The 61,949-nt window shown below is 55.9% G+C and overlaps 1 protein-coding gene across 1 annotated transcript; it reads left to right on the plus strand.

Moving 5' to 3' along the window:
* Window positions 1–18,729: 18,729 nt before the first annotated feature.
* CAPN2 (calpain 2) lies at window positions 18,730–59,508 on the plus strand. Its single transcript, XM_080824579.1, has 21 exons — window positions 18,730–19,087; window positions 23,781–23,850; window positions 40,584–40,702; window positions 41,830–41,963; window positions 42,778–42,946; window positions 44,126–44,209; window positions 45,545–45,630; window positions 46,181–46,255; window positions 46,718–46,878; window positions 48,237–48,406; window positions 49,690–49,701; window positions 50,285–50,496; window positions 51,229–51,265; window positions 51,991–52,056; window positions 52,982–53,039; window positions 54,532–54,596; window positions 55,228–55,296; window positions 55,943–56,021; window positions 56,976–57,092; window positions 57,317–57,375; window positions 58,654–59,508. Exons 1-21 carry the CDS (start codon window positions 18,851–18,853, stop codon window positions 58,675–58,677), a joined length of 2,103 nt encoding a protein of 700 aa, XP_080680705.1. The 5' UTR covers window positions 18,730–18,850; the 3' UTR covers window positions 58,678–59,508.
* Window positions 59,509–61,949: the final 2,441 nt, after the last annotated feature.

Below are 61,949 nucleotides of genomic sequence, written 5' to 3' on the forward strand. Positions count from 1 at the left end.
CTGTTTGTGTGCTAGAGATACAAGTCTCTTGTGGTTTTATCTCCCTCTCTGATTTTGTCTTATTTTATTTTTCCTTCCATTCCCCTATGTTCATCTGTTCAGTTTCTTAAATTCCACACATGAGTGAAATCATATGACAATTGTCTTTCTCTGGTTGACTTACTTCGCTCAGCGTAATACCTCCAGTTCCATCCACGTCATTGCAAATGGCAAGATTTCATTCTTTTTGATGGCTGAGTACTATTCCATTGTACATACACCACATCTTCTTTATCCATTCATCTGTCGAGGGACATCTGGGATTTTTCCATAGTTTGGCTATTGTGGACATTGTTGCTATAATCACTGGGGTGCAATTGCCCCTTCGGATCACTACATTCGTATCTTTGGGGCAAATACCCAGTATTGCAATTGCTGGGTTTAAAGAGAAGAAAGATCACTTGTGGGGGCACCTGGGTGGCTCAGCGGGTTAAAGCCTCTGCCTTCAGCTCAGGTCATGATCCCAGGGTCTTGGGATCGAGCCCCGCATTGGGCTCTCTGCTCCGTGGGGAGCCTGCTTCCTCCTCTCTCTCTGCCTGCCTCTCTGCCTACTTATGATCTCTCTCTGTCAAATAAATAAATAAAATCTTAAAAAAGAAGAAGAAGGATCACTTGTGAATGTGGGGAATGCACCTGGAGGGTTGAACTGGGGGAGGCTGCTTTCTCGACAGAGTCCCCACCTGGCTGCTGGGCTCCCGCTGCTAGTCTGGCAGTGAGGCGCTTTTCTTTCAGCCCCAGGGAACAAGGGCCAGGGACACCAGGGACAGCCCCTGCTCCTCCCTGCATCCATGACCGGCCTGTGGCCTCCTACACCAACTGAGGTTCCAGCTAGCTGAACTGCCAGGGGCAAGCAACAATGTTCTGGAGTGAGGGATCCACCCTGGAAAGTACCAGAGCCGGGTGGGCTGGCTGAGGCAGCTGGTGGTCTCTGCTGCCCCCTAGAGCCCTGTTCTGTGTATCACAGGATGTTTAAATCCATCTCAAGCCCCGCCCCCCCTTACTTTATGCCAGGAGCATTGTGTAGTCATGGCAACTGAAAATGCCCCGACATTCCCAGATGTTCCCTGGGAGGCAAAACCTCCCCCAGTCAAGCCACTGGGCTAGAGACACAAGTTCAATGACACCATGAGCCAGCTCCCAAATGTGGAAATTCTACAGTACAAATGATAGACAAATAAACGTCATGGGGGGAAAGGGGGTGAGGACAAGGCTGTTATAGATCTAAACATAGTTAAGAAACCTAGTAATCAAATACTATGCTGGGGCTCCCGGCTGGCTCAGTTGGTGAGCTTGCAACTCTTGATCTCAGGGTTGTGAGTTCGAGCCCCACATTGGGCATAAAGATTGCTTAAAAATAAAATCTTTTTAAAAAATCAAATACAAGGGTACCTGGGTGGTTCAGTCATTAAGCGTCTGTCTTCAGCTCAGGTCACGATCCCAGGGTCCTGGGATCGAGCCCTGCATGGGGCTCCCTGCTCAGCGGGAAGCCTGCTTCTCCCTCTCCCACTCCCCCTGCTTATGTTCCCTCTCTCACTATCTCTCTGTGTCAAATAAATAAATAAAATCTTTGGATCTTTGGATCCAATTTGAACAAACTAGGACATTTTGGAGACAACTGGGAGAAAACGAACATAAGATGGGTATTACATGCCATTTGCAACAACACGGATGGAGCTAAGAGAGTATGATGCTGAGCGAAATAAATCAGAGAAAGACAAATACCATAATGGTTTCACTCATATGTGGAATTGAAGAAACAAAACACAAACAAACATGGGTTGGGGAAGGAGAGGCAAACCAAGAAACACACTCTTAATTATAGAGAACTAACGGTCACCAGAGGGAAGGTGGCGGGGGATGGGTGGAACAGGCGATGGGGATTTAAGGAGTGCACCTGTCGTGAGGAGCACTGGGTGATGTATGGAAGTGATGAATTACTACATTGTACACCTGAAACTAATATTATACTGTATATTAACCATACTGGAATTTAAATTTTAAAAATTGGGTGGGTCGCCTGGGTGGCTCAGTCCGTTAAGCGTCTGCCTTCAGCTCAGGTCATGATCCCAGGGTCCTGGGATTGAGCCCTGCATCAGGCTCCCAGCTCATCGGAGAGTCTGCTTCCCTTCTCCCTCCACCTCTCCCCTCCGCTTGTGCTCCCTCTCTCTCTCTCTCAAATAAATACAATCTTTTTTTTTAATGGGTATTATATGATATTAAGAAATTATTAATTTTGTTGAGTATAAGATATTGTAGTTTTCATATAACTATATTTGTCACATCTTTATGCACTAAATGCACTAAAATATTTCCAATGAAAATGATATTTTTTTGATTTAAATACTTTGATTTAAAATACTCAAGCCAAAAAAAATGCATGGATACCTCCTCTCCTTTGAATTTCTCGTGATTTGAACCATTCTCATTAGAAGATGACCCCCTTTTCTCTCTAATGATGTTTTTTGCCCTAAAGTTTATTTTGTCCGTTATTAATATGGTTTTGCCAGCTTCCTTCTCATGAACATTCGCAGGATCTTTTCCCACTGTCTGATTTTCAGTCTTCCTGTACTATATCTGTATGCATCATTCTGTTCATGCAGCTCAGCTGACCACTTATTGAGTCCCTGACTCTCTGATGTTAAACCAAACTTCTACTCTTTTTTTTTTTTAAGATTTTATTTATTTATTTGACAGACAGAGATCACAAGTAGGCAGAGAGGCAGGCAGAGAGAGAGAGGGAAGCAGGCTATCTGCCGAGCAGAGAACCCGATGTGGGGCTCGATCCCAGGACCCTGGGATCATGACCTGAGCCGAAGGCAGAGGGTTTAACCCACTGAGCCACCCAGGCGCCCCTCTTTTTTTTTTTTTTATTAATAATCTCTACACGCAACGGGGGCTTCAAACTCACGACCCCGAGATCAAGAGTCAGATTCTCCACCAGGTGAGCCCTCCAGATGCACCCCCCCCCACACCCTTGTATGCTTGGTTGTGAGTCTTACCACGTGAATGTAGCTGGATCCTGTTTGCTAGTATTCCCTTCAGAAGACAAAGAGGGATGTGGGTCAACCTGGGAAGGGTGTGTCCTTGGGTGAGGTGAGATGAGAACTCCCTGCACCCAGAGCCTGACAGAGAAAAGGCTAGAAAGGCATCCAGCCCCCACCCTGCAGCTCTTGGGGGCCATGGAGGGTCCAGGACCTCCCAGGGGACTGAAGGTATACATTTCCATAGCTCAGTAAGTAAATTCTGAGCAAAGTGAGCCGACAAATCTTATGACCAATCAAGATATTCAAATAAAGTACTCTCATTTATCATATCATATAAAATTATGATGCCAAAAAGGGCATATTTTTGCAGTCTGTCAGTTTATGGTATTCGTCCCGTGTCACTCTAACCCTTTACTACCTTTTGTAAGTAAGAAACGTCGTGAAAAGAAAAGCTTGATATATTCATGGCACTTCTTTCCTGGGTTTGGAAGAATGTGGCCATGTTTGGGTTTGCGCTGAGTTTCCTGTCCTACGGGTGTCGACCAGAGAGGACTGGTGCTTTCAGCTGTCGTCCGTTGTTTACACCTTAATGTGAATGAATCTCAGATGCTTTTATGAAATATTTTCAAATGTGTGAGAACAGATCGTAGGGGCGCTGCGGAGCCAGCAAACAGGGGGATGCCCTTGAGAGAGAGGGGAGAGGGATGGGACCCAGGACCTGAAGGGAAACTGCAGAGTTTGGCTTTGTTAGGATCTGGTCTCTGACGCCAACGTGAGCGTAGCACACGGCCCAGCTATTAAACACTAAAAATGAAGATGTAGTTTATAGAAGCCCTTAAAAAAACTCCCTTGCTGCTAAAAGGACGTGGACACCACATATAAAATTGAACACTCAGGAACATCGTTGTGTAAAACTGATTTTGAATGGCCCAGCCCTGGAAACTGGGAATGCTTCTCTCATAATCGGGGGGCCTCTGAAGGGCTATCAATTGCTCAGTGCTCCAAATAGAGAAAAATATCTGGAGTTAATTAAAATGGGCCAATACCACCATTTTCCATGTGGGTTGGAAAGAACTAAAATGTAGTTAGGATACCAGCCAAAGGCTAGTAAAAATATGTCACTGGTGAACTGAATGCACAGCTCCTGGGAGGAGATCAAAGCAGATCTTTTGTACACTCCGCTACAGGATATTTGACATTCCTATTTACGTGACCCGCTTATGCGGAGAGTGGCTCTGTCTTCCTGCGAGAGGTGCCCACAGTTCTAGACACTGGCTGAGTCTGAAGCTGAACGCACTTGACAACAGGGGAGGAGCCGATCCCAGAAACGACTCTGTCCGCGGCACTTTGACCATTGGTCCTTGGTAACAAATACTGAACGCTGGTCAGTAGTTTTGATTTTCACAGTAATATGGGTCAGCAACTTGAAACTACTTCTTGTGCAACCTTACAGCAAGAAAATGAGGAAAATCAGTACGAATGTTGGCAGGCGTTACAAATACGGAGAGGGGGGTACTTTGAACCAAGTCATAGGGTCTTCATTTGGAAGTGAAGGTCAATGTGAACTCACGTGACAAAGTACAAGGTTTTTGTTGGTTTTTTTTAAAGATTTTATTTATTTATTTGAGAGAGAGACAGTGAGAGAGAGCATGAAAGGGGAGAAGGTCAGAGGGAGCAGACTCCCCATGGAGCAGGGAGCCCGATGCAGGACTCAATCCCAGGACCCTGGGATCATGACCTGAGCTGAAGGCAGACACTTAACCAGCTGAGCCACCCAGGCGCCCTAAGTTTTTTTTTTTTAAGTTTTTTTATTTTTTCATTTGAGAGAGAGAGAGCAGAAGCAGGAGGGGCAGAAGCAGAAGGAGAAGCAGGCTGCACTGAGCAAGGAGCCCAACGTGGAATTCGATCCCAGGACCCGAAAATCATGACCTTAGGTAGATACTTAACCAACTAAGCCACCCAATAGCTCCAACAAAGTATAAATTTTTAGAAGTCAAAAAAAATTTTTTTAAGATATATTTATTTGACGCAGAGAGAGCACAAATAGGCAGAGAGCCAGGCAGAGAGAGAGTGGGGAAGCAAGCTCCCCGCTGAGCAGAGAGCCCGATGCAGGGCTCGATCCCAGGACCCCGAGACTATGACCCAAGCTAAAGGCAGAGGCTTAACACACTGAGCCACCCAGGCACCCCTAGAAGTCAAAATTTTATGTCATTTATTCACTTTCATAAATATAAATTGAGCTTGTACCTGATTTTTTTTTTTTTTACAATTTATTTACTTCATTAAGAGAGAACCAGCAGGATGGTAAAGTCGCTTAAAATAAATATTAAATGTTAGATTAAGTTTCTGGGCACTGAATAAAAAATGTTAAAATAGGTATTCTGGGTTATATACAAAACTGGTTAATGTCATTCAAGACAAGGAAACTGTAACCTTTGGGATTCGGGGGTTTCGTCTCTGATTTGCTTGGTTGGAGGCATTGTTCTTTTATTTTCTTTTACCTAAAAGAAATTTTTGCATCAGTAGCAGACAAAAATCTACATGTTGACATGTAACCTTAAAGAGTCCAGACTTGGGGCCCCTGGGTGGCTCAGGAGGTTAAAGCCTCTGCCTTCAGTTCAGGTCATGATCTCGGGGTCCTAGGATCAAGCCCCAAGTCGGGCTCTCTGCTCAGCAGGGAGCCTGCTTCCCCTTCTCTCTCTCTGCCTGCCTCTCTACCTACTTGTGACCTCTGCCTGCCAAATAAATAAATAAAATCTTAAAAAAAAAAAAGAGTCCAAACTCTATTCAAAGGTGAAAAACAAATCAAACAAAAGTACGTTTCCCCCCAAAATGAGAAAATGTGGGACACCTGGTGGCTCAGTCAGTAGGGCACATGACTGTTGATCTTGGGGTTGTGAGTTCAAGCCCCATATAGGGTACAGAGATTACTTATAAATGAATGAATAAACGAATGAATGAATGAATGAATCAGTCATTTAAAAACAAAAGAAAAGGAAATCCTTGGATGGACATATTAGCTGGAGAGAACAGAGATTCCTCCAACACGGGGCCGGCAGGCACCCAGCTCCTTACTGTCTTCCTGCCCCAACAACCCATTTGCCACACTCAAGTTAAAAGTATTGGTTGAAGCCCCGTTCTCACAGTCCACACTTGTCCAGCTAGCTCACCAAGCAGACTGTCCTGGCTCCCTCTCTCCTCGCTGGCCTCCTCCCTGCCTCCTGTCAGCCCACCCACCCTCCCACAAGCTGAACTAGCTCTGGGCACCCCCTTGGTTATGACTTCCTCACTGAAGCCTTCCAAGACTCCCCAAGTCTGGGTGAGGGTCCTTAAAATGCACTTCCTAGAGTAGCGACTATCATGGTTAATCATGGTCACTGTTTACATGCCTAAATCCTCTGTGAGGACTGTCCTGTGCCTGGTTCACCGCTAAAGCCCAGCACTATACTTGTCCACAAATTACACTGATGGTGGATGAACAGACAAATCAACTAATTACTAAATGGGTGCTAGGTGTGAGTGGGACAGATAGGAGCGGGGGGGTGGGGGAGATGGTAAATGATGGATGGATGGATGGGTCAGTGGATGGGTGGATGGATGGATGGGTGGATGGTGGATGGATGGATGGATGGGTTGGTGGATATATGGATGGATGGGTGGGTGGATGGATGGATGGATGGGTGGATGGTGGATGGATGGATGGGTGGATGGATGGTGGTGGATGGATGGATGGATGGATGTGTGGTGGGTGGATGGATGAATGGGTTGGTGGATATATGGATGGATGGGTGGGTGGATGGATGAATGGGTGGGTAGATGGGTAGATAGATGGATAGATGAGAGAAAAGATAAAGAGATGGGTCAGTATCAACACCGGAGGGCTTCGGAACCTGGAGCCGTGGCTGCCCGAGAGCCCCCTCAACACACTTTGCCAATTTTAGTTGTTTATGCTGAAAAACATCAAAGGCCTGTTGAGGCAGAGATTTCCTTTTCCGCAGCCAAGTTGAGGTTTTTCTTGCTTCGAAATAGCAATGCAGTGTTTTGCCGCGTGGTGGAGCCAACACAGCACGGAAGAGATCTTGGGATGCCAGGACTCCAGCTCCGGAAGCAGGTCGCACCCCGCCGATTCACAAAGGAGAGCAGAATGGGGTGGATACTCCGCTCAGGCTCACACTTGTGGTTTCGGGAAGTCTCCGCAGTCTTTAGAAATACCCCCTACCCCACCCCAAGACTCAGACAAATCATCTGGCTCCACAAAAGCCTGGAGAGGGGTGTTTTTCCCCCGGGTGGGCCTATGGCCTGCATTCCACTGGTAGGACAACTGGGAGGAACCATGGGGTCTCCGTGGTCTTCTGCGGTCTTCCACCAACCTGTCTTTTCCCAGCGGGACCCAGGGAAGAGGGGCTGGGAGGGGTGGGGCAGTCCTGGCCAAGAGTTCTCCTGCCAGAAAGAGGCCCTCAGTGTGCCATTGCTGCCAGCCCCAGGCCTTCTCCACACAGCCCAATCAGCCAGGACCCTTGAGTGACTCCCTCACTGCCCTATGAGGCCTTGCGGGACCAGGCCCTCCCTACCTCCTGGCTTCACCCCTGCCAACCCCCAACATGACCACCACCAGCCCTACCCCAGCCCCAACCCCTCTCACAAATTTTCAAGAGGCCAAGCGGGTTTCCCGGGTACTTTGACAGCTTGGAAATGCTGCTGGGGCGGACATGGGGTGAGGCTGGGCTGTGTGTCCCAAGCAGACTCCCCAGAGATTTCCTGAACCCCTCACCCCTGCCGCAGCACCAACGGAAGCCTGAACAATGGACCCAACCAGCCAGGGTGAGGAAAGAGGAAGGTGACAGGTAATGCTGGCTCAGCCTTGTCTCACCTTTCTCTGGAGTAAAGGCCATGAGCACCCCACCCTCAGGGAGGGCTCTTCTGGTTCTCCTGCAAAGAGAGCTTGTCCACCCTGCCTCCTCTAAACACAGAGCTCTGAAACGCTCTCTGTAGTTACTAAACCAGAGCTCCTTGAAACTCCCCATCGGGGGCAGCTGGGGGCCTCAGTCGGTTAAGCATCTGCCTTCAGCTGGGGTCATGATCTCAGGGTCCTGGGAAAGAGTCCTGCATCAGGCTCCCTGCTCAGGGGGGAGGTTGCTTCTCCCTCTGCTTGCTGCTCCCCCTGCTTATGCTCTCTCTTTGACAAATAAAGAAATTAAATCTTAAAAAAAAAACAAACCTCTCTATCAGGAGACCCCCTTTAAGAGGACACGGGGCCCCAAGCTGCACTCCCCAACCTGTGCTCACGATTCCAGTGCTCAAGTTCCCAGCAGGCTTTGCCTCGGGTAAGCTTGGAGCCTGTGATCCTTCCATGAATAACCTTTCCCACAGACCCATCATGTGCCAAGTACCATGCCAGGATCGGGAGACTAATAAGAAAGTCCGTCCATTTCCAGCACTGATGGGCCAGCAGGGAATGGGACATGTGAATGTTTGTGTCCTGGCAAAAGTATAGAGTTCTGTGAACTAGGTTACAGCTCTGATCAGTCATGGTTGTGCTGTTTGATTTATATTCAAATCCACATCACAAAACAGACAGGGAGCACTCCTGTCTTGACGTGACTTGCAGTTTTGATCAGTCCCTGGACTGCTGGGGCGGAAAGAAATCCCTCCAGGACACTCCCTGCTGAGTGTGAGTCAGGGGTGTCCCCAGCATAACCGGGTCACAGGCAGAGGGAGGGGCCGGGCACTGGCTGAGCAGCAGGTGGCAGGTGGACGGCCTAGGACCCGACGTCGTTCCGGGCGTCCCCCATGGCTGCTGGACCCCCATCTGCAGCAGTCAGACAAGGAGACGGTCCAGCCTCCTCCTCTGCCTCTGAGCTGCTGCCTTTGCGATTCTCAGTCTCGCCTTCCGAGCTGGAGACGCTCTGAGTCAGACACTGTGCAGCCACATCGCTCAGCGCTGACTCACATCTAGACTCAGCTCGCGGCTCAGAGGCCCCTTCGGTGGTATTCCCTTATTTGGCCCCAGGCAGGGGCTCGTGTTCTCTCCGGAGAGCTGCTCTGGCAGAGCCTCTCTCTGGGCTCAGGAAGACTCACACAGACAGTGACAGCCTGGCGTGCCGGCGGCTGACCGCGGCTTCCCGGAAACAGAAGGATACAAAAGAATGGCGTATGGGGAATGACCTGGGCACTGCTAGCCGTGCCTGGAAACCCACCTTAATATGCTAAAAAATAAATCTCTGGGTCTCCCAAGAAGTCTTCTCTGTGCGTGTGTATTTAGAGGTTCTGGGGGAGAGATACCCTGTTCCAGAGGCCGGGGGAATCGCTGGTCTTCTGTCCCAAGCACTGGCTGCGTTCACCCGGGGCCCCTGAGATGGGAGCTGGGAGCAGAGGAGGTGCTGGGCCAGGCAGGTCTTGAGGCAGAAGAAGCCTGCCCCACACACAAGGCTCAGGTGGTGAGAGAGAACCGCCAACGAGCTGGCCACAGGGGTTCGCGACCGGGTGTCGGGGGGCCTAAGAGTCAGAGTGTTCTTTTCCCACTAGGCCGGCAATCCCCACGGCCCCAGGTCCAGGGCCAAGCTTCCCGAAGGCAGCCTTGTTCTCCAGCTGCGGCTCCATTGCTCACCGCCGGCCGGATGACCCCGGCCATGTCACCATAATGCTCATGCCTCAGTTTCTTCATCGGTAAACGTGGAAAACATAGCAAGACCTATCTCATCGGGTTATTGTGAGGGTTTATCCAGGGAAGAAAATGAAAACCCTCACTCAGAACCCGTGTTCACGACAGCGTCACTTACGACAGCCACGGCGTGGAAGCGGCTCCCATGTCCGTCCACAGAGAACTGATGACATGGGGCGTGTCTGTCAGCTGGCCCTCGTGCTCGGCCAGAGACCCCGTCACTTAAAACCAGGAACAGACAAGCCTCACCCGGGCTCGGTTGGCCCGACCCTTGATCTCAGCTTGAGACTGATCTTGATCTTAGGGTCACGAGTTCAATCCCGGAGTTGGTTCATGCTGAGTGTGGAGCCTACTCAAAATTTAAAAAAAAAAAAAAATTAGAAAGAAAACACCACACAAATAGACAAGACTGCTTAACTCATCCTCTGACAGAAACCCGTTGTGCTTACTTCTTATCCAACTTTCTGAAGGCATCACGAAGATGTTTTGCAATGACCAGAACATTCCAGAACAGAAAAGCCCTGATAGCAACGGAATGCCTAGAAGACCACACCCAGCACAGCCCCTCACCTGCTGGTGACCCTGGGCTGAACGCACACTCACTCCCACCCATGACTGCATGCTCTCCCCCTGCTCCTCTGCAGGCACCCCCCCCAGGTCCCCTTATAAAGCTCTTGGTGCTCCTCATGTGAGGGGAAAGACTGGTTGTCGTATGTATGTGTGTATTTGAGAAGTTGGTTGTCAAGGCTTGACTCTGCCACCTCCCTATCTGCCAGCACCAGAAATAAAATTCTCCCTTTCTTTTCCAAACCCTTATCTCTTGAGTTACTGGCTTCTCCCACCATGAGTTCATCCAAATTCTCTCAGCAACAGTACTGGCAAACCCAACCCAGAGCCATGTTTCCGATTTGCGAAGCCCCCTCGGGATGCCTCGGGATTCCCCCGGACGGAGCAGGTGGCTGGAGTCTTTCTCGCTCATTTTCTGAGTCAGTGGATCCGTGAGTACTATACACATGGTGAAACATTACTCAGCCATTAAAAAGAAGGAAACCTTGTCACTAGCAACATCAATGAAACTGGAGGGCATCACACCGAGTGAAAGAAGTGAGAGAAAGACCAATACTGCGTGATCTCACTTACACGTAGAGTCAAAACAAAAGTCCTAGATACAGAGACCAGATCAGAGGTTGCCAGCGGTGGGGGTTGGGGGAGGGTGAGCAAAGTGGGTGAAGGGGGGTCAGAAGAGACAAGCTTCCAGTTACAGAATAAACGAGTCACAGAGTGTAACACACAGGGTGGTGGCTACAGTTGATAACTGTGGTGCATATTCGAAAGTTGTAAGAGAGTAGATCTGAAAAGCTGGCACCAGAAAACAATGTCTGTGACTATGTATAGTCATGAACGTTAACCACCCTTGGTGCGGAGATCACTTTGCAATATACACAAACATCAAATTCTGATGCTGTGCACCTGAAATTAACATAATAGTATGTCAACTCTACCTCAATTTTTAAAAATGGAAAAAAATGAATAAATATTTGCGGAACACTCAAGATGAGGACAGGCTCTCCCCAGCTGCTCCAACCGGTAACTACACAGCAGAGGTCTTGGGCCCACTGCTTCTACCCTGTGCAGACCGCTAATGGGCCAGCTCTGCTGGGGACACCCCACGGAGCTGGCTGAGACCTTCTCAAGGCAGCACTGGGGATCTTCCCACCCCGTGGGCTTTCCTTCTCTCTTCACTGGTATCAGACTTGCATGGTGATCTGAAACCTCCTCTACCTCCTCTGCTCCCCCACCCCTTTATCTTTCTCAGGCAGGACCCCCAATAAATCTCTTGCACTCCTAACTTTGTGTTGGCATTTGCTTCCTGGAGGATGCAAAAATGACAGACTAGGTTAAATAGAAACCTTCGCTGTAGGACTTGTCAGAGCCTTTGACATAATAATACATACTAGGATTCATTAAGAGGGAACATACTATGAAGTGTGTCCCAAACACTTTTTAGTTTATTGACTAAACATCCACACACTCACACCTATATACACAGCACAGAACATCCATTAACATCATCTGGAATTTATAATCTGCTGAATAAAGTTTGGTAAAAACTGAACTAGAAGACTCTAAATTTCTAGCAATGCTGGAATTCTGTCATACAGACCTCAAAATGTGCCTGCAGGGCCTCGTGGTACAGAAGGAAAGCCCCAAAGCCTCACCCGGTTTTTATCAACAGCCCACTCTGTGTTTATAAGCCTCCACCCATCAGAATTACAGGGCTCATGACACACTGATGTCATTAGCCCTATTTACAGAGGGAAAGACTGAGGCACAGGAAGGTTAAGACACGAGCCCCAGATCCCCCCCTCAGGTTCCTGGTGCTGCCACTGAGTCATGGTCTGTTTGACCTATTCCAACAACAGAGGACTAAGGCGCTGCAACAGCGGGGAGGGAAACCCAGGGGTCCCTGGGATCTTGGCCCCGGGGAAGGGGGATCCCAGCAATAACAAGATTCCTGGGGGGCTGAGCCCTGTGCCTGGAAGGCGGGAGGGGGTAAAGAGCCACGTAAAAATACACCTGACCCAGGTGGATACAGCAGCGGACAGAGGCTAGTAAGTACTGAAACAGGTCTAAACTCCCAAGACCCAATGTAGCAGAGGGCAAGGATGTGTGGAGGCCCAAAATGACGTGGAGACACGGCCAGTACTGCAGGGCTGGCAGTTGACTGCCCCCTCCCTGCTCCAGCCCCCTTGACTCCAGTACGTCTGCTCTGCTCCTCCCCCACCCCAGGAGGCTGTTTAGGCTTTTTGGTGCTCTCTTTCCAGAGTCTTCCTCTCTCCAGCCTGCAGCACCTCCCCGTCTTGTGACACCAGGAGCAGCGCCCTTGGACCCACTCCTCTCAGGCCCTTGGACCCGCACTGGAACACCACCCCCCACCCCCCCACCCCCACCCCCACACCCGGTGGCTCCAGCGGGCCTGTCCAACTCCCAGCTGCAGTCACAAGGAAGCAACAAGCCTTTTAGCCGCTCCAAGAGGGAGGGGTAACCACACAAGATTCCTCTCTCTCCACCTTTTGATCTGGATCACAGGCCAGAGAGGGGGAGGGGGATCCGCTTTTCCGGGGCCTCCGCCCTAGGGAGAAAACGGCCTCCTGCCGGCCGTACAGCCCTCTTGGGCCTGAAGAGACCTGACAGGCTCCCATCTGGGGGCTCAGAGCACCCCTTCGCGGCCGCTCCGCAGAGCCTCTGTTTCCTCTTCTGTAAAACGAGAAAAGAAGGCTTCCCTTGACCGACTGTGAAGATTTAGTGTGCATCAAGCATGGAGCTCGGTGCCACAGCTGTGTGGTTTGGATGTTTTATTCTCTTTGTGACTCTCTCTCTCTCTCTCTCTCTCTCTCACACACACACACACACACACACACACACACACACACAGAGGGGCTGGGCCCCACCCGCACAAGCTGGGCTCCCGGCTCTGACTCAGCCGCTGCGATCTGGGCTGGGCGGGGTGACTCACTGCAGGAAGTTTCCCCAGGGTGAGGCCTGGAGTGCAGGGCTGTGGGTGCCTGGGTGAACCCTGCGGGAGAGATTGTCCAGTGAGACAGCATCCTGTGAGAGTCTCCAGAAGTGTCAAGAACACTTCATTCAGGTTTTAAAAACCACTCCATGTCCTTGGTGAGGGCAGTAATCACTGCGGGCATTTGAAAATAAATTCGAGTCCCTTGGGACAGCAAAGGTCCTCTGTGAGTGGAGTCCTGTATGCCCAGGCCCTGGGAGGCTGGTGGACAGCAGCTGGGGTAGCAGGAAGTTGCCCGTGGGGCTGGTCTGCCCCTTCCCATGTCGCATAGTGGACCTGGGACCAGTGTCAGCCACACCTGGGCGGGCAGGAACAGGGCATGTCCTTCAGGGCCAACCTGGCCTCCGGGAGACTGGCCAGAGATGTGTGAGTTCTATCACACTGGCCAGGTGGACGCAAAGCCCAGAAGAAATCCGGTGCGTGCCATGGACATCGGACAGTGAAACCAGTTAACCAAGAAGAGCTGTCTCTTGCCTCTGTTCTCAGTTATGGCGGTTTCAGAAAACCCATGAGCTAGAAGCCAATGTCAATGTCTCCCATTTCATCCAAGGCTGCAAAAGCAGAACAGGTGGGCAGTGGTGGCACTTGCAAAGAGGACCTGGAGATTTCAGACAAAAGCACATCCGGACTTAGGTAAGACTCGAATCGGAGAGAAAGACTATTGCAATAGTGAGACATTTCCAATGTCAAAAACATACAAGCATCTCACCAGCATACAGAAAGAGCTGGTCTCTTACAGTGTAAAGGATGAGCAGACAGAGAGAAGCAGAATCTTTGCAGGGGAAGCCAGATGAACAAGGGAAATGAGGGGTGGATCTGACCAGAAGTCCCAGGAGATGCCGATAAAGGGGCCACGTTCCACTTCGTGTCTTCTCAGTTTTGCAGGCAAGCAGAGGTCAGACACCTGTAAGAGAGAGACAAACCTGAGTACAGTTTGCTCAAGCAATGCAGAGAATAAGAAATGGACAACTGAGCACTTGGTCAAGGACAAGAATCAATGGTGGAGAGGACAATATTGGTGACTCCAACCCAAACCCCAAAGTAGGGTGATTCCATGGAAATGGGGTGCGTGGCAACTCCACTCCCGAAGCACGTGGTACAAAGGGATCAGTTCTCTCTCTTTTTTTTTAAGTCATCTCCACACCCAACGTGGGGCTCGAACTCAGGACCCTGAGATCAAGAGTCTCACGCCACCGATGGAGCCAGCCAGGGTCAGCTGGGTGCCCCAAGGGCTCAGTTTTGTTTCGTTGTGGTTTTTTTAAGATTTTATTTATTCAGGGCACCTGGGTGGGTCAGTGGGTTAAAGCCTCTGCCTTCAGCTCAGGTCATGATTCCAGGGTCCTGGGATCGAGTCCCACATCTGGCTCTCTGCTCAGCAGGGAGCCTGCTTCCCTTCCTCTCTCTCTGCCTGCCTCTCTGCCCATTTGTGATGTGTCTGTCAAATCAATAAATAAAATCTTTAAAAAAAATAAAAAAATAAAGATTTTATTTATTCAGTTGACAGAGAGAGGGAGAGAGATCACAAGTAGGCAGAGCAACAGGCAGAGAGAGGGGGGGAAGCAGACACCCTGCTGAGCAGAGACCCTCTCCTCCCCACACCGCCCAATGCGGGGCTCGATCCCAGGACCCTGAGATCACGACCTGAGCCAAAGGCAGAGGCTTAACCCACTGAGCCACCCAGGTGCCCCAAGGGCTCAGTTCTTGAATCTGAATAAATACTCACAGCGGCAGAATGCAATTTACTAATCCTAAGCTCCTTCCTCCTCTTTGGGAAATGTAGAAAAGGGGGAAACCACAGCTTGTCTCCAAGAGATGTTGAGGGACAGAGAAATAGTGCCTTCAAAATGCAGCCGCCCCTTGCAAAAGTTCCCTCAAGAACAAGGCCAATGCCGACTTTCAAGTTGGTAAATCTTAAGCCGGAGATGCTGGAAGAACACCTCCAGCCTGGGTCCTACCACCGGCCAGCAAGCCCTCAGGCCATGGGGCGTTCAGAGGTCACCAGCCCCCAGCTCGGCAGGTCCCCACCCCCCAGCAGCAGGACCCCATCTGCCCGGGAGGGAGAATTCTTCCTCCGCCCTCCAGGTCCTCAACAGGACTAAAAATTCTGTGGACACAGAGCCACTTAACAGGACAAAGACCCTGGGGCGCCTGGGTGGCTCAGTGGGTTGGGCCTCTGCTTTCAGCTCAGGTCATGAACTCAGGGTCCTGGGATGAGCCCCGCATCACATAGGGCTTTCTGCTCAGCAGGGAGCCTGCTTCCCTTCCTCTCCCTCTGCCTGCCTCTCTGCCTGCTTGTGATCTCTGTCTGTCAAATGAATAAAGAAAATCTTAAAAAAAAATAAAAACAGGACAAAGACCCAAAGCTGTATTCCATGCTCACAGAAGCCCGGTAACGAAATTGGGACCCAAAGAAAGGACCGAGACAGGCAGTTTGTATCCACTTTAGTCAAAGAGACGATATACATTTATGAGGAATCGACAGGATAAGGAACACCCGTATTTGCGAGCTTGAATCAGTAAGGAATTCTCAGGGGTTCTGGTGCTAGGCCAAGGCCAAGCTGGGAAGGCCTGAGCTCAGGAGCTCACCGCAGGGCTCCACCCTTCCACGAGGTGCAGCGTGGGCTGGCGTGCAAGCATTCTTTGTTAAATTAAACCCAGGACCCATGAAGCTCATAGCTGGTCCCTGTCCTCCCTGTGGAGCAACACAGAACAAAAAAGCACACCCTAAGCTCCATGACAACGCTGAAAACACAGGAAGTTAGTCTCTGGGCCGGTGCATAAAAGTGTGCCAAAAGATACTTCCCCAAAAGAGTATAATAATGACTCTCAAAGAGAAGATGAACCTAGGTCCAAGATTTTATTTCACTCATCAGTGAAGAAGTGAACCAGTAGGTGTTAAAAAAAAAAAAAAAAGGTTCAAAGGAGAATCTAAAAGAGCAGCGGGTTGGGCACCGCAGAACTGAGATCTGTTCATAGATACAGAACAGCTGTAGGGAGGCTGTGGGGTCACGCTTCCCTCCGGGAAACCCTATTTGCAGTATATGGGCAAGAGTTATTTGCATTACTGTCAGTTTCCTAAAACTTAACAGGGTTGTGAAATAGCCTGAACACGGGGAAAGGCGCAGACAGGAGCTCATGGGATTCCCCGCAAGTCTGCTTAGTGAAAAAGCCTGCGACCCGGAAGTGAGGGGGACACCGTTGCGGTTTCTGAACCAGCTGGGTGGGTTCCCACCCAACGCTCTACTAAAGGTGACTACAGCCACCCACAGTGGGGACATCCTGGACCCACACAACTCCGCTCAGGTGGTCTGGACCCAAAGCTGGAATTCCCCATGCCCAGGGAGGAGGTCCGGGTCAGAATCCTACAGATCCGCTCCCACAAGATGAACGTCAGTCCTGATGTGAACCCCGAGGAGCTGGTCCACCATGCGGAAGACTTCAGTCGGGCCCGGTGCGAGGCCCCGTGCGAAGGCGGGCGTGATCGCACTGCGCAGGCTCCGGAAGAACTCACACAGGAGGACTCCACAGAGGGCGTCCTGGAGGTGCCAGCCAAGAAGAAAGCAAACCCGCAGTACTACACCTGCTCCCTGGTCTGGCGCTGGTTAGAGTCATAATAAAAGAAAAGGAAAACAAAACAAAACAAACAAACAAAAAAACCTAACATTGCAGAGAACACCCGGAATATCTTTCTTCCTTTTTAATTCCAAAGATTTTTAAGTGTTCCCTCACAGGTTATCGTCTTGCAGACAAATTCTAATTACTCAAATCTCGAACTACACTTCAAGGTGGACTATCTAGGCTTCCTGTTCTTCAAGCTGAAAGATAATTTTTTTAAAAAAGATTTTATTTATTTGACAGAGAGAGAGTGTGCAAGCAAGGGGAGCAGCAGCAGGAGAGGGAGAAGCAGGCTCCCCACTGAGCAAAGAGCACGATTTGGGACTCCATCCCACGACCCTGGGATCATGACCCGAGCCGAAGGCAGACACTTCACCGACGGAGCCACCCAGGCGCCCCTAAAAGATAATTTTTTTAAAAAAGTTAAATCATGACTGATTCTCATCTAGCTATAAAATGAACACATGTTAAAGATTTCATTTAGCTCATTAATTAATTGAGGCTAATAAGCAGATGCTACATCTGGTTCAAAGGGAAAGTGCAAGAAGCATTGGTTTATAAGAAATGAAGAAAATTGAAATGACTGTGCGACCGGCCTCAGCAGACCCCCGCAGGGTGGGGAGACCTCTACACTGGGCAGGATTCATGTGCATCTCTACACTGGGCGGCCACCGTTATCTATAACTCAAGAGTCATAAAAGAACTCATGCACAGTGAAAGACTACCATCGGTCGGCTGGAAAGAGGTGCTCTAACCAGATGTTCAGATCACTTTGCCGTGTGGAGCTGTCCTGGGGAAGTGTAAGAAGTTGAGCAACCTATCCCTGGCTTCTACCCCATAGAAGCCAGTGCCCTGCCCATCCTCAGTCCTGACAATAAAAAATGTCTTCCAGCAAGGCCAAGTGTCCCCTTGGGGTAAGGTGGGGAGGGCAAAGTCACCCCCAGTTTCCCACTGAAACACAAATGCTTGCCCCTTAATGTGGGGAGTGCTAGGACAGCAGTCCTGGGTGTACCAACACCTCCCTGGTGGAGCTGAAAAGCTTGCTCTCCCCAACCCAGTACCCCCCCACCTGGGGGGAAGCGGTCACTCTATAAGGCTCTCCAAACAACCCACCAGTATTGACTCTGGCCTCCCGTTCAAGATAAGTGTCAGATAAATAATACCTGTTTTTGGTAATCTCTACACACAACCTGGAGCTGGAACTCAGGACCCCAAGATCAAGATCAAGATCGCATGCTTCACCGATTGAGCCAGCCAGGCGCCCCACAACGAGTACCTTTTTAGTATAAGTATGTCCTTGCACTGTCTGGGACATACTTACACTGGGGAAATACTGCTGCTAACCTGGAATTCGTATTTAACTGCGAGGATGTATTTTCAGTCGCAAGCCCCGACCCCTGTGTGTGATGTGCAGCGTTCGATTACAACGGTCCTGAGGCCTGGGACTCCCTGAGCTGTCCGCGACTGCTGGTGCGACACTGGGTCACCCAACCTCTCCTCTCCGAGGCCCGCTGTTCGCCTCCGCAGGATGGGAACCCCAGCGGGGGGACACCCCTCTCCCGGGGTTGCTGCGAGCGTTGAATGAGACCGTCTGCACAGCCGCCAGCGGTGTTGGGCACAAAGTCGGAGCCCACGCGGTGGCCGCTGATTTAGTCCCCGACCCACCTCCTACTCTGGGGGCGGGGAGTTGGCTGCGTGTCGTCGCCACAGGTGGCAGCCCCGCCCCCCGGCGCCGAGGCCCCACCCCCGCCGGGAAGCCACACCTCCTCCCGGCGCCGAGGCCGCAACCCCCGGACCCCGAGGCCACACCCCGCGGACGCCAAGGCCACACCCCGCCGGGAGGGGGCGCCTGCTGCCGGGGGAGGCACCGCCTGCAGCGCCGCGGACTGCAGTCCAGCCGCAGCGCGACCGACCAGGCCGCGCCCCTGCCGAGACCCGTCCCTGTTCGCCGCGCCCCTGCCCAGACCCCGCGCCATGGCCGGCATCGCAGCCAAGCTGGTGAAGGACCGAGAGACGGCTGAGGGGCTGGGCTCGCACGAGAAGTCCATCAAGTACCTCAACCAGGACTACGAGGCGCTGCGGGACGAGTGCCTGGAGGCCGGGACGCTCTTCCAGGACCCCTCCTTCCCGGCCATCCCTTCCTCCCTGGGCTTCAAGGAACTGGGGCCCTACTCCAGCAAGACGCAGGGCATCGAGTGGAAGCGGCCCACGGTAGGGCGCGCAGCGCGGGGCGGCGGGGGGAATGGGCCAGGGTGGGCGGAGAGCGGCAGGGGACGGCGGGGGCGCGGGGCCCGGAGTGGGTGAGGGACGCAGGGTGCGGGGCCTAGGCCTCCCGCCGGCCGAGGCAGTGGGGTCGTGGAGGGCCTGCGCCCGCCGCCGGAAGCGCACGAGGAGCGCACCGCGCGCGCCCCTCCCCGTTACTGATGCGGGCGCGTCCGCTGCGCGGGCCTGGCTTTTGTCCACCCCGGCACTTCCCGGGCCCGGTCTGGCGCGCCCTGCCCAGCGGTACAGTTAGCAGGCCGCGGGAGCCGCCTTGGACTCTGCCAGATGTCGGGGTGACATAGGGGACCTGGGGCAAACTTTGCTTGGACTCCCGCGGGGAGGTGGTGGAAGGAGAGTCTGCGGGCAGAGGAGCGTGGGAGGCAGTATCTCTGACCAGGAAAGTCAGGCTCTAACTCAGCTTGTGTCTGCGTCAGGGGGGAGGGAAATCCGAGCCTGTTCCTTATGTGAGTAAGGACTGTCTTATGCAGTCGTGGTTAGATTTATCCAATCAGAGTTTCGTGTTTGTTTTTCCAAATGGGAACTGATGAGACCTCCGCATAACATTTACCCTGATGGTTAACGATAGACAGGGTAATCTGGCAGGGAGCCAGTGCTCCTCCTCATTGCACTGGCCCAGAGTCTTTCCTGGGGAACCTCGGGTTGGGGCAGGGGGCGCCCTCTAAGCTCCCTTGTCCGTTCCCCACCCCTTCCCTGGCAGGCCTTGGGACAGCTCGCCCCCTCCTCCGGTTGTCCATCCTGTGTGCTGGCTCACCTGCCATGGGACACTGCCTGGCCTTCCCCCACCAAACCTGAACAAGGCTTCCTGGGAACCCAGGCTCTAGATTCCTGACTTGAGAGTAAGGTTGCCGCCCTGCGTCTACTCCTCTGGACCTCCCAGGTTTCCTGTTACCCAAAACCTAGCCTGTAGGCAGCAAGCGCAGTAGAAACGCCCTGGGGGGGGGCGGGGGCTGGGTGGCTCCGTGGGTTAAAGCCTCTGCCTTCTGCTCAGGTCATGATCTCAGGGTCCTGGGATTGAGCCCCACATCAGGCTCTCTTCTCAGCGGGGAGCCTGCTTCCTCCTCTCTCTCTCTCTGCCTGCCTCTCTGCCTGCTTGTGATCTCCGTCTGTCAAACAAATAAATTAAAAAAAAAAAAAAGAAAGAAAGAAAGAAATGCCCTGGGCGGGGTCCCCAGGACTCGAGTTCATTTCTTGCTAACCTTCTGGGTGACCCTGCCTGCACCTTTTAGCCTCTTTACTTGCATTTCTTCATCTAGAAGGAGAGGTGTTGCCTAAGTATTTTCCTCTTTATTGATTTATTATTCTTTATCTTTTATTGTTCCTTACAGAGCCCTGCTAACTTTCCTCCAGTGTTTTTGCAATTTATAGATATAATTATGTATTATCTGTTCTTCACACTGAACTGCAGAGACCCCATGTGTGTTGGTCACCAGTGTGTCCCCAGAAATCAGTGCCTCCTCATCCAGCGGGCCTGAGCACCTGTTCCCATGCCAGGCACTGTCTTCAATGCTGGGGATACACCTGTGAAGAGAAAGACAATGATTCTTCAGGGAGTCAGGGAATAAATGAAGGCAGGATTGTAAAGAGCCTTGGCTAAAGTTACAGTTTTGAAAGTGACAAATGAGAGAATGTATTTTTCTGACACTAACATAGCACCTCACTCACAGTTTACAGAGTGAATTGGCACATGCCTTCACTTGTTCTTTTGTTCACTAAATAAGCATTTACAGAGCACCTACTACATGCCAGGGATGGTGCATCTAGTTTCTGCCTCCTTAGACTTTAGGGGCTGGTGGGGGGAGGCAGGTCACCCAGCAGGTAGACATGCCGGTAGTGCTTCCAGATGGGAGAGAGGTCTGGGGCCATCTCAGGACCCCTGCTCAGGATGAGACAGGCTGGGAGCTGCACAAATCGGGGGCAAGGGAGGCAGGGAGGTTGTTATGTTCCCATTCAGCGGTTGGAGAACTGGAGGCTTGCAGAAGTTAAATATTTGCTCACGCAGGTGTCTGGGCTGGGGCTGGGACTCTGTCCAGCCCATGGGTGTGCAGACCCCACAGCTCACAGCTGCCCTCTGCCTCTGTCCTGCCTTCTGGAACACTGCTGTGGTTGGGGTCAGGCAAGGGAAACAAAATGTCCTCTGGATTTGGACACCTGCGAGTCATTGGTGACTTTGGCAGAGGAGCTGCGGTGGGAAGGTGATGCGGAGCCAGACACCGGGGTGCTGTTGACGCCATGGTCAGGGACCCAAAGGGAAGACCGTTGTTGGGCTTTTTTCAGAAGGGTGTCTGAAAAGCAGCAGGGGAGTGGTGGGTAGGGCAGGCTGTGGGGTTTTAGAGGCTGTGGGATGTGTCATGTGTTGAGTCACCAAGGGAGGAAGGAGTGAGAGATGGGCAGACAGGAGGAGCTTGTGACACAGGGTCCCAAGGAAGGGAGAGCAGGGAGCAGGCAGGCCCTGTGCTGCCCCTCCCCAGGGAGCGGTTTCCTGACCTCCCACTGACTGCGCAGACACTGGGAAGGGGTAGTCAGGTGAGAGCGGGGGGGCCCCCAAGTCCCCTTGCACCCCAAGAGCACACACTTCTGTGGTGACTCACTTATTCACCCTCCAGCCCGAATCTCCAGCCCCCAGGATAGGGGACTGTCATCCCCTTGTTCTTCACTGGTAATAACAATAGCTGACTTCTGCGGAGGGCTTACCAAGGACACTTGGTCTCACGTGACCCCCCCCCAGAACACCCTGTGGGAGGTACACTCGTCACACAGTCCCCATTCTACAGATGAGGAAACCAAGGCCAAAGGAGGTGGAGGACCTTGCCAGGGACTTAGGACCCATCAAAGTGGCAGAGCCAGGGTTCAGACTGCCCCAGACTGTCTGGACCCAGAGCCCAAGCCCTCAACCCTGTCCCCAGGACTGTTGCATCCATGTTTAATCCAGTACCGCACTTTCCCGAGGTACCTCCAAGGGCCACCCTGAGCTTTGCCTTCTTTGGAGAGGCTGCCGAGGTGTGGGAAAGTCTCTGCAACAATGGAAAAATCCTGCTGGGGGAAGAACCTGGCTCACAAAAGAATGGCAGTGTGATTCTTTTTTTTTTTTTCTTTTTTTCTTTTTTTTAAGATTTTACTTGTTTATTTGACAGACAGAGATCACAAGTAGTCAGAGAGGCAGACAGGGAGAGAGAGGAGGAAGCAGGCTCTCGGTGGAGCAGAGAGCCCGATGCGGGGCTCGATCCCAGGACCCTAGGATCATGACCTGAGCCGAAGGCAGAGGCTTTAACTCACTGAGCCACCCAGGCGCCCCTGGCAGTGTGATTCTTGGGTTCTCGGCACCAAGCCCAATGTGTCCTTCGATGAGCCGCATAAGTGCTGGGCTGGCAGGTTCGGTTCAGCAGAAACACACTCGCATTGTCCTCTCATCCCCCAAGCAGACCGATCTGAGCAGGGAGGGGACCATGGCGAGGCGTGAAAGGAATGCCTTGTGCTGTAGATTGAGGTGCTGGGACAGGGCACAGGGGACATGGGGCCGGATCCAGGCCCCACCCAGGAAAGGCTTGTGCTGGATCCAGAGGGACACACCAGGGGCACAGTGCAGGGTGTAGGGTGGAGTGCCTGCACACGGAGGTCGTGGAAGACGACAAAAGCCCAGATTTATGCTGGCTTCCTTTGTGGCTTTGGGGTGGAGCGTTTCAGAATCAGGAAATGGACAGGGTGGCGGGAGGGGCTGGAATTGTTCAAAACTGGCCTCCATCCGGCTGAGGGGGAGTCATCCTGAGTTGTGTTACTGATCAGTGAGGTTGTAACACTCTCAAGAGTTGTGTTACTAATCAGTCAGAGGGAGCGCTGCCCCCTCCCCCAGACCCAGAGCAGGAAGAGTAGGAGCTCTCTTTGGCTATGGCCAGTGAGCGCAAATCCCAGTGCTGTCTGTAACTTAGACACATTGTTTAACATTGTTCTATCTCCTTGGCCTATTTTTTCTGCCTACCCATCTGAGTCCCTGAGAGGCCCCATGACATGAAGCACCAGGCACAGCCCCACTCTGCAGCAGCGTCCCTGACACATGGACGCCACCCGTGTCCCAGCTCCGTGGGCGAATTCAGGAGTCTAGATCCAATCCCTGGCATGCACCCACCAGCACCACTGGACGGTGCACAGCTATATACCAAACCACAGAGTACAAGTGCTTGGGGTCTCAGAGTCCCAGAGATGAGCAAGGGCTAGACTGTGAAGGAGGGCTTCATGGAGGAGGTGGCAGTGAGGCTTGAAATACGGTAGGAAATGAAACAGGAGAGAACATGGTGGGAAAGGAATCCCACGAAGATAAAACAGCTGATGTGCAGGAACAGAGGAGAGGGGCTGGCGGGGTGTCCCCAGAGTATCAAGGGACCCACAGGTGGCGGAGGGGAAGTAGTGGGATGAAGTGAGCTGTCGGTGGTGCGGGGTGCTGGGTTTCCACCCCTTCCACGGGCAGGGGTACGAGAAGGAGCCCATGGCAGTCTGTTTCTAACTGCAAAACTTGCCCTGGGCGGGGAGGGGGAGAAGGTGTCTGGTGCACCCACCAGGAACGGGGATGTCCTAACCCTGGAAGCAGGAGCCTGGTGTCCTGACAGCACTCTGTGGGTCTCGTTTGCAGGAGATCTGTGATGACCCACAGTTTATTATTGGTGGGGCCACTCGCACGGACATCTGCCAAGGAGCCCTAGGTAAGTGACAGCGTCTGAAGCGGGCTGTGGGGTCTCGTCTGCAAGGCTGTGCCTTCCCTCCCTTGGCAGCCTGGGGTTTCCGTTTCCAGAAGCTTCCTGGAATACCTGCTCCCCTGAGGGGCCCATCCTGAGGCACACATGAGGCCTCCTGGGTCCCCTGCTCTAGGCTGGTTGTTGAGGTTACATAGACACTCCCACTGGATGGTGCAGGGGCTTCTGGATTTCACCACCTTGCGCTCGGAGCCCCTGTCCCGCGGGGGCACAATGGCTAGCGGCCTATGACGCAGTCAGGCTGTGGGCTGAGGGCCAGGTGGAAGGACTCCCAGGCCAGTCGCAGCCCTGACACCTCTGTTCTCGGGCAACTGCAGGCCTGGGTATGGTGACTCAGTGTGAGGGAAGAGGAAAGCCCACGCTCCCCGCTGAAGGAAAGTCAGAGCACCAGGGCGTTCTTGGGGTTTGTAAGATGGGCTCACCATGGGATCATAAGAGCAGGAAGCAGCGCTTCTCCTTGCAGAGGGGGTGGCAATGTTCATTTGAATGAACGCGGGGTGAGGGGAGCTGAACTGGGAGGGTCTGAGGGTCTGAGGCTGAGCCCCTGGCTGCAGTGTCTCTGACAAAATTGATCATCGGAATTGTAGCTCCTTTCCTGGCCCACCTGGCACAGGCTCCAATACTCAGAGTCATACCCACTCGTGTTTATGGAGTGAACACTCTGCCCCAGACACTAAGCTGTGATGGCAGAATCCCGGCAGTGCTGTGATTGTCCCTATCGATGAGGACACTGAGGTCCCGGAAGTGACATCGGAACTGGGGTTCAGGCACACAGGCATGTACAGTCGGACTCCGGGGCCTATGTCCTCAGCCCCTGGGCTATGCTTGCAGAAGGGGCTAGAGAGTCTTGGTCGCCGAGAGATGTCAGGGCAGCTGTGTGACTGTGTGACTCTGGGAGCCCCACAGGAAATGTCTTTTGGGGAACACGATGACCACTGGCCTGGGGCCAGTGTCTGTGTGTGGATTCCTGAGATTCCAGAGTACATTCTTACCTGCAGAGAACACCCTCCTGCACACCCTGTTTCCTTCCCTCTACCCCACGAACGATAGACTAGATGCCCAGGGGTCCTTGGGAACTGACAGAGGCCTGGGCCAGCCCCGGGGACTTGGAGGATCTGTCATACCTGGAATGGACCCTGCACGTGGCCCAAACATCTGCTTCCAAGGGTTATGACATCTCAAGAGTCAAGTAGCATAAGTAGCAAGTGGAGTGTTTAAGCCCTCTTGACATAACACCAGGCCTCTCTGAGAGGAGAGGAGACGGGTGGGCCTTACATTCCAGGGGTAAAATTCCTGAGATCTGCACTGGGTCAAATAGAAACAAGGTCAAGTGTGATCAGGTCTTGTAGAATTAATTCCTCAGTCTTTGGTCTCTAACGGCTAAGGCCTTTTGCCCTCTTTGGCCTTTCCTTTCCGAGTCGAGTCTCCTGGTTCAATCAATGGCCATCTGGGAAACATGATTGTCTGAACTCTCACCCTGACTCTGGCCTCTGGGCGTGGGGTGGTGACTGTCGCCAGTCCCAGCAGGCTCAGAAGCATTGGGAACAGGGTGCTGTGGCCACGGCACCTGGCCACAGGAGCAGAGTGGCAACCTGGGCTCAGCTCCTAGACTGTGGGCAAGTCATCGATCAGACGAGGCATTTGGCTGTTCTAGAGTCGTTCCTCTGGCCTGCCATGGAGCCCAGGCCATGTACTCCAGCGTGGAGTGTGGCCCGACGGTCCACAGCGGTGACAGTCTGCCCACCGTACCCACTTCTGTGTGCCCTGCTGCAGGCGGTCACCTCAGCTCTGCTGTAAACCTCCCCACCCCCACGCAGACCAGAAGACAGCCCCAGCAGTGCAGCTGGGCACAGCTGAAACGCACTAAGGAGAGAAGTAGATCCGATTATAGGTCTTTCTGCCCTCCTCCAAGCTGTCCTGATGCTGTGACTGTGTCACGGGGACCGGGAGGTGACATTCTCAGAGCAGAATTCACTCTTTGCCCAGACAAGCGCTTGGCTCACCAGGGACCCTGGAGGGTGCCGTCCATGGACTTCTACGTTTCCGGGAGTCTGCCACCCCCATGGGGCTGCCCAGCAGTAGGCCATCCCAAACCACCCCCCTCTCCCAGGGTGCAGCCAAAAACCCCAGCGAGGTCGTTCATGCAGGATTTGCAGAATTGCCCCTACAGTGAGCAGCTAAGTAGGCTCTGGTCTCGCTGGCAGTAACCTGCTCTTCCCAGGCACAACTGCCCCCAGGGGCCCGGGAAATCCAGGAGCTGAACTCCTCTGCTGAGCTTTCTCCAGTGCTCCCAGAGTCCCCACAGCACCCCCCACTGCCCCCCACAGCTCTTTCCCCTCTCCCCTGGCTCTCCGCCCCCCTATCCTAGGCCCCCAGGGGAGGGTTCAAAGCTGCCAGCAGCTGTCAGAGCCCTTGAAAGGCACCACCCCGTGTCACTGTCATCTGGAGCATGTCCTCCAGGCCCCCTCGTGGGGCCTCCGCCCTCAAAAGGCATAGGTTCCTGGAGCACCTAATGGGGGGTGATGGCTATAGGTGTGCTTTCCACAGCCCAGCCCACTGGAGAAGCACCTGCTCCCTCCACTGCTTACTAGCCTAGGGGACTTTGGGCAGCTTACCCAAGCTGTCCGAGACTCAGTTTCCCCTTCCATAAATGGGAATAATGACACTATAGCTGACCCTGGAGCCGCAAGGGGGTCAGGGGGTGCTGACGCCCTGCACGGCTGAAAGTCCGCATGTAAGTTGACTTCCCTGAAACTTAACTACTGATAAGTGTTTTAAATAATTTTTATATATATATATTTTTTTAATATTTTATTTATTTATTTGACAGACAGAGATCACAAGCAGGCAGAGAGGCAGGCAGAGAGAGAGGAGGAAGCAGGCACCCTGCTGAGCAGAGAGCCCGATGCGGGGCTCGATCCCAGGACCCTGAGATCATGACCTGAGCTGAAAGCAGAGGCTTTAACCCACTGAGCCACCCAGGCACCCCAGTTTTTATATATTTTTATATTTATTTTTTAAAGATTTATTTATTAGAGAGTGCGTGCATGCGCGCACGCACACACACAAGCATGGGAGAGGGGCAGAGGGAGAGGAAGAATCCCCAGCAGACTCCGCACTGAGTGTGGAGCCCCCCCACGGGGCTCAATCACGCGACCCTGAGATCACAACCTGAGCCAAAACCAGGAGTCAGGGACACTTAGCCAACTGAGCCACACAGGCGCCCCTGTGAATAATTTTGGGATGATTTACAGTATAATTTTTTAAGAAGTCGTTTTTGTAGTAGGTGCCTTTTGCAAATGTTAACAGCCTTTGTTTGGGGGTACGGTCTTAGATTTATGGAAGAACGGAGAGGACGGTACAGAGACCCCCCACCCACCCCACACCCAGATCCCCCGTCTTGACGAGCTTGGGGGCTTGTTACCATTCATGACCCAGCACCCACACGGCACCCTCGAGGTTTCCTCAGCGGTTACTCGTGTCTTGGTGCTGCTCCAGGGCCCCCCTCAGGGACCACGTTATGTCTGGCTATTGCGTCTGCATGGGCCCCTCTGGGCTGTGGCAGTTTCCCACGCCCCTTGCATGTTATGGTTCTTGTAGGATGCCCCTCTGTTCTGGAATATGCAAGTTGTGACTAAAAATTAAGTGTCCACTGGTTTGGTGGAGAAAGTAAATACATTCTCTTCTCTTTGCAACCGTCACCTTGCGGCCAGCCCCATCATCAGTGCCCCACTGGGGCCTCTCCGGGTCCTGGAGCAGATGGGTGGTGGCTATGACTCATTTCCTCCCAGCCTCCCTTCCAGTTATAAATACTCCTCCACGGCTTTGCTCCCACAAGGCTGCAGCCATGCTCCTGCTCCCTTCCTGTGGTCCCTAAGACAGTCACAGAAGCTGGGATAGCTGGAGCGCTAACGCTGCTGTGTTCCCTCAGACCCCTGTTCCTGTCCCGGCTGCCCCTGGCCTTGGCCGGTATACAGCAGTGTTCCTGACCTCCCGACCCCAGAGAGCAGAGGCAGCAGGAATTCTCCCCCCAAAAGAACCCCCCCATCATTGCATACATCTGCATCTAAAGCCCCCGGGGTGCCCAGGAGTTTATGGGCGCCCCCCCCTGCTCCCCACTGGCCTCTGATCCCACTGTGACTTTCCCTTCTCAGGTGCTCCCTGAGTCAAGAGCCAGGCCTGAACCCTCTGGACTCTGCTGTCTGCCTCTGACATGAGAGTTGGATCAGTTTCCTAAGGTCCCACTACTTTTGACATTTTGTGACTCCAAAATATGGTACTCTCTGCTGGCAGACCCCCACAGTCCTCCTGCACCCCCACCCACCCCCAAGGGGCTCAGCTTATGTCCCTGCTCCAAGGTCTGGGAAGCCCTGCTCAGATCACCCCCCAGCAGTGTCAGCCACAGGGGGGCCTGGCGAGGCACTGGCCTGCAGCAGTGTGGGTGGTAGAGCCCCGGGAGGAGGGTGGTTCACACCACGAGCCTGGCCAGCAGCTGTGCAGTTCACCAGGACGGAAGTGGTCTGTGCCAGCCACATGCGCATATGGGCAACCTCGGGGGCGGCGCTGCAGATCACGGCTCACTGGGGTCCAACCTCCTGTCCCTCACTCTCTGCGGTTGGATGGTCCCTGCAGGCCTATGTGTCTCCCCTGAAGCCAGGCTGGGCACATGCGTCCGTGAGCACCTGTGAACGGCAGGGTCCAGAGTGAGGATGTGGGGGGTCCATCAGGCAGAACGTGGCCATGGCTCTGCAGCGTGTGGCTCTTCGCTTTGGGCGGATCACTGTCCTCCCAAGGCTCTAGTTGCCTCATCCTCGAAATGGGGAGAAGAGGAACCTGCCACAGGGCTGAGGCTGAGGATTGGATGCACCTGCACAGCTGTGGGCTCCCGGGCGCATGGGAGGGGCTTGGTAGCTGCAGGTTGGCGGCTCCCTTCCTGCGGGTGGGTCAGATGGGGCCTGGGGAGGCCAGTGGCATGGGCGCAGGTGCGGTGCCAGCATTCGTACCTGCCCGGTTGGGCTCTGGGCCTTGCCCTCTGCAGCCCCCAAGGTTGTGGAGAGGTACAGGAGGTGGTGTTCAGAGAAGAGCTCAAGGGGCACCGTGCTGTCTTCTGTGCCCCATCCGCGGGGCCCACACTCTGCCTTCAGCTGGAGCTCCCTGCCCCCCCCCCACCTGCCTGGGCCCTGGGAGCAAAGGTGAGGCTTGTGTCCTCCCTTTCCCATTGGGGTGGGGAGCTTCACGACTCGATTTCTCTGTCTCTGGGTCTGGATTAGAGTGAAGAACTCATTCTTGTTGGGACACTTTGTCCTGGGGTCTCCTGTACCTGGCTGCCCCCCACCCCAATCAGCAGGGTTTTGTCCACAGTTCAACCCTGGGGATGCCTCCAGGGACTCAGGAGTTTGGGGGCTCCTCCTGGAGGGTGGATGAAGGGAGCAGGGGTCGGGGCAGAAAAGATGTGGGTTGGATTAAGCCCCAGTCCTGGAAGCTAGGGAACATAGCTGAAACCAGCATCAGGTGGCTTTCTTCTGGTCTGGGCCCCAGGCAACCCAGTCTCAGCAGTGGGGCAGGGACTCCCTTCCCAGCATCCAGTGTTCCAGGCAAGTTCAGAGTCAGGGCGGGAACCACACGGCTCACATCCTCAGCTCCCTCCTTCCTTGTATGGCCCCCTCTGGCAGGGGACAGCAGACAGGAGGGGCAGGGACATGTGGTCTGGATTATTCGATGCCACTGGCTCATGGAAGGAGGCTTGTGTTTGCCAGGGAGGGGTGGGGCCCATCCCCCATAGTCAACAATGTAAATGAGCAGTGACTGGGTTTAGGGGCATTCTGGTTTGGGGGTACCCTCCTCTGGGCTGCTGCTGCGGGGCATGAAAGGGTCATGGGAGGGACACCCGCTGGGACTCCCCAGCCACCATCTCACAGGCCTGGCCCCCTGGCAGGCTTTGCACGTCCTTTAGGGAAGCCCCTCCTCGGCAGCTCCCACGGGTGGCCCCAGGTTGGCCCCTCGGGGCTTCTCTCCCCTCCCTTCCAAAACTAGGGTCAGATGTGGCCAAAAACAGCCTTAGCATCTGGTCTCTTTGGAATTTATGTAGCTTCATGAAGACATAAGACCAGGGCCAGCAGGACTGGACACAGGACAGGACCTCCCACCCTCCGTGCTGTAGAACAGGCTGGGCTTTCCTGGCCCCTGGCCACTGCATGCACCAGCCCCACACAGACTTGACCGTCAGAAATGTCTCCAGACACTGCCAGGATCCCCTGGGATGGGGGAATTGGTGGCAAAGTGCCCTAGGCAGGAAACCAGGGACCATCCCATCCAGGGTGCCTTGGGGAGGGTGGGGAGGTCGGACCATCCCATCCGGGGTGCCTTGGGGAGGGTGGGGAGGTCGGAGGGAGCCTGGAGGAGGGAGACGTGGTGGTAAATGATGGGCGGGTTGACAAGACTCCAGACTGCCCACCCCCCCCCCCAGTTGGGAGGAACCAGGGCATTGCTGGCATGTTTGAACCTGCGGGAGGGGCTCAACCCTTCCCCTCCCCCAGAGGTGTTGCAGCCGAAGAGGGGCTGCCCCTGCTTCTTGGAGGGTGCTCCCCTCCCGGGGCTGCCGTGTGGACTGCGTCTCGGGGCCTGAGGTTCCCCGGCGACGGCAGTGTGACTGGGCACCTTGGGCACGGTCCCCACACTGCCATCTCCGTGCTGGCCGCCGTCTTGCTGGCACCCCCTCCTCCCAAAAGCGGGTTAGGCCATCACAGTCAGCAGGCAGGTCTTCCTGGCCAGATCTCAGGACAGCGGATTCCCGGAAGGTCCCTATCTCGCTACCCAAAGGGTAGATAAGGTAAAGATCTAGTGTCGTAACCCACCCCCAACACGAGTGACTCGAAACAACAGGATTTTCCTGTTCACTTTCACCGGTTTGAAGGATGACCGGGGTCAGCCCTGTGATTCAGGGCCCCTCCTGCACTTTTAGCCACTGGGCTGGGGTCACCGGAAGGCCCCTCGCCCACATGCTTGGCACCTGGGCTGGAGGCTGGGTCAGTGGGGCCTCCGGGGTTCCTGTGCCTCTCACATGGCCTCTTCCACAGAGGCCTCAAGTGAGCCGACCTTAGGGCGCTCGTCCCGAGAGAGACCCCAGGAAGCTGCCTCATCTTTTACGACCTAGCTTCAGGGGTCACACGGCACCCCTTCTGCTGAACCCTATCCACTAAGATGCTCAGAGGCCGGCCCAGGTTCTTGAAGAGCACGTGACCCCAGAAATACTGTGGCTGCCATTTCTGGAAGATGCCGTGTTCCTCCCCTTGGAATAATGACCTTGTCCTTCACCAGTGGAGACCCAAGGCTTCTCGGACACTAGCCCGTCATGGTTGGGTGCCTGGGTTCTCTGGGAACCCCAGTATGCAGGCTAGCCAGTCACTGAGCTGGCCGGGCTCATCGGTGCAGTCTGGGGACATGGCAAGGGGAGGGCAAAAACACCCCCCAAAGGCTGGGACTGGGTCCCCGATGCTGACAAAGGAAGGGGTGGAGGGCAAGTTGCCCAGCCAGGGTTGGCACTTTCCAATGGGAAGTGGCCCCTTCTGGAAAGTGTAAGCATTTTATTTGGCCTAGAGGGTCTGGTGCAAAAAGGGAGAGGCTGAGACAGCACCTTCCCTGAACTGGGAGAGTCTGGTCCAATCTACTCTTCACCTTACCTTCTCCTCACTCGGAACCCTGTCCCACCTGTACCTGCTCCCTGCTTCTCCGGGACTGAGCCGCCCCTGTGCTTCGCAAGTGTCCCCACCCACCCTTCCCTAGCCCTGCAAGGGCGCCTCCCCACCACCTGCTCCTCAGAACCAGTTCAAGCCCACCTCCCCTGTCCCCCACCCTCCTAGCCCACCCCATCTTACCCACCCCTCCTGCAACTCCTCACCCTGTTCAGACTTGAAGCCTAGGGCTCACTGCCATCTGTGATCGTGGTTCCCTACCTGTCCCCACACTGTCCTACATGCGCCTGAGAGCAAGAGCCAGTTTCATCTGGAGCCCCCGCAGCAGGTATGGAGAGAGAAGGAGCAAACAAGGCAGGAGAGAGCAGAGGAGAGGAGGGAGAGATCGTGTCCCTGTCCAGGGGACACCCCCTGCAAGGAGGGGACGCTCGGAGGCTCTCAACGGGGAACAGGGGTATGTCAGGCCGAAGGCCCCAAGAGAAGCAACAATGGGGGGTGCCAAAGCTCAAAGGGCTTCCAGGAGGTGGCAGGGCCAGCCTTGGGCAGTGTGTTGTCTGCACTTCCTCAGCATGTGTGCTTGAAGTGTGTGCACGCTATGTGTGCCGCGAGTCAGGAACATGCGCTCTGTAGTGACACAGGCCCTGGCCTGACGGATCTTGTGTTCTGGGACCCGCCGCAAGCAGCTACACTGTCCTTGCGGGGGACGGAAGCCCAGCATCTCCTGGATTCTCCACCTCACTTTCCTGTTTGTAGAAGGAACCCCTGATGGCAGGAGCAAGCACACAGCAACTATCACTATGCTCCCTGCTTGGATAAATCCCCACCGGCCACAAATATTAGGAAACCAGCCCTGTCCCTCTCCCTGCAGTGGCCCCAAGTCACCCCGCCCCCTGCACAGAGCTGACCTTTAGGGCACACACAGAGGCCGGGAGCACAGCCCTGGAAATTTACTGACATGGTTCCATTGGAATTCGCCTTTTCAGAAGAGGGTTCTGGGCCTTCAAGGAGCCATTCATCAGGCCGCCCAGGAGTGCTGTGCGAGGAAGGCTGTGTGTGCCCCCACGTGCTCCAGGTCAGCTGGAGCCAGGAGGGGTGAGTCCAGCCAGAGACATTCAAACCTTTGTCAGGGTAGTCCAGAGGGCAAGGTGTCTGTGCCTGATGACCCAAAAATACAGCCAAATCCCCCTTTTCCCAAACAAGTCAGAAGAGGGGGCAGGTCTGGACTCGGAGTGGATTCCCTGGGGCCCGTGAGCACAAGGGACCCAGTGATCCCAAGAGGTGCCTCACAGGGCAGCGGCGGGGAGGGGCAGAGAGAATGTCACTCAGTAGTCGTTGGACAAATGAATAAATTAATACGTGAACTCTCTCTGCCTTAGACACAAGATTCATAGGTAAAAATTCCGTGCAGAAACCCACAGTGAGACACACAGGGAGAGGGTGGTCATCCCCCTGCAGGGGGCACACCGGGTGCTTATGCCCTTAAAGGGCCCTCTTGCCTTGTGTTCGTGAGGGCCCCTGGCACCCTGTCCTCCCCTGTGTGGCTCCCCCTCCTTACGTGCCCCCTTTTTCAGCTTTCTTCCCTTCTGGGACCCCACACTGCAACCCGAGACCTCACCTGTCCTGGGTCCCAGCTTTGTCCCCTGACTCCTTCCCTAGAAAAAAACATACATTCACCTTCACGTAGAGTTTGGACAGAAGGTGTGGGGTTTCACATCTCTGAAGCCCATCCAGGGAACCAGTTTCCCTTTTGCATCAGATCCTAACAGCCTTCTGATGCCCACCCCCCACCCCCCACCCCCCGCTGCCTTCGACAGCTGAGCAAACATGCAGTCAGAGCAGTTCTGAAACCTGTCTACGCTCACACAGCACCAGCAGGATCAGGATCCAAACCCAGGTCTTAGCACCCTGCCTGGGCTGTTTCCTCTCTGGTTCCAGTCTGGTTCTGGGCTCCTGGCGGCCCACTTTGTCCCCTTTGGCTGGGTTCAGCCTTCCAGCCCAGCCCCTAGGGATTGCCCTTCCTGCACACCTGCCTCCCCGGGGCCACACTGTCCCAGGAGCCCTCTCTGCCAGCACGGAGCTGCGAGCACAGGAAACATGAATCATGATTCATGTTTCATGATTCATGATCCAGCTCCAGGAGACCTTCCCCGGGCAGGCCAGCCCCAGGTGCACCCTCCCTAAGTGGAAAGTGTGCACATTGTGCCGCTCTCTGCACAAAGCGATCACAGGTCCTTGCTGGGAAGCCTGCGCTCTTGACCTGCGTAGCTTTGCATTCCCGTGGAAACTCCCTTGACCAGAGAAACCACTTCTCAAGGGGTAGCTGTTAACTTCTCGAGGAGCTCGTTTCTACAGAACGCACGCTGGGAGTCAGAGGAGCAACTGAGCCGATGCGCTGTTCTTACTGGCGATAGACCGATTCTGATGGGGCACCATACATAAAATAAAGATGTTCACTTAGAATAACTGATATTAAGCTATTTTTCTTACCATAAGTAAGGGCATAACCAAGGAACCTGGGGAGGCCAGTAATCTAGGGTTGGTGGTAATAAAACCATACTCAAAAGATGACCACATAAACCACATAAAAAATTATCCATAAGAGCTTCAGTGGATGAAGACAGGAGTCAAAAAAGGGCCACTACAATGCTCCCCCCCAAGTTTTCTCCCATTTTTGTTTTTTCCTTTCGGCATATCTTATGTACTCTTGTGTGCCGTGCTCTGTTTCACTGAGCCGTCAGTCTGGGTCGGCAGGGAACATCTTTGCTGCCGATCTTCGGCTGCCGTAGTCTCGTCGTGGAGTGCCCCTGATTGGTTCCCCCGGTTACCTGTGGTTGGACACTTAGCTACAACAGGGCTCCAGGAAATAACCATGTCATCCCTCTGTTGCTCTCGTGAGTGCGTATATAGGGCTGACTCCTGGCCCCAGCATCTTGGGGGCGTGCACTCCCTGTTGCCTCTCTGTGCCCGTGGACGGGCATGAGAGTGGGTCTCCCACAGTCGCTCTGGGGACCCCACATCTCGTTCTTTGCCATCTGAAAGGTAGAAATGGTGCAGCATAGTTCACTTTGTTTTTCTCTTCTGATGAGTGAGGGTGAGTACCTTTGAAAGTTTGGGGTTTAAAAAAAAATTTTTTTTAAGATTTTTTATTTATTTATTTGACAGAGAGAAATCACAAATAGGCAGAGAGAGAGAGGAGAAAGCAGGCTCCCTGCCAAGCAGAGAGCCCGATGCAGGACTCGATCCCAGGACCCTGAGATCATGACCTGAACCAAGGCAGAGACTTAACCCACTGAGCCACCCAGGTGCCCTAAAAAAAATTTTTTTAAGTACTCTCTACCCCCAACTTGGGGCTTTGTTTTTCCCTTTTCCACGAACTGCTTATATCTTTGTCCATTTTTCTATGGAGCTGTCATTTATTTACTAGAAAAGTTTATACGTGATGTCTAGGATCTGAGTATTTTTCCTTATTATTTTTTGTTTGGTTTTGTTAATCATGATTTTTTTAGCATATGAACTTTTTCTCTCTTTAATGTAACTAAGTTTATTATTCAAAAGTCTTATGGCTTCTGGATTACAATTCAATAGCCTGTCTCCTGTCACATTATATTGGAATTCTCCCATTGTCTTTTCCAGAATGACTGTGGATGTATAAAAACATTGTATTTATAATGTTATCATAATGTTAACATACTAAGATACCATTAAGATATATGGCATAAATAGGCAATCAAAATAAAAATAAAACAAATGGATAGATTTACCATATTTATGTAAGATTATGTAAATAACATATTAGAATATATACTTAAGGAATATAATTTTAAATGCTTAATTACGAACATTATTCCGTTTAGAATTTATCCCGTGACAAGATGAGCTAGAACTTGATTTTTTTTCTAGATGGCCCTTCCACTGTTCCAATCCCACATGTGAATATTGTATCTGCACTAAATTCCTACGTTTAGAATGATTCCCGAACTTTCTGTTCTGTGTCACGTATCTGTATTCTTGCGCACAAGTTCTGTACTATTTTAATTATTGTGGCTTTATGCCTGTTTTAATACCTAATAGAGGTAGATTTCCTTACCTTTTAGATTTTCTTCTATGCTTGATGTTTAATTTTTCCTTATAAACTCTGCATAAGCTAAGCTCCAAATTTAAAAGATCATCTTACATTTTTACTGGGAGTGCGATAAGTTTACAGACTGACTTAAGAGAAAGTGGCAGTTTTACGAGGATAACTTTTTCTAGCCAAGAATCTGAGCCCTGTTTTAAATGGGGTAAATGATTATCTGAGCTTCCCCATGCAGGGTGTTGCCCTTGGAGTTAACTAAGGGGGCACAGCTGATGAAGGATAGACCATAGTCAGCCAAGCCTCAAACACTGTTGGCCATACACACTGTGTGTTTGAAGCCCTCTGTGACCCAGTGAGGAAATATCACCAGATCCCTGGTAGGAAAGGCCCTGATTTAGGAGGTGGTGCTGGTGTCGGGACTCAAGAACTGGGCGTAAATGGGTCATGCCCAGATGCCACCTTGAGGGAGCAGTGCCCGGGGTCAAGGGGCACAGATCAAGCCAAGCCCAGGAAGAAATGCGCTTACCGCACCCTCCTTCTCCCTTCCTGTGCTCCCCAGGGCCCCCGCTGGCCGAACCCGCCAGCAGCCAGAGGCGCTGGGAGCCCACAGTTTTGTCCAGGGAGGTCAGCTCCGGGACAGAGGGCAGGATGAAGATTGTGCACTGGACGTGGGGAGGCATGCAGGTCCCCATGACCGTCGTCTCTGCTCTGAGACAAATGGACTAAGTGAAGATGAGGTCATCCGCGGTGACTGAGTGTAAGCGGACTCTGCACCTGGCAGGGGCTCTGTGGTGTGTTGCTCAGGGACAGTCCCGCGTGGTCTGGATGGCTGCCCACCCTCACCTCTCTCTTGCAGGCAGGTAATTTAAAAACCTATGGAGCTACACACCTGCATCTTTCCAAACCTGTCTGTGTGGCAGCTTTGCCAGACAGTCCTTGTCACTGAAAGACACCCTCATGGGCTTTCCTGGGGCTAAACCAGTAGAGCGGCGGCCGGGTGCGTTGCCGTCTCACCTGTCCAGAACCAGCCAGTTGGTTGTACGCAGATCCTGATGCCGCTGACCCAAACAGCCTCTGCTGGGGGTGGCTCCACCCATGTCCCTTTGGAACTGTCCAGAGGAGAAGGGCAGTTGTGAGTCATTTGGGGGAAGGGAGAGGCTGACCATGATGGGGAGGACGGAGGATCCAAGACTGCAGCAGGAGGTTGTGGGACAGGTTTCCGGGAGGTGGGGGGGCAGTGGCATGCGGACATGGCATCCAGGAGGCAAGCAGGGTGCTAGTGAGCCACCATGCAGCCAGACACAGAAACAATCCCAAGGACAGAAGTCCCCACAACAACATCCTGTGAATTAGGTGCCTTGGAAATGGGCACCTGTTTGCAAAGGAGACCATGTGGGTCACACAAGAAAAGCTTTGCTCAGACCCCCCTGATATGTGGCTCGTTACAGGGACCTCGGGAGGCCACCAGCCTCCCTAGGCCGCCTGTGCTCTGCTGTGACCACAGCCAACAGTACCTGGCTGTTCTGTGATGAAATGGGAGGACGATGTGGGGGGGCCTAACACATCATGAGTCCCCATGATGTCACTATTTTAGTCCCTGATACCGAGAAAACTCCCGTGAGCAGGGAAGTAAGGAGAAGAGATGGACCCTGGGAGGCAGACAGTTAGGAATCTGAGCGTAAAATGGGGTTCCCAACACTTTCAGCTTATCAGACACCTGCTTGCTCTTCCAGAGGCCTCTAAGCCTTCAGGTAGGACTTCAGGAAGCTGCTGGCGCATCACCACTCAGTTTTAAACTTGGATTGCACTTGGATAGTCCTAGTGGGGTCTCTCCTTTGTCGAAGGAATCAGACGCTCCTTGACCAAAAGAAATCTCTAGCAAGGTTCGGTTTTTAAACAAAGCCCAGGATTTTATTTAGAGGATTTGCTTGCGAGACGGGTCACCTCTGGTCTGCGTGCTCTCTGAGCTTCCATTTCTTCCCCACAGAAAGGTGACGACAGCAAGGGTGATCATGTCATAGGGTTTGCAGAGAACCGGGCAGCGTGCTCTTTGCACACTGCCAAGCAGTATCCTGCACGCGGCTGCCTGCTGCCACCGAGGGCAGACGCGGGTTCTGCCCCTGCACTGCTCCTTACAGGACATGTGACCTCAAGCAGGTGACTCGACCTCTTAAAGCCACCGTGCTGTCATCTAGGAGGCATTCTAGGATGACGTGCCCTTTTGGAGGACACCTGTTAGGTTGGGATAGCTCTGCATGGGGCAAGGGGTGCAGGGGCCTTGTTCCCCTCAGCTGGCCAGGGGGTACTAGAAGGAAGAAAACCAGGAGGCATGGAACACGGCCCCTGATTGCCAGGCTGTGGTGAGAGCCTCCAGGCCTAGTGGGGAGCGGTCGTCTGAGCTGGGTGTGGGGCCAGCGCTGACCTAGATGGATGGCCCAGGATAAACAAGAAGCCGGTCCCTCCTATACTCGGGCACATCCGAGAACAGCCGTGACCTCTGAGGCCACAGAGCCAGACACATGTGTGTCATGTCAAAGCATGGGCTCCTGGGACCCAGGGAGACCAAACCAGGAGGGGTTGGAGGGACCTGCTGCAGCCGCTCTTCCCAGGGGCTGCACGGCAGGTGTGGGGTTCTGGCTTCAGGACTCTGCCTCTGGGGTCCTACGCTTGACCCACTCTATCCGCAAGCCTGTCGTCCTCCACGTGTTGACAGGCCCAAAGTGCCCAGAAAAATCTCAAGTCTACTCAAGAATAAGAATCACAGGCACCTCCAGGCTTCCAGAGAAGGACCGAAGCCATGGGAGGACCTGAGGTCAGGGGACAAGGAGAGGACTGGAAAGGGGATCTCATGAGCCCAGGAGCAGCGGACACATGGTGGGTTTGCACTCCACATGGGGACAGTGTGACACGGTCCACATGGGAGAGCATCATGCTCAGAAATGGCCGAAGCTTGCTTTACTGACCAGGCAGCAATGTGGGCTCAGCACGGGGAAGCCCCTCTGGGTAGACTTCCATGCCCGCAGTGGGGGCTGCTCGCCTCCTGCCTGGTGAGAACTAAAAGGACTCCCACTGCCAGATTTCTCTGCAAGCTCCATACTCTGAACATGCCAGGGGTCTCCAGTTTGGTTTATGCCAAGGCCTACTTGACCCAAAAGGTTGTCTCCGAGATCTGACGGACTGAAACACCACACCTTTTAAAGTCTCAGTTATGACGGTTTAATCATTGGCAGCACATTTAACCTCCCCTGCCATGTCCTACTCCACTCTGACGCAGACACGTTCATGCTCCTCACGGAGCACTGGGAGGAAGAGATAAGGTAATGACTGGAAGCTCCCAGGAGAGTAGCCCGCACGTCTGAGGGTCTCCGCCAGTGAGGGCTGCTGCCCACGCTGCCCTGGAACTCAGGAAGACTGAGGTCATTGCATCACATGGCAGAAGAGTCCAAGGCAGATCGGGCTGCAGGTACGGCTTGATTCAGGGTCTCCAGCGATGCCTGCAAGACCTGGTTTCTAAACCCCTTCCGTCTCCCAGCCCCTCTTCCTCCAAGGTGTGCCTGTTCCCAGGCAGGCTGCCCCTCCCCAGCAGTAGAGCACCTGTCCACTCCTGCCAAAGCCCCCATAAAGCTCTCGTGGCACCTCACGGGCTGTGGCTGGGCCACAGAACCTTCTCCAGGCTGACCACAACAGGCTGGGGAATGTGATACTTGGGAAACCACAGGCCCACCTCTGGAACTGGGACAGGGTCTGCGCCACTGAAGCCTCATGGATGGAGCTTGCAGAGCGGCTAGAGTCTCCGAGGCACGTGGGGGTTCCCGGAGGCGAGCAGGAAAGCCACATCTGCATGCCCAGCACCACTGTGCCTACCCGGTGAAGGAGTGAGAGAATTGGTTTGCCTGTGTCGGGTTCCAGATTGGGAGAGCAGAGCTGCCCAGCTCAGGCCTCTGAGAGCCGCACACACTCCACCCATCAGGACACAAAGTAGTCAACCGGAATCCGGAAGAACTCAGTGACCTTCAGTAGCACCTTCACGAGCCCCGTCCTTAGGAAACACAAAGCCAGCGATGCACATTAGCTCCTCCGAGGCCGTGTCCTGTTACTGCTGTGGGAAGTGGTAGGAACGCACACACTTGTTCAGCCCGAACTCAAGGTCCTCAGCCTGCCCAGGGGGCCTGTGGCGGGCCTCGGCCTTTGGAGGTGAACGTGAGCCCCCGCGATGCGCTGTTGCTGCCCACGGCTCACTGCCGAGCACTGAAGACAGTCACAGTGCTTGCGTGCAGAGCGCCTCCCGTGGGCGTGTGAGTGCTTTACTCACTTCACACATGTGCTCCCGAGACAGCTGGGCCGTCCCTGAGCTGCAGGGGGCACGGTGGCTCGGGGAGGGGCCTGTCCGACCGTCCTGGTCCTTGTGCCCCGGCACGGTGCCCTCCCACCCCCTAGAAGTGACTGTCCATGTGCCCTCGCTCCTGGAGGGCAGTCCGGCCATGAGCCTTTTCTGACCCATGCAGGATGTGCAGGACAGCCTGTGTGGCTGCTGGCCGCCCCTGTGCCCTCCTCCCTGCTGACCACGTCCCATCCGTGCCACTGCATGTCCCGCCCCCAGCTCACCTGAGCTCACCTGTATGCCCTGTGCCCCCAGAAGCGTGGGCACCCCATCACTCCAGGGCTCCTGCTGTGTCCTCCGTGGGCCAGGCAGGTGGCTGGGCCAGGAAGACAGCGCGGCTGGCTCGTGTCTTCCCACGAGTGAGTCCTCCTGCCTCCGTCCAGGTCACCTCCGCACTAAGGATGTCACCCAGCCCTACAATCTGCCCATCACGTGGGGGCTCTGTGTTCACCTGCGTTCACCCCATCCTCAGCTTCAAGCTCCCAGGGGTGGACAGGGTGAGACCCCTGCTTGGAGCTGTGTGCTGTGTTCACAGGTGACTGCTGGCTCCTGGCAGCCATTGCCTCCCTCACCTTGAATGAAGAGGTCCTGGCTCGCGTTGTGCCCCTAAACCAGAGCTTCCAGGAGAGCTATGCGGGGATTTTCCACTTCCAGGTGACTTGATGTCGGTGCAGGCTTCTCCCCAGTGGGTCCTGGGGGGCTACGAACAGGTCCTGGGGGCCCAGGGATAGGACCTGGCATGGGGGAAGGACGGGTCTTAGGGGATAAGGACAGGATCTGGAGGGCTGTGGACAGTTCTTGGGGGGTAAGGACAGCACCTGGGGGGCCAAGGACAGGACCAGAGGGCTAAAAGAGTTCCTAGGGGGTGGTAAGGACAGGTCCTAAGTGGGAGTGCTAAGGGCAGTTTCTGGAGACTAGAACAGGTCCTGGGAGCTAGGACATGTCCTGGGGGCTAAGGACAGGATCTGGGGGGTAAAGACAGGCCCTAAAAGACCAGAACAGGTCCTGGGGGTAAAGACAGGTCCTGGAGACCAAGGACAGGTCTTCAGGGGTAAGGACAGGACCTGGGGGCTAGAAGAGTTCCTTGGGGGTGGGGGGTAAGGACAGGTCTTGGGGGGGGGGTGGCTAAGGGCAGTTCCTGGGGGCTAGAACAGGTCCTGGTGGGCTAAGGACAGGACCTGGGAGGAGTAAGAACAGGTCCTCAGGGGTAAGGATGGGGGCCAGAAGAGTTCCTTTGCGCGGGGGAGGTAAGGACAGGTCCTAGGAGTTAGGTACAGGTCCCAGAGGCTGGAATAGGTCCCCGTGCTGGGCCAAGTGTATCAGACCCTTAGGACCGTGCTGTTCTGTAGAAGGACTTGGAGAGTCTGCCTCAGGCTCCCTGGCCTGCTCCTGACAGGGGACCCTGCTGGGATAGCAGTAGGAAGCCTCTCAGAACAGGCAAGGAGGGAGGTAGAGCAGGCACTCGGGAGGTCGTTCCCAAGTTTAGAAAATCCTGTTTCGGGACATCTGAGACAAGATATTGAGCTATTGCTCGCTGCCTCCTTTTATGCTGGTAAATGAGAAGTCGCATCCTTGAGAGAGCAGGAGACTCAGGGCACAGTCCGAGACGTGGGTCTGGGCTTGGAGGGAAGGACAGGTACCTTTGCCCTCAGCTGCTCAGTGAGGCTGTGCCAGGCGGAGGAAGGGCAGCATCTCCTCCCAGGACGGGCTTGCGGAGGCCGGGGGTCCCCATGTGGCTGCCGGCTCCTCCCCCAGCCCGTCCCGTGTCCCCTGCCCCCCAGTTCTGGCAGTACGGCGAGTGGGTGGACGTGGTCGTGGACGACAGGCTGCCCACCAAGAACGGGGAGTTGCTGTTCGTGCATTCTGCAGAGGGCAGTGAATTCTGGAGCGCGCTGCTGGAGAAGGCCTACGCCAAGTGAGTGACTGCGGCCCTCCCTTGGACAGCCTGGGTCCTGGAAGTGGCAGGTGGGGGTCAAGGACGACTCTGGCCAGAAGTGGGGTCTCAGTGAGAGGAGTGCTTGCCTGGCGGGTGCCTGACCATATCGTGCCTGATCAGTGACCATGCTCACTATGTGGCAGGCACATTAGCCACCCTTCCCACACAGGAATGGGTGTGGCACAGACTGCTGACCTTGAGGATGACCTCCACTTCCTAGGCAGGTTGGGGACGTCTTTGTCAGCTAAAGACAGTGCACTGAGTTTTTGCCAGTGGGTGTTCCTGGCCCCTGCAGAGGGATGGAAAGCTCTGGAACTGGTGCAGAACGTATGGTGTGCCATTAGCAGTGGTTTGACCCACCCCCAGCCCGCAGCCTGTCCTCCACCAGCCCTGGGGCAGCGCCCCCCCCCCGCAGGCGGTCCCCTCCCACCCTGGCCGCTCGGGCTCTCCGGCCTGGGAGCTACGTCTCCGTCACGTGCCCCGTCGCGCAGCTAGAAGCCACAGGTTGTGCTGTGCACAGACCCTTTTTCATTAGGGAGTTGGTGTGTTCTAAGCGGCCAAGGAGCCGGCTGGCCCTTCTGGGGACGCAGGAACAGTCAGTACAGGAGGTCAGACCTGATGACTGCCAGGGCCTTCTCCGTCGGGCTACAGATTTGCTGGAGCCCAAGTCCCGGGGAACCTGAGTGGAGGGTCCCTGGAGCCCCCAGCCAAGGAGGCATGGGGTCGGGGTCAGGGCGGGAGGTCGGATGGGGGGGCACTTTGAGAAGCAGCAGTGGCATCTGTCCCCCCTCAGGGTCAACGGCTGTTATGAAGCACTGTCAGGGGGCGCCACCACTGAGGGCTTCGAGGACTTCACAGGGGGCATCGCTGAGTGGTACGAGCTCAGGAAGGCCCCTCCCAACCTGTTCAGGATCATCCAGAAGGCCCTACAGAAGGGCTCCCTCCTCGGATGCTCCATCGATGTGAGTGCAGGCCCTGTCTCCCAGCTCTGGTGGGCACCAGCCCATCCCCATCCGCCACGAGGGGCGTCACCTGGAACCCAGGGGTGGCCAGCAACAGCCAGGCCATGTGCGGGACAGCTGATGGGGCAAGGGCGCCTCTGGGCACTGCCAGCTTGGACCGCGGGTTCTGCAAGTCCCCTACCCTCTGCTGGTCCCTGGGGAAGGACCCAGTGCAGACACGTGCCTCTGGGGAGAGGCCCTGCATGGCCTGGGCCTGGCACCCTTCCCCTTCCCAGCTGCAGGGTCTACAAGCCTGTGGGAGGTTCGGGAGTGGCTGTTTCCTCATGGTGGCCTTGCTGGCTAGGCCTTGCAGGGAGGTGTGCACCCCCTCGTGTCCCCAGGCATCCTCTGGATAGGGGCTGAGTCCACTCCCCACCCCTGTGCCACCGGAAACACGTTCCCCATAGGGACAGAGAGAGAAGCCCCGGCTCTTGGGGCCAGAGTCTCTGATGTGCTAAAAAAACAAATTCAACCTAGTAAACTTGAAGAAATAATTGACTTTATTAAGTGTTCCCTGGGGGAGGGTCTTAGACTGCAGATGACCCCGTCTCTGGGGGGTGGAGACTGGCGGTCAAGACTGCGTTTCTGGGGGTGCTGAAACTGTATCGGGATTGCGTGGCAGGCACAGGCTGGGGCTCCGCCCATGGTCTTCTCTCTGCCACACTGCAGGCAGGGATTCTGGCTTGTTCTGCAGACCCTGCCCTCAGCCCTTCTTCCCAATGACCGAGACAGACACACCAGCCTCCCTTCTTCCCCATAGTTGGGGGGAACAGGGGGCCCCCAAGGAAGTTCCAATAGAACAGGAGCAAGTCCCGCAGATGGCCACATACACAGACGTGTCCTCAGGGAACCCCGCAGCGGGGCCAGGCCAGACCACAGGCTCCGGGGCCACCTGATCCCATCCTGGGTCTGTCCCGAGGCCAGGGCCACCGGCCCCACTCCAGGATCCTGCGAAGGCTCATGAATGCCTATCCACTCACTGGTGCAGCGCTCTCCCCCCTGCTGCCCCTGCTGTCCCCGCTGTCTGAGAGCTGCCATGGGAGGCTGGCACTGAGGCCCTCAGTGGACCCGGGGAAACAGAAGGCAGAGTGGGGCAGAGCGAGGCTGCGCCCAGTGGCCTGACCCCTCCCATGTTTGCAGATCACCAGCATGGCGGACTCAGAAGCCATCACATTCCAGAAGCTGGTGAAGGGGCACGCGTACTCAGTCACCGGGGCCGAGGAGGTAAGGTGGACAGAGGTTTGCAGGGGGCAGCCAGAAGCACGTCTGGTGGGGGACTGCCTGGGTGGGGCTCACGGTGGCACAGCCCCGCCGCCAGGCCTCCAAGTCATGAGGCCCAGGCAGCTGGGCCGATGGTCCTGGAGCTGCTGCTGGCCAGCATCTGCCCTCTGCGGGCCGCGGGCCAGCTCGGGCGCTCTCTCCCTGCAGTCCATGATTGGTCCACGATCGGTGCACGATCGCCCCGCCCTAATGGACCCTCTAGAGATCAGAGACAGTGACCGCAGCTGCCTAGTGCCAGGGTCTCTGCACAAAATGCCTTTGTGTTTGATCTTGCGACAGTGTCTGCACCCGAATTCCTGTTCAGGTCTGACGCCTCTCGCCACACGGGCGGCCTGGGCGCATTTCTCCAGCGCTCTGGAGAGTTCTCTCTCCCGGAGCATTCTCAGGTCAGAGAGATGGTGACGGTGTCCCCATGGGGCCGGCGTGGCGAGCCCAGCAGCCCCCCAGCAGGTACGCGCAAGCGCGTAGCAGCGGCCGTCACTGGATACCACACGTTGGCGCGCAGCCGGCCTCACGTCCTGCGGGAGACCCCGCATCCTCTGACCCTCCTGGGCCTCTGTGTGGTGTTTGACCTTAAAGTTTGGTTTTACTCTCCGCCCACCCCTGACACACATGCATCTTTCTCTTCGGAAAAAGCTCAAATTTAAGGAAAAGCTGAAACAACAGTGTAATAGGAAACACCCGAACACTGTTTCCCTAGACTCGACAGTTAGGATTTTCCACGTCTGTTTTGTGTCCCTGTGCTGTTTTCTGAGCCATTTGGAAGTGAGTCACAGATGTCAAACTTGGCTCCTGAATGCGTCTCCCAGGAAAGAGACACCGTCTCGCACGGTGCCGGTGCTGCTTTCCTGCCGAGGGAAGTAAACACGAATCCTGTTACAGCATCGAGTGCAGAGTCCGTAGTTACCCCTCCGACTGCTGCCCGCCCTTCGTAGCAGCGCCTGCCGGGACTCAGATCCAGGCTGGGCGTCCCCTTCTGCTTGGCCCTCTTCCTGTGGTGGGGGGTGACAGCAGCGCGTCCTCCGCTAGTCAGGAGGCTCGGGGGCACTGTGCAGTGGCGCCCTGGCTCACGGCGTCCACCATGCGCTGGACCCCCCAGAACGTTCCACGCCCAGCAGCAGCGAGTAGCCGGAGGTCCAGCCCTTCCCCCTCTCGTGACCCTCCATAACACAGACCTGATACCTCCTGGCTCATGGAGGGGGTGCTTTGGGACTGAGTGCCTCCAGGCCTGGCTTGAACTCCACATCCTCCCCTCTGCTCCCCATAACCCATCTTCAGGTTGAAAGTGCGGGAAGCCTGCAGAAGCTGATCCGTATCCGCAACCCCTGGGGAGAAGTGGAGTGGACTGGAAAGTGGAACGACAAGTGAGCTGGGTGCCCTCCCTGGGAGGTGCGGGGGGTCCAGGAAGGGAGACCGCAAGGCTGGCGGCTGGGCCAGGGCTGGGGGGTGCCCTGGGGGCCAGGCCCAGAGGCCACAGGTCCCCACTCCGGGGGGCCGCTCAGGGCATGTGCATCTCTAGCCAGTCTGCGTGCCTTCCTGCACTCCCTGGGCTCCTTCCATCACCTTGTGGTGCACACCTTCCCTGGCGCAGTCACCCGCTGCCACAGGCCTTCCTGGGGTGGGGGAGGGTGGGCAGGGGGCCAGTGCCTCCAGCTCAGCCACTCGTGGGGTTTTTCGTTCCCCTTATGAGAGCTGCCACTTGTGGGCCGCCCGCACTCTCCCCTTCTCCCTCCAATGGGTCATGTTCCGTCTGCCCTCACCGCCCTGTCCAAGGCTACAAGCCTTACCCAGCCGGGGGTGGTCTGGGCCCTCAGAGGTGCCGGAGCGTGTCCCCAGGCCTGCACTCTGGGGTCCTGGGGACAAGTCCTCAATGGCACTGGCTTCTAATGCCCGTCCTGTCCCGTGGTTCTCCAGCTGCCCCAACTGGAACACTGTGGACCCAGAGGTGAGGGAGCAGCTGACCCAACGGCATGAGGACGGGGAGTTCTGGTAAGGCTGCAGGGAGGGGGGTCTGCCCAGGAGCTCTGGGGGGCTGAGCCAGGTGATGTTGTCGGGGCACGGGGGCATGGGAGCGGCTTTTGTCATCGTCCTCTGTTCCCTAGAAGACCCTGAATGAAACCCTTCTTCCTCCTCCCCGATTTGTCCCTCTCAACAGTGGGGTCTCAGAGCTGAGCAGCTTCATAGAGAAGCCTGTTCAGATCCCATGGGAGAGACACGGCCTTTCTCCCCCTCGGCGCTAGGGTCATCCCAACACCTTAGGAAATGGGCCCTTGGAGAGCAGAGCTGGGCCCGTGGGTGGGCCCCACCACCACTGCCACCTCCACACAGCCTGGCTCAGTGCTCACAGCAGGCCAACCTCCGCCAGCTCTCTGTCCGCCCTTGGGCAGAAGATCAAGGTGTGTCCACGGGTTGTCTTGTAACCTGGGTGCCTGTGTCCCCTGCCTCTGCCAGGATGTCTTTCAGCGACTTTCTGAGGCACTACTCCCGTCTGGAGATTTGCAACCTGACCCCTGATACCCTCACCAGTGAGTCCTATAAGAAGTGGAAACTCACCAAGATGGACGGGAACTGGAGACGGGGCTCCACGGCAGGAGGCTGCCGGAACTACCCCAGTAAGACCCCACTGTGCCCAGTCCCGGCTCATGCCCTCAGCCCCTCTGTCCGCATGCAGCTGGGCCCCCAGGGAGGGACCTCACCCGTGGGCCCTCACACATAACACAGCCCACAGTCCATGCCCCGCCCTTGGGGATCCCGGGACCTTCTGCGGCATGGGCCAGGGCCTCTCTCCTCGCACCGCAGACACTGAGTCCACAAGACCTCCAGGTTGGGCCCGAGGGACTGTCCCAAGGGGCTGATCAGGCCGTTCCTTGGGTCTCAGTGACCAGTTCCTGTGGCTCCTTCTTGGGAGATGAGGCTGCCCAGGCCCGCAGAGGTTTAGGGACCTGCCCTGGGCCGTGAGCTCCCAGGGACTTGAGCATACGTGGTTTGGCAGTGGGGCTGACCTAGCGGGCCTCTCTGCGGCGGCAGGTCTGGGTCCTGTGTTGCGGATGAGGGACCCAAGGGCCCCAGTGGCATCCTAGGCCGCAGAGCAGCTCGTCTGGTAAGACGGGTCCCTCCAGCCCCGGAGCCTCTCATCCTTCACCTCAAGTGTGCGGCCTCCAAGTGGCGATTCCAGAGGTGCTGGGAAGGCACTGTGCCCCAGCCACTAGGTCAGGGGTTGGCAAACTCTCTCAAGGGCCAGATGGCAAATATGTGGGGCTTTGCAAGCCATCAGGTTCTGTCACACTCCCGGCTCTACAGCTGTAGCCTGAAGGCCTTCAAATGAAGGGATATCTCTGTGTTCTAATAAAACTTTATCAGTAAAAACAGGCAACCGGGGTGCACAGGGCTGGGATCAGCCAAGCCCGGCCCTGGATGGTGCCTTTCTTTCCCCAAGAGCTTTATCCTATTAGAGGGGAAGGCAGTCAGCACAATTATCCCTAAATGTGAATGAACCTCAGGTCCCTCCCGTAAATAGATTTTGAAAGTGGGGAGGGCAGAGATACCATGGGGACAACAGGACAGGCCTGGGGGGACAAGGGACACAGAAAAAGAGGCTTAAGTTGTGCACAGGATGTTCCTGGCCTCGGGGTTCACTGGAGGTGCAGGGGTGCGTGCCCCCGCCTGCCCAGTCAGGGCAGCTGGGCAACCTCTGACTTCCCAATCGAGCATGGGGAGGGAGAGGTACTGCGAGGGGACCGCTCAGCTCTAATGGCCTCTTCCAGAATGATGACCATCAGTCCCTGAGACCAGCCTGTGGGTGGGTGGGAAGGAACAGTACAGAAAAGTCCCCATGATGTTTAGGCGAGTGCTGCTGCGCCCCCTGCCAAAGCCCCCTGCCGTGCCCACTGCCCACTTCTGCTGCACCCCTGCACCCCCACCTGGGGCTCCCACATCCTAAGTAATGGAGCCCGGCCCCCTCTGGCCACAGACACCTTCTGGATGAATCCTCAGTACCTGATTAAGCTGGAGGAGGAGGACGAGGACCAGGAGGATGGGGAGCGCGGCTGCACCTTCCTGGTGGGCCTCATCCAGAAGCACCGGAGACGCCAGAGGAAGATGGGCGAGGACATGCACACCATCGGCTTCGGCATCTATGAGGTGCGGGCAGCACCACAGTGGGGCTGTCCCCTCCCCTCCTGCCCACATCTCAGCCCTGGGACCCAGGCGGGACCCAGACAGGGAGCTGGGCCAGGGCAAAGCAAAGCTTCCACAAGAGCCGGCAGCTGGGCCCAGCCAGTCTCGGGAGAAGGCTTGAGGTCCCTGCAGGTGCTGAGCTGCTGCCTGGGCCCCCACAGCCAGCTTCCTGGGTAGTCCAGTCTATTTATAGGGGCCTCCTGCCTCTCCTGAGACCCAACCCCCAAGCCTGGCACCACTCTCCTTGGAACAAAGGAGACTTAAGAACAAAGCTTCCTGAACCCCATCTGGGAATACGGCAAGGGCAGGAACTGCTCCAGCGCTCAGCTGGTGGGGGCCCAGCCCGGTGCAGGGCCTGGGAGCAGCTCTGGACAGGGAAAACTGGCTTTCATGCTCTCTCCCGCATATCCTTGCATTCGAACCATGTTCAAGAAAAGCCCAGCTCAGCCGCAGGCAGAGAGCGGCTGTCTGCCATCTGGGGCTGGACCCCGGCACCCTCTCCACTCCTCCCTGCAGCACCGACCAGATCCGTTCCACTGGTGCCTGGTGGGTAGAGACCCCAGTGGGCCCCCCTGTTCCATGAGGTCACTAGCGAGGTCACAGGGACAACCTGAGCCACCTGAGAGGGTGGTAGAGAGAGGAACCCACCCCTGGTAGAAGTCAGCAGCCAGGAGACATGGCCCTGCTTGCTCCTCACGGGCAATGTGGCCCCGGGACACCTGCCCATTTGCTCACCAAGCAGAGCCATCATTTCAAACAAGACCCATAACTCCAAGCCCCTTTGTCTCTGCAGTGGGAGCTGAGGGCTTCAGATCTGGGACGGAGTGACCCAGGAAAACACAGACTGACACACTACCCTCCCTTTACCCCCACCTCACGGGGATGGGATGCCCCCGGGGGCTCTGGCAGCAGCCAGGAGCGGATGCCTGCTGCGCCCCAGCCCGGCGGCACCCCCTTCACTGCCCTATCTGCCCGAGGGCACAGCACTGCTTCTGCGAGCCGGACCCGTTCCTGCGAGGCTCCGGGCCTCGGGTTTAGGCTCTGTGAGTCAGGAACAGTGCGAAGGGCTCGCCCGTGAGGTGCCAGATTGGGGCTTTGTTTTCAGCGTGGGAATGCTTGGGTCGCTTGGAAAACAACCACCTTGTGGACACAGTTGTGAAAGAGCTGCTGCAGGCGGACAGCGCAGTCAGGCCTTCCTGCAGCCGCCCTGCAGGCCGAGTGACTCTCATTCCCCTCTCTCCCTGCAGGTCCCAGAGGAGGTACGCCTGGTAGACGTTGGCACGGGGTCACCAATGGGCACAAGGCTTAGACCACCGGCTCAGGGGTCCTGTGAAGCCTGGGCAGGGGCTGGCGGCTGCGAAGGATGAGGCCCCATGCCCTCTGGGCCCTGGTGAGGTGGCTCAGGTCCCGGACCCTGCTGGTCGGAGCTCAGGGCCAGGCCTCCTGGGCAGCCCCACGGGACCTGTGCATGGTTTAGTTGTGTGGTCCTGGGACAGCAGGAGGCTCTTCAGAGTCCCCCAGTTCTCCTAAACAAGCCCAAGGGGGAACGAGGCACCCCACAGACTGTGAGATAGTGTGGGAACACAGAGGGAGGCCTGGATCCCCAGGCGGGCCCTGTCCTTGCTTCCATCTGTGTGGCGCACCACGCACATCCCTGAGCCCCTGTGAGGAAGCCTGAGGACCTCCACGTGCAGATGGGGCCTCTCTGCAGAGCTGGGCACACGTGGGGCCCCTGCTGCACGCGCCTCCAGGTCTCCCCGGGCCACTCCTTCTCTGGATGTGGAACAACCCAGACGCTATGCATCTGACTACCCCCCGCCCCCGTTTCCGTTTGTCCACCAGATGTACGGACAGACCAACATCCACCTCAGCAGAAACTTCTTCCTGACGCACCGAGCGAGGGAGCGGTCAGACACCTTCATCAACCTGCGCGAGGTGCTCAACCGCTTCAAGCTGCCGCCAGGAGAGTATGTCCTGGTGCCCTCCACCTTTGAGCCCAACAAGGATGGGGACTTCTGTGTCCGTGTCTTCTCCGAGAAGAAAGCCGACTACCAGTAGGTGGCCTGACTGCCCCGCCCTCCAGGTCCCTGTGGCTGGTTCCGACCCTCCAAGTGTGGCTCCCAGTGTCTTGGTCTGGGACACCTGCTGCTGCCCGGGTTAGCAGGGGAGGTGGGGTCAAGGAGGACTTGAGTGTTGTTGTCGCTCGATGTCTCTGCGGTTCCAGCACAGTGGTGTGTGGTCAGGTTCACCATAACCACACGTAACCACACGGACCGACTGGCAAGCGCAGACCCCGTGGCCACACAGGAGTAGTAACCCTATCCTGCCCAGGGTGGGCGCCAGTGGGCTCTGTCCACCTGACGCTGCCGTCAGGACGGCCTCACCTCACAGCGGCCACCGCCTGGACCATGTCTTCAGTTAGGTGCCTGATTGCAAGAGACGTAATCCACCTCGGGCAGCTTAACCGAAAGGGGATTTACCGAAATACCACGAGGGCTTTGAGCGGACGGGAAGCAGACACGGCAAACAGCCACCTGCTCCCTGTCCAAGACCCAGGACCATGTGTGCGAACTGCCGGGTCAGGCCAGCCATGGGCCTAATGGCTTCTGCCAGATGCAGGCATGGCAAACCAGACTCTCGGCCGCCTGGCATGGGATCCTCGGGCCCAAGAAGGACCTTCTGACTCTTAAATCCCTTCATTGTGGAGAGGGACTCAGCCCCGCAGGCAGCACTGGGTGCGCAAACTACACCCCAGCCTCAGTGATACAGTTTCCTTCTGTCTCCAGGGTCGTTGATGACGAGATCGAGGCCAACCTTGACGAGGTACGTGCAGCCCCTAGACTCCCACCCCTGCTCTGCCATGGATCACCCAGGGCCCAGAGCAACAACACAGGATCGCCAGGGTTTAGGAGGACTTGATGCCCACAGCTGCAGACTAGGCTCTGCCTCCCGCACCCGCGCTGACCACCGTGCGGGACTCAGGTTTCCAATGACTCCCTGTCCTGTTTCCTTAATCAAAAAATGAAAACTCTGGGCGACAAGTTTCCCATGGTCCAAGGGCTCCAAGAGGTTCTGTTGAAATACTGGTGACTCGGGCTCAGAGTCTCTTAGAGACCCACCCACAAGAAATCCAGAGTCGAGGGAGGACACTGCCACCCACAAGATGGGAGGCTCCCCTGCTGTCGCCAGGCCTGATAACCCCTCGGCTCAGTGGCTTGTCCTGGGTCCCCAGGGAGAGACTGAACAGTCCCAGAGGGCCATTATCACAGGCCTTCTAGAACATTCCAGCTAGGCTCTGCTTCTGAATCCCCACTAGTATAGATCAGAGAGGGCCATTCTGGTCTCAGGTCAGAGAAGACACTGTGAGGAGCTCACTAATCCCTCCCACAGAGTTTCCATCCCTCTCCTGTCTTCACTAGAAAAAATTGTTCCTTCATTCTTTGCCATCCTTCGTATCAAGCCCATAACTTGGCCCTTAGGCCCACGGGAGGTGGGGGAGGCCCCCTCCTGGCTCTGACCCGCTTCCAGCCATGTGCCCCTCCTTCCAGATAGAGGCCAGCGAGGACGACATCGACGACAGCTTCAGGAGGCTCTTTGCCCAACTGGCAGGCGAGGTGGGTGTTCCTGTGGGCTCTGCCATGTGCTCTGGTCGCTGCAAAGGGAGGGACGGTCTCATCCTCAAGGAGACTCCGGTTCAGAGGGACAGAGGAAACCACAGAAGCAGAGAGGAAACACGGATGGAACTCAGGCTCCCGCCCATGTCCTGCCCACGCGGTGGGGTTGCCAGCTCAGGGTCAGCTCTGGCCCCGTGTTCCTCGTGGTAGGGTTCCTGCTCTCATCTCTCCCACTCCAGCTGGGACGTGGGGCTCAGACCTTATCCTTGATTTTCACAAAGATACCTGGGGCGGGGGTGGGGGGCACAAGGGTTTCAAATCTCTACTGTATTGATTGCGGGAGCCATGTGGGCCTCGGGCTGCTGTCAGCTGCTCCCACTGGTCTGGAACCTTTTGCCTTCCTCCATCCTGCACAGGAAGCCAGCCCACCCCATCGGAGTGCAGCAGGTGCCCCCCTCCATCCCGGTCTCTAAGGGACAGAGACATTTCCCCGCTGGTCCAGTCCTACACAGGCCCCGCCCCCAGCCCCAGGAGGCAGAAGGGACCACGGCCAATCTTGGGGCTTGGCACCCCCCCTTACCCAGTACGTGTGCTTGCACAGAGGCACCTGAACCCCCCGAGGATTCCTAGCCACAGAGAGAGTGCTGGTCCTAACCATCTTTATAGGAAGCCAGGTCCAAGTTTCATAGGGGAGGACGGCCTGTGGGGCCACACGTGCGTGTAGAGTGGAGGGCTCACCCCTGATACCCTCCAGAGCTCAGAACTGGTGCTGGAAGTCCGCCTGGAGCAGGTGTACCGTGTGGTCTGGGGGCGTTCGAAATGCGCATCACAGACCCTGCCCTGAACCACCTAGTGCACCTGCCCCAGAGCAGGCCTTCAGGGTCCTGTGCCCCCCGTGTAACCACGCTCTGCTTCATGTCCACAGGACGCGGAGATTTCCGCCTTTGAGCTGCAGACCATCCTGAGGAGAGTGTTGGCCAGGCGTAAGTGCCCTGCTGGCGCTCCCTGCGCCCTTCCATCCCCCTCTCCCGCAGCAAGATCTGTGCCCACCCCCACTGCACTGGGTAGAGGAGTCTCTGAGCGCCCAGATGAAACAAAGTACAAAGGGTCCAGGTGGAGGTCAGAGGCCACACCCCAGTTCCCACCACCGGCGGGCTGTTGCTCGAAGCCGGGTGCGTGACCCCCGGGCTCTTTCCTCGCCCATGAAGTGGGTGGGTGGCTACCTAACTTCCCGGAGGGGTTCCGTGGGGCGGCCCCTCAGAGGAGCAGCTGGTAAGGAGGGCTGAGTCAGCCCCACCCACCGGCCCAAAAGTCCCCAAGCTGCGAACCCCGGCTATATGTAGCCCACATCTCCTTGTGTAGCTGGGGTGCAACGACAGAGACCATCTTAGACTCAAACCACCGGAGCAGTCCGTGAAGCGTCTCCCCAGTGTGCGGGCCCGGGAACCTCATCTGACTTACTGTTCGAGCCCATGAGCCAGGCTGGCGACTCCAAGGCTGCAGTGGTGGCAGTCGGGTCTCCTGGAAGAAAAGGGCGATGCAGGAGAGGGGCCCGGGCAGAGCCGGAGCGCCTCCCATGGACCTTCAGGCTCATTCACCTCAAGTATGGTCCAGCCTCAGAGGACACGTTTCTTCCCCATTGATTCATCCCGAAAAGCGCGGCCGCCCCAGAGCCCCAGAGAGCCTGGATGTCGCTGTGTTCTGGGCAGCAGCCCTGTGCACCGCCCAGAAGCTGGCCTAACCCTCCACAGGAGCAACCTCTTTAGAAGTACCTGGGCTGGTGGGGTCACCCACCCCAGAGCACACAGGCAGCGCACCCAGCTCAGGAGCCACAAGTAGCTGGTTCCTCCCAGGCAGGCCGGGTGAGGACAAGAAACTGGTGTTTGGCCTGGAGGCTGCCAGGCACGAGTGAAGTCACAGAGCTGCCGAGGCCTGCAGCCCTCAAAGCTGCCTTGTTCCCACACACAAGGCGGCTGGGCGGGCAGGGAAGAGCCAGGCCGTGCCGGGACTCAGCCTCCCCCGCCGCCCACTGATCCAGGCCTCCGCCCGGGCCCGTGGAGGGGTCTGTGCACACAAGGGCAGCTCAGAGACAAGCTATGTTGCAACATTTGCAAGGATATGACAAAGGACGAGTCTCTCATGGTCTGTGACAAGGGTCTTGTGACAGGGGTCTCTAGCCAGCCACCAGCCACTGCTGTACCCCACTCTCCTAGTGGACCACAGTGGCTCTGGAGAGTGTCTGGTCCCCGGGCTTCTCAGTCTACGGGGACACAGGCTGACATGGCAAATACACGTTCCTCTGTCCCCTCTGACCCCGCAAGCCCCCTGTGCCACTGGAAGAGGGTGAAGTGGCCCCTGTCCTGGAGGCACACACAGGTGTTTCTGCCCTGGGTGGGGGTGGTCCTCTGGACAGCACAGCCCACCCCCACCCCCACCCCCGACCCAGGGATTTCCCCATCATTCTTTGTCTTCTAGGCCAGGACATCAAGTCGGACGGCTTCAGCATCGAAACCTGCAAAATCATGGTGGATATGCTGGACGTATCCTTTCGTGCTGCAGAGCACAGTCGGGGCATTGAGGCCCCGCCCGTCCTGCTCAGAAACCCCCATAGGGAGCGCCAGAAGCCCCGGCCCCCTGTGCAGGCAGCAGGAGATGCCCACCTGCTGGGCCCAAGCAGCTCGGGCTGGTTTCCTGAGGGGCCCTGGAAAACCTCCCCCAACTGTCCTATTTCTGGCATGAATCTGTTTTTCTCTGGTCGTGGGTTTTTTCTCTAGTTAAAGGCACAGGGAGGCCCGCTTTGGGCATCTCTTTCCCAGGGCCACCCGCCCACCTGCCTCACTGCGTTCAGGGCAGGGATTGGGCTGAGCTGCCAGAAGTTTGGTCTCCTGGGCTTCCAGCACCTCCTGTCCTAAAGCCCCCCATGAGGCCCTAGAAATAGTCTCAGAATCAGCGAAGCATCCCTGCATGTCACCCAACAGAGCCTTCTCAGCAGCCTTGGGGCCCCCGCCAGGCCCTTCACCAGCCCGTGCATGCAGCTCTGGCCCCTGAGTGCTGCATGAGGGGCTTCAGCTGGTGCTCCCCATAACTGTGCGGAGGGCGCCACGCCATCCAGTGACACGGCCGCACGATGCCCCCCAGGGGCCTTCCTTAATCTTCCTTAACGGTGCACAGTCAGATGGCAGCGGGAAGCTGGGGCTGAAGGAATTCTACGTTCTCTGGACGAAGATCCAGAAGTACCAGGTGTGCACCTGGGATGGAAGGCAGGGCGTGCGGCTCCATGTCTGGGACACATCTGGGAGCACACTCTCTGTGGGGGCAGAAGACGGGGCACCGGGTCCATGTCAGGCCGTGGGTGCTGGTGCGCCCTCCATGGGGACGGAAGGCGGGGCGCCGGGTCTGTGACTGGCCGTGAAGGTGGGTGCACCCTCTGTGGGGGTAGAGGAACATCCCCAGGAGTGGGGAGTTGACCCCCAGAGGCGTGATGGGCAGCAGGCACACCAAGGACCAGCCTCTGCCATGGACCTGGTCTGCTCCCACCCTCCCCTGCTAGTGGCCGGTAACAGGGTCACCTTCCAGCTGCCCTGAAAGTGTCCTCAAGAGGCTGTGCAGCCTCTTGTCCTTTGGACTTTTGACACCCCAGGCACAAAGGTGACTTCACAACACGGGTCCACCGTGGCTGGCTAGTGGACCGACACGCATGTGTACAAGCCTGCTCACGGAGAGAGGTGGACACTATTAGCTATTTAAGGCAGAAACGGGGTGACTTTCTGAGGCCAGAGGAGAGGCAGAGCTGGCAAGCTTCATGCCCTTGAAGCACACAGCACGTGCTAACTCGTCACGTGCTGGCTTCGCATCATGGTCTTTGTAACTGTTTTGCTCATTCCAGAAAATTTACCGGGAAATTGACGTGGACCGGTCGGGTACCATGAACTCTTATGAGATGAGGAAAGCCTTAGAGGAAGCCGGTAAGGACTTGGTTTTGTGTAGAACATGTGAGCGCTTACTCTGCATTGAGGCAGGTGCTGTCTCATCCTTTCTATCCATCCCCCTTTTAAAAGCTAAAAGTAAAATAAAATGCCCGCTGTGCCCTCGCAAGTCCAAGTTTCCTTCCGAGGGTCTGGCAGGTCGAGCGGGCAGAGCCAGTTTTCAGCACACTGGGCCCCCCACCCCGGGTAAGTCCCTCATACCCAATGGGCATCTCCACTCTATTGGTTGGGATGTAATCCTTCCACAGAGACCCAGACAGCCATCTTTCTCTCCCAAACGGCCCAAGTGCAGTACCTCCCTTTCCTGCCTGACCACGCTGGCTTGCCGCCAAGATATTCTGGCAACAGGTGGACAGGGGAGGGAAAGACAGGCTCCTTGCCTTTCAGGGCACACGTCCCCTCAGTGGGCTGCAAGGCAGGCAGGGAACATGGGCTCACTTTTACATAGCCGTGGCTCATTAGAAATTCTGCTGCTGTGGAAAGGGCGGGAATTCACACTACTTTGTGATAAACGGTTTCTGCCCCATGCATCGAGGAAGAGTCTAGTCTCCAAGGTGATTCTGAGCTAAACAGACAGGAGATGAGGCACAGGCAGCCTCGTGTCAGCCAGTGGGGAGACAGGCAGGGCCGGCGAGCAGACTGCAATCAGGAGCAAGGGCAGGAGGCACCATCTCCACAAAGCACAAGAGTCCCCCCAGGAGAGCGCCAAGGAACAAAAGCAATTGTTGCGATCTGAAGGGTCATTTCCACGGGGGGGCAGGTACAGGCGCCGGAGCAGGTGCAGGCGTGAGAGCAGGTGCAGGTACAGGCACAGGTGCAGGAGCAGGTGCAGGAGCTGGTGTGGGTGCGGGAGCAGGCGCGGGTGTGGGCATAGGCACGGGAGCAGCTGCGGGCACCGTCTGATGCTCACATCGAGGCTTCATCCCACCGCAGGCTTCAAGCTGCCCTGTCAGCTCCACCAGGTCATTGTGGCTCGCTTTGCGGATGACGAGCTCATCATTGACTTTGACAATTTCATCCGGTGTTTGGTTCGACTGGAAACGCTATTCAGTAAGTGACCCTTCAGGGGAAGGCTCTTCTCAGCCCTGCCGGGGTGAGGGCAGCCCACCTCTGCCTCAGGCGAGGTCGCTTGAACCAGGATGTATCTGCAGTTGACGATGAAGATCCTTCGCCACAGGGACAGAGGGCAGGAGTAATGGCTTGGGACAAACGGGGAGGACAGTACGGTCTGTGTTCCACCTCGCTCACAGGGGATGGCCCTTCTTCCTCCGCAGGGGTTTTTAAGCAGCTGGACCCTGAGAACACTGGGACCATACAGTTGGACCTCATCTCTGTAAGTCTGTGGCTCACACGCCCCTCCCTTAGGGGGACAGAGTGCTGGCACCAGGGCACAGGCACCTGTGGCTTAGTGGCTGCTCACTTCAAGCTGCACCTTATAGGTCTTCGGGTCCGTGGGAGACAGCCCAAAAGTGGCTGTAAGGTCCCACCACGCACTCTCACTGGCAGCCCCGTCCACATCTGCTGACCCTCCTATCCCCTCCTCCCACTGGCTTTGCCTCGAGTGGGCAGTGGAAGAGGGGGCTGCAGGACACTCGTAGAATGAACCGCTGACCAGCACACACAGGAGGCAGTGTTCATATAACAAAACCCTCTGGAGGAAATTCAAGCGGGTTTGGGAAGATCTGTCATGCTTAGACCAGATCCCCTTTTAAAAACACTCCCAATAGTAACTAAGCTTGGGGGATGTGTCTGGAGCCCCCACAATGTACACCTGGGAGATGATCCTCAAGCCAAACGGAGGGGGGACACTGGTTCCCTGGAAAGTGAAGTACGAGGTGTTCTCTCTGGCCATCCTGATACCAGAACATTCTCTCACTCCCAGGAGGAAGGTTACACCTGTGCTCCCAGGCTGTACATTTCCTCTGCTCTCAGGGGAATGGAGCTTGGGGCAGCCCCAGGGCTGGGCGGGGGGCTGGAGCCCCACGGGAATGACCAGGTCCCACGTACCAGTGAGGCGCGAAGTCTCAAGTGGGATGGGTGTCGGCACTTGGCCACTTCTTTCCTTGCACTTTGAACTCTGGAGGAAGCTAGCAGCTTAGTAGCTGTCCACCTGCTATGAGGTGCTGGGAAGGGCTTCAGCCATCTGAAAATCCGTTTGAGCTGGTTACAAAGAACAATAAGTTGCTTTTCCAACCATACATCCCTGGGGAATACACCCGCCCTGAGGTCACAGCCCACAGCCGAGGCTCTCATGTTTGCTAGGACGAGCCACCGTGCCATGGGGAGCCTGGCAGAAGCCAGGGGTCCAGGCCCATCCCAGACCAACTCGATCAGAATCGGACACAGATTGCCCACTTTACTCCAACAGAGAACAAGGGCCAAAGCCACTGGTTTCGGGGATAGCCACAGGCCAGACACACATGAGCCTGATGTTGCGTGGCCCAAGTTCTGGGTCATGGTCCCCTGGCCTGTGGCGTCAAGAAGCTGCAAGCCTGTACGCGGAAGCCCCCACCCTGGCTCAGCTTTGTGGGCGGCAGTCAGGTCTCTCAGAATAAATAGCCTTTCATTTTGCCCCCGGTCTCTGAGCTGATGGCTATTTCCTTCCTCACAGTGGCTCTGCTTTTCTGTCCTCTGAAGTCCTAACCAAGCTGCCTGAAGACAATCAGCCGAGCACTAGGCCTCCGCAGAGAAACTTTTTATCTGGACCTTGCAATTACGGGAACATTTACTTAAACAGATGATCATAGCTGAAAATAAAGATGCTTTTTGAGGTAGCAGAACGTTCAAACTTCAAAGTTGAAGATTTGCATATCATGATATTAAATGCCAGCGAGTCGCTTAACCCTCGGTAAGCTGAAAGAAACCCTGGAATCTACGTACTGTACACACTCCTGTCTGCAGCGACAGCTGACCAGGGAGAGGGCGCAGGGAGGTGTTTTAACAGCTGACCGCATGTGGAGTCTGTCTCCGAGAACAGAAGGTTCCTGCTAGGAATATTGAGCAACTTCAGGTTTAAAAATGCAGCAGTCCATGCCCCCGGAGTAAAAGGGAAACCAGGAGGCATTGCGGAGCAACCGAGAAGGCACCCCTGTGTCTTGTGGGTCACTCCAGAGACCAGCCTTACATCAACTCGACTGGTGACCTGTATGTCTGAGCCCAAACCCTGAGCAGTCTGGTGTCACATGGAGGGTGTTCCAGGTGCTGAAGGGGATCAGCTCTGGCTCAGCTACCTGAAGCGTGCACCAGCGCAGGGGCCCGGGGTCACAGTCAAGGACAGAACCAGCGGTTCTGCCACCTGGATGTCACCCCTGCCCTGCTTGCGCGTGGAGCCAGGAAGGAAGTGGCGTGGGAGCTGGACCCCCAACTCCACCCTGGGACAACGCTAGCAGCTTTGTGCAAGTATCGCCTTGTTGCCTTACCTTCTCCCACACCTGCTGTTAATAAAGAGTGGCCCAGACCGTCCCGCAGAGTGCTGTCCTTCCTGGAGGGCCTGCCAGGGCTTTGTGCCCACACTGGTCCTGGCTTGCTACGTCTGAACTCCCCTCATGACAGGAACGGGCAGCTTAACTCCCCTTTCCTGCATGACTGTACAATCCAGAAGCTCATAAGTGGTCTCCAAGTAGGTGGGACTCTAACCCACTTCTGGTCTCCCCTGAGGAGGCCCAGGCAGGCCTTCGGGCGTTGGGATGTGACAGGGGCTGGCAGAACAGGCACGGAAGTCCTGGGGGGATGCCAGAGGAGTGGGATGTGATGGGATTGGGAGGGGCATCTCCCAGACTTGGCAGGGAGGTGCCCAGGCCCTACGTGCGGGCTGAGAGGAGGCAGGGAAGGTTGGCGAGTGTCCTCCACTCAGCAGCACAGGCCAGGGTGCAGGATGGAGGCCTCTGAGGCCCAGGCATGTGGGAAGAGGAGAGGCCCAGGCAAAACCACGTCTGTGCTGCGGACTCTGGCCCTCTGCGCCTGCCCAGCTGCCCCGGCTCACCCACTCACTTGGCACTGTCCAGTCCCAGCACACGGGGAAGGTCTATGCATGGTAGGACAAAGAGGGGAGAATTAACCAAGTTTTTGGGGTTCTCCCACACAGTGCGGCCCTCGCCAACGCCTATTTCACAGGGAGAAGTTAGCCAGTGCGTCCACACCCCACATCTTCTGACCCCGCCAGAAGTGGCCCCAGTCCTAGGCCTCCAAGTCTCTGTGCTGGGCACATGGCCTCTGTAGCTCTCCTTAACGCAGAATCCCAGCACCCTGAGAGGGGTGCCTCCTTCCCAACATGGGACACGCCCTCCTCCCAGCCACGCCCAGCAGCCCCTCCCCCTCTTCTCCCATCTCTCCCTTCTCTCTCTCCTCTCCCCCTCCATTCTCCCCTCCCTCCTCTCTTCCTATCTCCTTCCCTTTTTTTTCTTTCTCCCCACCTGCCTCCTCTCTCCTCTCCCTTCTCTCCCCCACTCCTTTCTCCTCCTCCTTCTCCCTCCTCCTCCTCCCTCTTCTCTCTCTTCCTCTCCCATCTCCTCCCCTCCCACAACCACCTGGGCCCTGTTGCTTCCTGTGACCACCACCTACCTCCCAGTGCCCAGACCTATGAAGGAGAACCAGCGGCATCTTCCCAATTTTCTGTGCCTTTGACACCGTGAGCTCTGCCCTCTGCCCTGTCCTCCATGTGCCCCCCGGCCCCACTAGAAGCCCCTCTTCAGCAGGGCCCGCCTTCCAGCTGCCCTACTTCCCCCTCAGAAATCTAAAAACTGCTACCATGAAGATGGCTCAGGGGCGTCACTCTAGAAATTGGGGACCAGCACGTGCCTGGGTCAGACCTGGATCTCTCACGTGACGGGGAATCGCACAGCCATCGGAAATTGTGCTCATGAGCAACGTCACAGGCACGAGGCCATGGCTGCTGAAGCCACATGCTCTCAACCCCTGCACAGAAACCCGGAGCCGCGACCAGACGTGCTGACTGGACACAGTGATCAGACACAGTGACTGGATGCGGTGACCAGATGTGCTGACCGGACACAGTGATCAGACACAGTGACTGGACGCGGTGACCAGATGTGCTGACCGGACGCGGAGACCAGATGCACTGATGGGAAACCTTGACCGGAAACCCTGACCGGATGCAGTGACCGGATGTGCTGACCAGACGCGGAGACCAGATGCACTGATGGGAAACCTTGACCGGAAACCCTGACCGGACACGGTGACCGGATGTGCTGACCGGACACAGTGACCAGACATAGTGACCAGATGCGGAGACCAGACGCACTGATGGGAAACCTTGACTCGACGCAGTGACCATTAACATTGGCCGGACGCACTGACTGGAAACCCCAAACAGACGCGGTGACCAGATGTGCTGACCGGACGCGGTGACCGGATATGCTGACTGGACATAGTGACCAAACACACTGATAGGAAACCCTGATCGGACGCAGTGACCGATGTACTGACCAGACACAGTGACCAGATATGCTGACCGGACACGGTAACCAGATGCACTGACAGGAAACCCTGACCGGATGCAATGATCATTAACGCTGACCAGAAACCCCGAACGGACATGGTGACCAGAAACATTGGCCACACATGCTGACCACACAGGCTGACTAGAAACCCTGACTGGACACAGTAACCAGCAGTCCCGCTAGTGCCCTCAGCTACCCCCAAGCACCGTGACCCCAGGTCCGGGACCCTTCCCTGTACTTGGGGATATTTCCACGAGGACCTCTGATACAAGGATACTCAAGCTGATGATAAGGGAAAAACAAAAGGAAAATAAAAGCGAAGTTTCTTAATTTAGGACGAAGGAAACAGATGATCACACTCTCCTAATTTTTATGTTTTCCCTTCCCATACACCTGAGCGATTCTTTACAATTTCCCAGCACCTCTGTGTACAGTACCTGCGTGGGTC

The sequence above is a fragment of the Martes martes genome (assembly GCF_963455335.1).
Source record: "Martes martes genome assembly, chromosome: 15".
Classification (NCBI taxonomy): domain Eukaryota; kingdom Metazoa; phylum Chordata; class Mammalia; order Carnivora; family Mustelidae; genus Martes; species Martes martes.

Coding starts and splice junctions, on each gene's coding strand:
- CAPN2 (XM_080824579.1), top strand. CDS start 18,851: ATGGCCGGCATCGCAGCCAAGCTGGTGAAGGACCGAGAGACGGCTGAG. Junction 44,210..45,544: donor CAGTCACCGGGGCCGAGGAG/GTAAGGTGGACA, acceptor ACCCATCTTCAG/GTTGAAAGTGCGGGAAGCCT. Junction 53,040..54,531: donor GAGGAGAGTGTTGGCCAGGC/GTAAGTGCCCTG, acceptor TTTGTCTTCTAG/GCCAGGACATCAAGTCGGAC.